This window comes from Dermacentor variabilis, chromosome 11 (genome assembly GCF_050947875.1).
Source record: "Dermacentor variabilis isolate Ectoservices chromosome 11, ASM5094787v1, whole genome shotgun sequence".
In the NCBI taxonomy this organism is placed as follows: Eukaryota; Metazoa; Arthropoda; class Arachnida; order Ixodida; family Ixodidae; genus Dermacentor; species Dermacentor variabilis.
The window spans coordinates 80,656,875-80,725,098 of NC_134578.1; the positions used below are offsets into that span (position 1 = coordinate 80,656,875).

Genomic DNA, 68,224 nt, shown 5'->3' on the forward strand with positions numbered 1-68,224 from the left:
ATTCGTCCTGCCTTCGAGCTGAGGGTTTTGCTGGTCAAAGGTTATGCTGGCTGTTTCTGCATATGATTTGAAAGTATAAGAGCATGGCTTCTCGAACGACAGCAAAATCGAAGGACTGACAAGAAACAAGTAGCAAACACATGAGCACTTTGTGTCAGTCTTAGAAAACACTAGATCAAGCGGCCTTAGGAAATTTGTCAAAATGGTAGACCGAGACAATTACAGCGAAAAGTCACTTTGGGCACGTTGGCAGTGCAGGAAGCCAGGCAAGGAAAGAAAACAGGATTTCCTGCTACAACTCCGCTGTTTTGGTTAATGTCAGTAGTCTTGATGGTCTTTTTCTACCCCACTTTATGAAACGTTCTGCAGAAAACATCTCTTCAGATAGTAAGAAAATATCTAAGGAGAAGTAAACTGAGTGACAGACTTTGAGATATTTCACGCGATAAATCGCACTTACGTAAAGTTTTTTCTTTTTTACGCGTGTTAGTTCCCTTTGTCTTTATCACTCGTGTCTCGTTCTGTGATTTATTTGTTATTTTACTCACTGCAGCCTTTATAAGGCTTATGGCAGGAATCTTTAATTCACAGGGTAGCCGGCCTGTATAAGCACTGGCTCTACCTCCTGTTTTCACCTCTCTTACTTCCCAGAACAAGTTTCGTCAGTGATGTGACATTGTGCGGTCACCCTCTCATCCCCATTACGTCACCATTTCTTCCGCGCCCCGCCATCGTCGTGAAATACCTGGTACTAGGCAAGGAATTCTTCGCATGAAAAGTCAAAACTCCTGCGGAGCAGGCGGAAGGGCGAAGGCTGTCCGCTGTGTACCAATCCTTAGCTAGGCCCCACGTCCGATTATCTGTTCGAGTACATTAAAACACAAATGCTTTCATGAACGGTATGAAAACCAATAGCTCGACTTGAATAAAATTTGTTGTCTCTGCGTCAAAAATATAAATTCTAGCAAGTCTAAAAAAACAGAACTTTGATTTGGAACCTTTCATTTTTCAATGGAATGACGGAATATTCGTTTAAAAAAAAAACAATCAAAAACACTAAAAGCACCAATTTGAGTTCTGCCAACGGTATTTGTTATCTGTAACAAATTTAAGAGTGCTATTACGAATGTCCTAGTCTTGAATTAGTGATGTATTCCGCACTGAAGGAATGCATGAATTTGTACGTAATTGGGTTATTTTAATTGATGAACATGAATTCTCAACATGATAGCACAGTCTTGTTCTAATTTTGCAAATATCGCTATTCTTTAAAAACGTTCGGCAGGTGTTGCATTCTTGTAACACAAGAAGGCACAAGCCTGCTGAACATTTGGTAATACATTAAGGTATACAGTCGGGGTTAGACTTCTTTGTAATACATATCAGTAATGAATTAAGTTATACAATCGGGGCTAGACTTCTTTCAAGACTTAACGAGCCACAATGGCAAGTACACGTGCGGCACTAAGGGGACCTCCTCACTAAGGCGCAGCTGCGCGCGCTTCTTCCGCAGTGGCGTACTTGCCCGACCGTCCTCGCGGGCCTCAAGACCGTGCACGCTCCTCCATCGCTCGCCGCCGACAACCGCCGGCGCCACTCCGACTGTGACGTCAATGCGCAGAGTGCGCGCGCCCGCTTTTCTGCGCAACACCTTGCGCGACAGCAATGACTAAACTTAACATACGTAAGGCACTAAAGGTTGCCTTGTGCGGGAATGCGAGCGCACTATACCTGTTTGTCGACCTCGGAACGTCGTCACAAGCTCATTTTAAACACTCGTGACGTCGCGCCACCTCCTCCGCGCCTTCACGTGCGTCGCTCAATGACGCACGCACTAGTCAGCGAGATGGCTGCGACGTCACCTGTGCTATCAGGCACGCACTAGGCTCACCTTCAGTCAACGAGAACCACGGAGAAACATGGATGAATAACAGAGGTATTTTGTCCCATGGTCCATTAACTGTTTCTTATGCAAGAAACCTGAAACGTTACAGCATGCGCTTCTAGATTGCTGGGATCCCATCTTGTTCTGCCATGTGCTGCAAAGGACGTTAAAGAGTTGCCTTTAGATCCACATTGAATAAGATTCTTACCGGTAGAAACAGATGGTTTTCCGTATGACGCTATAATTCTCCGGTGCCTCCACAGTTTGTGGAAAGCTCGAACGCAGTTCAACAATGCTAATGGGTATTCGCGATTTACACACGACCACTGCGTTGAAGCTGTAGTAGGGTTCAAGGGTGGATCCGTGGGGCACTCCCTGAACACCGAACATGGATTGACATGCTAGATAAATTGGCAGCATCAAAAAAATTCGATATGTCGTGCCAGCAAAATCCTTGTTGACATGTTTTATGTTTTGTGCATTGTTCGCGTATGTCAAAGCCGTCAATAAAGAAAAAGGAAGCAGCCGTGCCTACAGGGAAGCGTGCTCATCTCGCACCCCGGAGGACCGGGCTCGATTCCTACCCAGACCGAAACATACCGAATTTTCGTTGCGAAGTCACTAAATTGCTTTGCTTACGGGAACCTCCCTCAGAAATGTGACGCCAATCGGAGCCATTTCAGGCTGTGTTTTCACTCTTTGCAGCGTATGCACTTTTCGTCACGGCGCAGTTTCGCAAACGTTACCGGAAACCTAAGGCTTTCTCCTCAACATATTGTCACGTTTTCGTGGCAGTGCAGAATCAGACGGTGCCACAACAGCGAGTAACAAAACTCTTTATTAGGCGAACCTGTGCCTGACAAAAAGAAGGAAGTCACACTCGGGCAAAGTGATAGGGCCATGCACATCCGTCGATCATCGAAATATGATTCACAGATCCGACGTGTTATCTACTTTTACACAACACGGCATAAGTTCCAGTGTAATTCCCGTTCTTTGCGTGAATTGTATTATCTACAATACGGTTCATGCAGCGCGTGCGATTACACAGGGTTCGGCGGCAACATAGACCACAGGAAGAATTTGCGAAAACACGAGATAAAACAGGCAATGAAGGAAACCAGCAACGCACGTAAATGTTGTCACGGTTCGTTAGCGCGCGCGTACGGACGGCGCAGGGCGCACAAGATACACGACTTCAAGTAATGCGTGGCACTGGTGTAATTGCGAAACGCCGTTGGGCACGAGCTCATTGCGCGAAGACGTCGGAGTGTCTTGTGCGGACCGAAATAGCGCTACTATAGTTGTGTAAATTGTATACCCACTTGGTACAGTTATTGGGCTTTAACTTTTCCTTTTATATGCGAGAAACCTAAAAGAATATTCAGTCGAAATGTTGACGAGAAAAGCGTCTTTCGTCTGCTAGTGCACTTAGATACGACCTCCACAGATAAAATTTCCGCTTGAGCTCTCTGGCAAACTTGTTTTCACTTGCCCAGTTCGGTTAAAATGAAATAACCTTGGAAAATTTGCCAAACATTTACAGTATATTTAGGTTGAGGCGGAAAACGTCGAAACTCCTTTTTTATAATGAATATGCTAATGCCAGAGTGTCCCTGCAACTTTCATACAGTAAAAATATGAGTGGATAGTTCCATATACAGCGGACCTCAACTTATTTTTATTGGCATTTACAGGGTGGTATTGGCGCATTGATATACGCATACCACGTGAAAACAAGTTCTCTGGCTATGTCGCCTAGAAAGTATCTTTGGTTCATATCCGTTCCTAATGGAAGCACAGCCTTCTTGTTCACCATAAGGGTGACATGTCACTCTATAGGTTACTGATTTGGGTACCCTGGTCACGGAGATTACGGCAATAAGAAAACAGCTAAAAACAAAAATATCCGGCCTACATTCGACCACATACTTTTGCTAAAGCAACACTAATTTGTAGAGCGTTGTTCAAAGGCCTCTGTCGTTGTTACAAGCATTGTGTATTGTCTGCATACAGTTTAATGCACAAGACGTACAAACTGGGTCTGTGCAAATATAAGTGGCGGTGCTAATTTGGCGTGTGCCAGTTTTTTATTACTAGTGTAGCTTCGTGTGTGTGTGTGTGTGTGTGTGTGTATGTGTGTGTGTGTGTGTGTGTGTGCGCGTGCGTGTGTGTGTGTGTGTGTGTGTGTGTGTGTGTGTGTGTGTGTGTGTGTGTGTGTGTGTGTGTGTGTGTGTGTGTGTGTGTGTGTGTGCGTGCGCGCGCGTGCGTGTGCGTGTGCTTGTGTTTTGGTAGAAGACAACACAAACCCCCTCTTCATTTTTTTGCCCATTTTGGGCCAACAGTTGCTACCGCGTGGTTCCATAGAAACGTATTAAGTTGTATTATCGCGTCTTTCTTTTCAGATCCTAAGAAGAACAGGAAATACATTTTTCATTTCTATGATCCGGAGGATCAGTGTGCTTTTATAACATTCAAAGACTATTCAGGTTTGTATAGGACAAACAAAAGAAAGGTGGCATGTTAATGCCTTCTGAGTGTGTGCACTGCAGAAATGCAAATTGATGTTTTGGTACTGCGTGTAAAGTTGGTAGTTATTAAGAAGTATCTTTTTGAATCATTATTTCACCGAATAGTTAACACGCAGCTTGCAAGAGGGGCCTACGCTTATGACTGAAGAAGGCAGACAAAAGCCCAGCTCTGACCTTCTCTTCAGAAGCGGCAAAGTTACGCATAAAAGCAAAAGACATACCCTTGTTTACTTAACGCAAAACAACAGCCCAAATTAGCAGCAGCCGTTAGCCTATCATAACTTATGATTGCATTGTCTTGTATACACACAAGTGTATATTTTCATAATGAGTGCGTGCTCCGCTATAAGGCATTAATTACATATTTAATCAATTACAAAACGAAAATATGTCCTTAATTCTATATACAGGTATGCGTATGTACATATGTATCTATACACAGAGAGAGAAAACTTTATTAAATGTCCTTGCCTGCAGTCAAGGGGGGCGGGAGCCGGCAGACTATACTGCGGACAACTTTCCTTGGCTATGAAGCGAGGCTACAGGAACTAGGCGCGCCTCTTTCACCGCTGTTGGAAGTAGACCCGCAGTTTTATTCGTGTTTTCTTACGTGCGAAATGCAAAACGATAGAGAGAGAGAGAGAGAGAGAGAACAACTTTATTGAACATGCCTGCAGAGACGATTAGGCTCCCTCCACGCAGGGAGGACAAGCTTTTACCGCGACGCGGCCACTACGTCAGTCTCGTGCGTTGTGCTCCTCGAGGTCTTGGTTCCTCGCTACTTCCACGGGTCCGAGAGGGCCACCGCCCCCTTCCCGGGGGTGCTGCGCTCTTCTCCTCGGTTACGCGCGGTCGCTGCCTCTCTAGACCTGCCGAGACCTGCTGGACGGCCTTGAGTTGTGTCTCTTGGTCATTGCTCTTCGTTTCAGCCTCTAGCTGCGGCGGGATCGTCGTCTTTTCGCTGGCTTCTCGCGGATTTATGCTACAGTCCCAAAGGTTGTGAGCCGCGGTGGCTCTCTCCTTCGTGCACAGTCTACACACGTCACTCGCGTGCACGCTCGGACACACGTGCTTAGCTCGCACCGGGGTGAGCAGGGACCCCATCTGCAACTGTCTGTATAACACTGCCTTCTTCCGGGTAAGCCCCGGGTGAGGTGGCGGCATAGTATGTCTGTTCAGTCTATTCTACTTCACTATATCTTTTACGTTGTTTTAAAGCGCCTAATTTGAAACGATACGTAACATTCTTTATTAAGCTATTGTTATTTTATTGCATATGTTAGTTCGCGTTTTCGAGTTTTCAAACACCAGAAACTGTCGCTTGTTTTGCACATTCATCAAACGCTAAATGGCGCCCGTGTGTTCTGGTGCGTGTTTGTCGCTTGCTGTCCCGCCAGTCGACTCCACTGAGAAGCTGTTGACCAACTTTAGCAAGAAAAGACTGTTGAAGCACACAAAACAAGTATTTGCAGCGTCTGCGCGGAAACCAAGAAAACCCATCTGGAAATTGCAAACTTCGGCATGTACACCCGTGAGCAAAAATATATGGACCGCAGGGTCTTGGAAATAACAAAATTTCTTTGTAATTAACACGCATAAACTTAAACTGACGCGTACACTGGGAAGTTCGCAATGCCAAGTTTGGACTACAGTCCTCAATATCGAGTTGCATTCACAGGCAGAGAAACGTGTCAGATTTATCCCGCGTCCCTTGATCCGTATACTTTTTCCCAAGGCTGTACAAAGGAGTGAGCGAGCGACTTGACTGCTACGCCGGCTTTGTCGACGCCAGCGTCGGTTCGACGTCACACAGCTGCTTCGGAGCTCCGACGCAGGCTGCGATGCTCGCTGTTCAGAACTTGGTGAATACCGGATGTGAATGAACATTCATTCACGTCGACTTAATTCTATCTGCCTTCTCTAAAGAGGTTGTGCGAGGTTGTCGAAACCGAAACCGGTGCCGAACGCACCCGGACTACATTGCGTACGAATTCAATCCGTTGCGCCATTAAACCTCAAAGACCAATCAATCAACGAATACAATCATGTACACAAGCTCCGCCTCCCCTAGCTTTCACTTCATAGACAAGAAAAGTTGTTCGCGAGTATAACCCCACCGGAGTTCCTGTTCCTCAGGCTGCGGCCAGACCTTGAGTCTTGGCGGCGTCGTCGGCCAGCCCGCGTGCCCAGAGTTGGTTCTCCCGGCATGCACTGAGCAGCACAGGCTCCCAACGCTCCGGCGTCGTCTTCTTAAATGTAGGGTTGGTGCTGTGCTTAAATATGTGTGTCGTTGCGGGACATGCCAGTACTATGCAGTTTGCGCGAGTTGCCCGCACGCTTTCCATTGGGGTGTGTAAACATATTTGGTAGACGTGATCGTACAGCGAGGGTATGCAAGCACACAGTGTCGAAATTGCAAAAGCCGCGCAATTTGGATTTTAAAATATGCGTACTTTTAAGTAAAAAAGAAAACCACACATCCTGACACTTGAATATTCTCCATTGACTATGTTTAAGGATACTCAAGTAGATATGAATGTGTGAAACAGTAGAAAATTTAAACAAAAAATTAAGGCGTTTTGAGCGGAATGCTATCTGGCGTGTAGATTTATTGCTGACATGGACACCGAGAAAAGGAAAATATAATTTGATTTTATTTTTACACGTACCAGAAATCAGTGCCCACAAGTATTCTAGCTGGGCTAACGAGAAAGAAAAATCGAGAAATGTGGTGAATGAACGTTAGGGCATCGCATATGAGTGTTGATAGACTATACTAGACTATTAGTGAGTACGCCTGCATTAGTTGAAAACAATCGCAAACAGCTGTTCTTTTTCCTCCTTTCTATAGTGCATGTGCATTTATGTTTCGTAGGGGAATACCGGTTTTCTTCTCACAGACCCCCGCAGGGGCGTCTGCGTCAGCAGGCGTTTGGTGTGTTGCAGCTCAACTGATCATCAATCTGAAAACTGCACTTCTTCCCCACATTGTACTAACTGCAAAGGAGACCATCCAGCCTACTCGCGGTCTTGCCCATGCTGGAAAAAAGAAAAAGAAGTAATAGCACTAACTGTCAAAGAAAAAATATCGTTCTTTGAAGCCCGAAAACGACTGTCGTACCTTCCGCGACGCAGTTATGCCGATGTGACGCAGGCGGGGGCAGCGTCACAGAGGCTTCCGGAGTCCTCCGAGCCCACGCGCAGTGGTGCCGCAGTGACTCCTCCCGCCCCCGTGGTGGAAGCAGTCAGTACTGCTCCGCCCTCTTCAACGGCCCTGCAGACACCAGTCCCGCAGGGTCCTAAGATCAAGCGAACTCCAAGGCCCGAGACACGTGTCTCGGCGCCAAACTCTCGGTCCTCCAGCGCCTCAGAGAGAGCAATGGAGGTCGAAACAAAAACCCCGGTGTCCTCGACACCGAAGGACAAGCGCTCCCTCGAGCGCGGTAAGAGGGACAAAATCCCAATAACAACTCAAAATAAGAAGGCGATAACCTAAGGGTTATCGCTCTGTTTGTATCTGCCTTCTTCAGATCCATGTCACCTAACATCTTTCTTATCTCCCATTCACTCGTGAATATCATTTTTTACCTTTCAATTTCATAATGGCTTTCATGATCCATTGGAATTGTAGAGGTCTCATTCATAACTTAGGTGACATAAAAGACCTGTTAATAAACTTCTCTCCTGTGGCCCTGTGCTTACAGGAAACCAACCTAGGCGAAAAACACAAGAACTTTTTAAAAGGTTTCACTGTTGTACGGCGCGACCGTAGTCAGGCGAACCGGCTGTCAGGTGGTGTAGCCATTGTTCTGCCAGTTGGTGTAGCAGCCAGAGAAATTCCCATTAACACTCACATAGAAGCCGTTGCTGTCACCGTTTTAGCTCACAAAACCATCACCATTTGTTCAGTATACATTCCGCCGCATTCAGATTTTACCGTAAGAGACCTAGAGTTAATTTTAAACCAGCTACCTGAACCATTTTTAATAGGCGGTGATTTTAATTCGCATAACACGTTATGGGGTAGTAAAACTACTGACAACAGGGGCCAAACGCTTGAAGATTTTATCCTAACAAATGACATATGCCTTTTAAACACAGGTGCGTCTACTTACTACTCCCCAAGCACAGGAGCTATGAGTTGCTTAGATCTAGCACTGTGCTCTCCATCTCTTTTTTGCGATTTTCAGTGGAATGTTATTCAGAACCCCTATGGTAGTGACCATATGCCCGCTATCATTAAAAGAACATCTACTTTTCCTACCATCCCACTGAGGCCACCCCGTTGGAAACTCCATCTAGCAGACTGGCCCCTCTTTACCGAAAAGGCAACTCTGGATAACATATCAGATGAGCTAACCATAGATGAAATGAACGATCAGATCATCGCCTGTATACTTGCTGCAGCAGCAGAAACAATCCCACAATCGTCAGGCTTCCTAAGAAAAAACCTAAAACCCTGGTGGACGAAAGAATGTACGCAAACAAAAAAACTACAAAACAAAGCGTGGGGTATCTTTCGGCGATACCCATCACAAGATAATCTACTCTCTTTCAAAAAAGCAAAAGCGAAAGCCAGGTATACACGCAGACAAGCAGAAAGACAGTCATGGAAAAATTATGTATCGTCTGTAAATAGTTCAATAACATCCAAACAAATGTGGGATCAGCTTCGCAAGTTTAGAGGCGATTACGCTTCTTACACTATCCCCATAGTGTCACCTCCAGGCACACAAACAAATCTAGAAGAACAAGCAGACATATTAGGGCAACATTTCCATGATATATCAAGCTCGAAAAACTACTCTGCTGCATTCCTGAAACATAAACAATTAGCAGAAAAACTAAAGCTTCCGACCACAGGAAGTTCAGAAAGACTGTATAATGGCCCTCTAACACTTCCAGAAATCAACAGAGTCCTTACTAGTGGCAAAAAAACAGCACCCGGTCCGGACAGGGTACACTATGCAATGCTAGCTCACCTATCCCCTAAAGCAGTTGAGACCCTGCTTCATTTCTTCAACATAATCTGGGAAACGGGGAAAATGCCCAAAGAGTGGAAGAAAGCTATCATAATCCCGTTCTTGAAAGCCGGAAAGTCTCCCACAACAGCAACCAGTTATAGACCCATAGCACTCACAAGTTGTCTTGCAAAGTCCTATGAGGCCATCATCAACATAAGATTCACATACGTCCTTGACACAGAAAACATGCTAGATAACCATCAGTGTGGATACAAGAAAGGTTGCTCCACAACAGATCACCTAGTCCGACTAGAAGACGAGATACGTGCGGCCTTCCTACACAAACAATATTGTCTCACTGTTTTCTTTGACTTAGAAAAGGCGTACGACACAACATGGAGGTTTCGTATATTGAGGGACTTAGCAGATTTAGGAATCCGAGGTAGAATGCTGAAATGTCTAGCCGATTTCATGTCGGACCGAACATTCCAGGTGCGTTTAGGAACGGTGCTGTCACGTGTATTCATTCAGGAAAATGGTGTGCCACAAGGATGCGTACTAAGCACAACACTCTTTATAGTAAAAATGAACTCTGTTAACAAAGTCATTCCCCCCTCTATCATGCACTCCATATACGTCGATGATCTGCAAATAGCGTGCCGCGCCTCAAACTTACATACATGTGAAAGGCAGCTCCAGATAACAATTAATAAACTAATGGAGTGGGCTGAAAAAAATGGCTTCCGTTTCTCTACTCAAAAAACCGTTACAGTGCTATTCTCGCAAAAACGAGGATTGTACTTAGACCCGCTTCTAAAATTGAATGATGTCGCACTGCCGGTAAAACAGGAATGTAAATTCTTGGGAGTAATCTTTGATAAAAAACTAAACTTCCTAGCCCACATTAAAACACTAAAAATTAAGGCAAATAAAGCATTAAATATCCTAAAAGTTCTGGCTCATAAGCACTGGGGTTCCGACCGAACCTGTCTTTTACGTATTTACCGGTCTCTTGTGCGTAGCCTTTTAGACTACGGCTGCGTGGTTTATGGTTCAGCCAGGCAGTCCTACATCCAACTACTTGATCCAGTACATAACCTTGGATTGCGACTGGCAAGTGGTGCCTACAGAACGTCACCCATTCAAAGTTTATATGTTGAGTGTAATGAACCCTCCTTACAGCAGCGCAGAGCATTACTCACTTTTTCCTACGTACTCAGAATTCTGTCATCACCTCAACACATATGCTACAACATCCTTACGCAGTGCAACTCACGCTTACACTACACAAATAAACCGAATATGATTAGGCCACTTGTCCTGCGGTATGAGCAGTACTGTCAGGATTATGACATTCCCCACGAAGTCCTCCAGGTTGCCAAGAAACCACAACGGTTGGCCCCATGGTACCATTTCACACAGTTGTGTGACTGGACACTAACACATTTAAAGAAAAGAGACACTCCACACGAACACATCATACAAGAATTCCGTGCTCTTCAGGAGAAGTATCAAAATCACATGGAATTCTACACGGATGGCTCCAAAACAAAAGAACACGTGGGCGTAGGGGCCGTAACAGACAATTGGGAAACAAGTATTCGTCTACCAAAACATGCTTCGGTTTTCACTGCTGAAGTTTATGCTGTATGGGTAGTAGTTAAAAAGATTATCACTGGCAAGCACAAAAACACAGTCATATACACTGATTCCTTAAGTACACTGAAAGCTCTAAATCTGAAATCTGAGTGTGAACCCCTGTTAGGGGATATATTAAACATGGTCGCGCTTAATAAATATGGGAGATCAATCCGCTTCTGCTGGGTACCAAGTCATGTTGGGATACCGGGGAACGAAGCAGCCGATAGATGTGCATCGATGGCAGCGAACAAAGATATAACAAACACAACACTTCCATACAAAGATAGCATCCGTGCGATTAGAAAAGCCTTAACGGCGAAATGGCAACGCGAATGGGACCGTTGTGCTGACAACAAACTACATCTCACGAAACCCATAGTTGGCGAGTGGAAGTCATGCTATCATCAGGAGCGGTTCATCGAAGTAGTTTTATGCCGACTACGCATTGGGCACACACACCTCACACACAATTACTTACTTACGAAAGAAGACACACCAACATGCGAGAAATGTCAACAGCCACTAACAGTTATACACATATTACTAACATGTACCCAGACTGAAACACACAGACAAACACTTTTGCACAAACTATATCAACTACACATACCTCCACACCCTTCTCTAATTTTAGGTGATGATCCACTAGTGACATTATGTGACATCCGTAAATTTCTAGACGACACTGGACTTCTACATAAAATATAGATTATTAACAAAGCATTTTCCTTCATTCACTGGATTTTAAAACACCTCGTGTTTGGCGCAGCATAGCCTTAGCCGCTTTTGCGCCAATAAACCCCATTTAACTAACTAACTATCTTCTCACAGCAGCAGACTAGACACAGCCTTCTCTACCACATCGCCGCCATCGCTCATATTTTTCACCGTTAATAGGCTTAAATGTACTTCGCAAAAATAGCAAAAACGCTTGGAAGGTGGTTCGCCAGCGACGCTGTAGTATTGTCGGGAGCACGGTTTGGCGGAGACAAGTAATACACGTTTTGAGAGGTTGGAAACGCACAATTGATTGACTTTATTCCCCAGTAAAAGTAGGTTTGTAGCGGGGTTGCGGCGGCGTTTTTGTCGGGCAGCCAACTTACATTCAAGACCAGGGGACAATGACCCATGTTTGGAGGCCAGGTGAGGTAACTGAATTTCCCCAAGGCGGGGTACAACGCATAGCGACGGATGATGGCTACAGTATCTCCTGATCCAATAAACCTATGTGACGTAGCCTTGACATGGCTCCTGCCGAGCCAGAGGACGACGCCATTCCGCATATTGCCGTTGCTGCTCCTTTCATCGCTCATCGCACTCGTATTGCTCATCAGCCGTCTTTACTGTGCGTGGCTCGCCTTGGGCAGCAACCGCTGCGTCCTACCTAGCCTGAGCACGACGCCGTCGCTAATAATGCCGTTGCTGTACTCGTCGCCGCTCCTCCAGTTCGCGCTGCTCTTCGGGAGTGTCCGGCGTCTCCATAGGGCTATCAGAGCGTAAATGAAATCATTTGCTAAGCGAGTTCTTCTTTTATGTATGAAAATGTAGTTACGCCACTCCTTGCTTTGTGTGCTACAGTCGCCGCTTCCCGGCAACTGCAGCTTATGCAAGCGTTATCTTTACGGGCGGATGGACGGACGGACGGACGGACGGACGGATGGACGGATGGACGGACGGAGGGATGGATAGATGGATGGATGGATGGATGGATGGATGGATGGATGGATGGATGGATGGATGGATGGATGGATGGATGGAGCGATATTATGATCGTCCCCTTTGGAACGGGGCGGTGGGTTGCGCCACCAAGCTCTTGTTATTATACTGCCTAATGTCCTGTCTAAGTTAAGAAAGAAAAAAAAAACGAAAAAATAAGCACTATGAACTCCCACAACCAAATTATCGGACCCCCTGTTGCGAACCTTGCGTTTGTACGTCTCCGTTTTTTTGTCGTTTCCCTACTTTTGTTCCACCAATCTTTCAATTGCCACTCACTAATCTCTATTGCGGACCTGTTTACTTTCCTCCTGCTTTCGCTGAGCCCAAGGACTTCAAGGAAGCCAGTGGTGCCTAAATCGACCACTGGGCAGATGTCTTCACATTCTAAAAAAGCATGCTCCATCGTTTCCTTAGCTTTACCGCAGCAAGCACATGCTTCTTTTTCCTTCTTATATCTCGCTTTATAGGTGCGTGTTCTAAGGCATCCTGATCTCTCTTCGAAAAGCGATGAGCTTCCCATTGAGTTATCATAAATTGTTTCTGTCCTGATCTCATTGTTTCTTTCTCAAGTAGTTACTTGTGGCAGGTTTATTTTCGTTGTCGCCGCCCATGAGATTTCAGCCTGTCTCACTTTCCGATTGACGTTCTTTGTTGCTGTGTCGCCCACCCTACAGGCCGCATACTTGCTGGTAAGCTTCCTATTTCTTTTCCTCCACTGTGAATCAATGTTTTTCCTGTACATATACCTCAGCACTCTCCCAGCCCATTTACTTTCTTCAATATTCTTCAGTCGTTCCTCATAATCAATATTACTGTGACCTTCCCTCACTTCAAAACTAGTCCAGCCCATATCGCCCTGCACAGCTTCATTTGTGGTCTTCCATTGTGCGCCTAATGCGAGTCGGCCCACTGACTCACTCACGACCCACTCAATTTCAAACCTAAATTCTTCACTTCCTGTCCACAGATATTAGCCAGACGTTGCGAAAAACTTTGCATGCTAGATAGCAACACGATGTCGTCCGCATAAACTAAACCTGGAGGCTGCTGCTCTACTACTGTACCCGCCTGCCTGGATGAGAGATTAAACCTAATATTACTTCCCTGAAGCGCCCTCTCCATCCTCACCATGTGCATCATAAACAGCAGCGGGTATAAAAGGCACCCCTGCCTCACTCCCTTGTTGATATCAACTTTCTCCTCGCTCCTCATCCCTTCCCAGTCAACGCAAACGATATATCCGAGTTAAATTTCAATCAAAAGCTGTACACAATCGTCACCTAAACCTCCCCCTTCCGCAATACCCCACTAAATGTGGCAGTCTTCGTTGTCACACGCTCCTGTAATGTCTAAAAAGGCCACATATAGCGGTCTGCTTTCTACTCTTCATATTTCAATACACTCAGTAAGAACAAACAAGTTATCATCCAAACGCCTACCTATTCTGAAGCCATCCTGAAGTTCTCCCAAAATGCCATTATTCACTGCCAATGCTTGCAGCTTTAATTTGATCGCCTGCATTGCTAGCCCGTATATTACCTATGTATTGGTCGACGGTCTATACGAGTGAATTGTGTCTTTCTCCCCCTTACCGTTATAAATTAAATTCATTCTACTTTCTTGCCAATTGTCTGGCATTCGTCTATCTTTTAAAGTTTTTTCCACTGTTTTGACCAGAGCTTCCTTACTTTTTGGTACTAGTTCGGTAATCAGCCTAACGGGAACCTCGTCTAGCCCTGTGGCTTTGCACTTAGGGATGTTCTCTTCGGCTATCTTCCAGTTGAAATTTGTCAGCACCAGCTCCTTTTCCATCTGGTTCTCTTTCATGCTCGTTTTTTCTTCACCTCGACGTTGCTTTGGAAAAATTCGGCTGTTATTTTTCGGATGTAATTTAATGCCGCTTTCCCTTTCAATTTGTTTCCATCTTTGTCTAGGATATGTTGATGTACTGTTGCTGACTTCCTGCCCAATAATTTTATGTGTTTCCAAAACACTCTAGGTGCAGCCTTCTTTTTCTCACGTATTTCTGACAACCAATGTTCGCTTTCACCTTTTATCTTTGCTTGCACCAGTATTTGAACCACCGAATTTTTCTCCCGGTATATTTCCCATTTACTGGCTACCTCATCCTGCGGCAACTACGCCTTCTTTGCCTGCCTTTGCTCTCGGGATGCTTTCTGTCGTTCGGCGATCGCTTCTCGTAAATCCCTGTTGCACCAGCTTTTCGGTTTCTGTTTTCTTTTCCAACTAGCCTGTTGTTTCTCTTTCTGTATTTATGTCGTTATTACACTTAGAAGCTCATTATATGCCTACTCTTTACTTGGCCATTTGCAGAGTCCTTCCTTGACTCTAGTGATTATATTTGTTATTTGTTCAGGTGGGCGCTCTCTTCCACGGATGGATGGAAGGATGGATGGATCGATATTTGGATGGATGGATGGATGGATGGAGATGGATGGATGAATGGATGGATGGATGGATGGATGGATGGATGGATGGATGGATGGATGGATGGATCGATGGATGGTTCGATGGATGGTTGTTTAGAAAAGATTATTATTTATGCAAGAGGTGTGCAAGTGTAACATAATATCGTCTATATCGCAACAGCGTTATCTAATGGGATTTCTGGAGTCGAGCGAGTAGAACCATGCGATCTCGAACTTAAGTAAGTAACTGCGACTGCGCTGGAATGTGCGATAAGTCGTGCGTAAATAGCTGGGGCACATTCGGTGCCTGTGCTTGCTGCTACTGTTAAATTTCAGCTGGTGCTTGTCTTCGTGGGCGCAAGTTTTCTGATTAAAGAGGTAACTCTTTACTAGCTTTCCTCACAGCTCTTTCTGTCACATCACTGAAACTTGACAATGGTGCAGCGCCAACTCCGTAAATATTTATGCTCCACCTTTCACTCCAGCATCAGGTGCACCTAGGGTGGTGTATCGAAAACGCACACGTGACCTCGCATGCGATATGGGGTGACACGTGAAGCTTCGCACCATAATGCGTGTACGCCTTGCTGCCAACATCACAAATATGTACCACCCGCCTTCCCGCTGTCCCTCACCCAGCCACCTATTTGATTGCGTCGGGATTGATTTATTTGAACGCTTCCCGGGATGAGAGGGGGCGTATCTGGCGGTAGACACCGTTGATTTGTCGTCGCCGCAGATCATTTGATAGGTATGCTGAAAAAGCCGCATTACCGGCCGCGACAGAACAGGACACCACATTCTCTATCAAGGTCAACTTTGGTCACCATGATTGTCGTGGGACTTTTCAGTGATAGAGGCTGTTTGTTTCTCTCAGAAATATTACAGTCCCTCATCCCCGATTGTCAATTTATTATCATCGGCTGACGAACGGTTTAACAGATACAGCTAATTTAGTACTCATGTTGTCGAAGTACTCTATTCCTGACCTGCCCCAGACTTCACATGCGCTAGAGGACAACCACGTGCGCAGCGATTTTTCGGCTTCCCCATAATGTGGTTGCAACAGCAGTGCAACGCACAGTGCAAATGCCACGGCTAGAGCACGCAAAGCTCACAGAGGTTGGGCAGTACGTTGCTTTCGCTACACTGTGCAGCTTATTGAACAAAACAAGATGACGCGTCCGATTAGCTTAGCAGCTTCGTTGGCTTTTCAGAGAACGAGACCGCGCACAGCTCATGTATCTGACGCATGCACTTCCGAGAAATTCCAAATGAGTGGTGTTCTCTGCGAAGCGTTGGCGTGTGAAACTTGCAGTGAACTAAAGCAACAAGCCGCGATACAGCTCTGTAACGTCATCGTCATTACTGGGTATATGTTGTATAACGTTGTATTGTTGTGTTCAATCCGTTTAATAGGCACCTGGAGATGTGAACTACATACTTGGAAAGAGAAAGCAAACCAATGGAATTACAAAAACTGCGACGAAGAATATGACTACCAATGCCCTGGGCGCAAAAGTCACAGCGTTTATTTAAGTAAGTGTCCAACGTAAGAGGATCCAGTGACAATAAAATATGTTTCGTAAACAGATTTTTAAAGATAGAGCATCTGTTCTCCTCCCTTTTTGGTTAATTATTTGCGTTAGATGACTTTTGCAAGAATTTAGCGTCCGTGTGCAACAAAGGTCTGCTTTCTTTATCAACTCATCCTAATGAAATATGCGAAAACCGACAAAAAAAAAAGATATACTTGCACCCGCTTTTAAGCATTTTCTCACCCTTTCTTGCACTTTACTTTACCCTAACCTCAATCCACGTTCCCGGGGCATTTAATTTTTTAATTACCTTTAATTTTTAGCAGCATTTATGCAACAACCCAGGTGGAACACTGGAGGGTTGCCGTATGCCTAAACTAACATGCGAAAAAAAAAACACAAATTAGCAGCATTTATGCGCAAACCGGTAGAATTCAATCCCGTATACGTTGATAGTCGGTGAGTCGAGTACAGGAAATTTCACCGATTTTAAGGCGTTGTCGATTGCGCTCTAACCAGTGGTCTGAACGTCAATACCTGAAAAAAAATTCATGTGGATTGATCATCTGTTCAGTTTCGTCACGGTTAAATTGTGGTATTCATCTGTGTGCTCTACTTTACAGCTAAAGAGTTTCTTTTTCTCCTGTCAGCGTTAGTCTTCTAGCCTTGCTCAACACACGCGAGACCAACATGCACACACTACAGAGTATACACGCCCAAGGACTTCGAACATGTTTTGGCCTCTCGCGGTGTGCTTCGACAACTGCAACGATTGTTCTTGCACCGGAGCACATACTCACCAGATCCATACCCGTTGCGACAATTAGGTGCACATGCGACACCTTTCACGGCTAGTTTCGCACCTCCTAGCTTATTTGACAGCGCGGAGACCACAGTCAACATTATCCGGTGTTGTGGCCGGCCACGAATCTCACTACCTTCAGGCCTGCGAAGTGTCCTACAACTGCGCTATAGTGCCATTGACTCATGAGTCCATTCTCATGAGTCCTACTACAGTCCTATTGAGTCCTATTCATGAGTCCTATATACACGAAGGCTTCTACCAGTTGGAACAGTTCTACTGGAGCTGTGAGTGTCCCATCGAACTCTATCTCTATACAGCTGAAGTTCATGCACGTTATAACATCTATAGCAGTAGAATCTCCGGCTCTTCAAGGTGATTCTACAACCATCAAATCGATGGGCAATATTTTGTGGTTCCAAGCCCACCATGTAGACACTAGTTTGTCTCGCGTCATATAGAACTCATGAACATAAGGTATATGAAATTAAGCATAGTCCCTAGCATGCTTTCAAGAATAGTCATATTATTATATTTCAGTAAGTGCCAACATATTGAAGAACTTCCGGCAACGACAGCGCAGATGAAACAGCACACTGGGCTCATCGGCGAGATCAACAGGTGCCAACAGTGTTGTCGTGAACCGATACAGCACGGCAGCTTTATTCACTCGCACATAGGCGTAACTACATTGGCATTCGCAGGATTTTTCCTACTCTCTGTTATTAAGGCGAAAGCCTCAAGTGACTCATAGGTCGAATAATCCGTTGTCCGGCGTTATGGAAAAACTGATCATCCGGAGTTATGGCACCAAAATTGAACGGGACCAAATTCGTGGAATTAGCAGGGATGGTCGAACCCATGACCTTTGCTGTTAAGGTGAAGTTAATAAGGCACAGATAATTAGGTTGAGTTATTTAGCCACTCGCACCCATGTCCTTTGGTTGGACTATAGCCCTCGACCTTTGCTGACATGCGTACCCACGATCCTTGGTGTTAACTTGGGTGACGCACAGTTTGCTAAAGAAGAGTTAAGAAGGCACTTCAATTCACGACCTTTGATGGGAGAAAACCAGTAATAGGAAGCTACAACGCGTTCAAATGAGAATATCAAGTAATGAATGTCTCGTGCGCCCACATACTTTCGCTTTAATCTTCTTTGGCATGTACAGAAGTGACTTTAAAATTTTTTATATAGCGATACCAATTATAAGGACACTTCAGGCGCATATCTGCTGTCGTAGTGGCCGTGAGGTTGCGTATAAAGTCCAAGCGTCATAATATCGTCACCACACGCCGTATGCGGCATGTGCAAGTGAAAGCTTGCGAGGGTGAGCCGACATCATCGACTCAATCTCGCGCGCGCAGCGGAGGAAAGCGCGGAGGGCGCGCGTCATCTGCCCTTGCGCGATATATAGTACCAGGGAGAGGAAGTGAGGCAGGGGATAGGGCGTTCTACTGCCGCGGTGCGTATGGCGCGACCGCGCGAGCCCTATCTTGAAAGTGCTCTGCGATGGGGAGACAGTGCAGCACCAAGTGCTAAGAGCTTCGTATCCTCTGTGTTTTCGCAGCTTGGTTCACGCTGAAGCGAGAGGCAGCAGGAAGGTCAATTCGCGCTACCGCACTTACTCACTGCAGCGTTGTGACAGGGAGTTTCCGCGGTCAACGAGTGAGATGTGTTCATGTTTACTTGTGCGCGCGTGATACCTTGCTTCTTCGTTTAGTTAGTATCCTAATCTTTCACCTAGTAGTTCTGCGGAAACCCGCAAGGTAGAGAGAAGTAATGAATAAAGGAAAAATCAGACATACACCAGTTCGTAGCAATTGCTACAAAGGAAACCTATACTTGTTCCTCGAAAGAAAATCCTCAGAGTTGAAGAAGAATTCGTCCTTGTCCGGGACTCTAACCCGGGACCACCGCCTTTCCGGGGTAACCGCTCTACCGTCTGAACTAACCAGGCGGCTAGCAGATAGCAGGGCGAAGTTAAATTTGTCGACGACACCAAGCAAAGGCAAGTGTTTGACGTAGTAGTCCTGTGGAAACGTGCAAGGTGGAGAGAAGTAATGAATAAATGAAAAATCAGACATCAACACGTTCGTAGCGAGTGCTACAAAGGAAACCCATACGGGTTCCTCGAAAGAATAACCTCGAACTTGAAGAAAAATTAGTAGAGGCAATGAAGTAGACCCCTAACAATAGCGTACAGGATTGCAAGCACTCACGTCAACCAGTCAGTATGCTAGTTATGCTTAGAAGGAAAGGGCACGGGTTAAGGGTGAATGAAGAAGGGGGGGGGAGAAATGGGTTGCAGGACGGAAACGTAGGCAGAAAATAAAGAACAATGCTACGCCAAAGATAGGCAAGGACGAAAGGTTATCAATACGGAGAAGCCCGAACTTTCAACTAAATTTTCTTTTTGTCAGAGGGGTCCATATAAGGAGTTTACAACACATCCACAATGCAACAACAGACCGATTGAAATATGAGTAATTATTTTTAGTTCACCACAGCATGCCACGTATGAACGTTTCTTGGCTTCTAACAAAATAATTAAATAGAAGTTTCACGAACACATGCGTTTCCTGTCGAGGCAATATAAAACGCTTCTATCAATTCTCGGGCAGTAGAATTCTAGATTTTTACCCAAAATCTTCACCCTCCTAAGCCGCGGAGCGCACGTGCAAACTATACGATGGGTCGGCAAGGGCGCAATACGATTGTTACTTATTCGCTTGCACGATCATTAAAGCAGTGGCCAGTTTTCCTTTGCTTTCTGTGCTGTACATTGGCATTTCTTTGTTTACGGGGGTCGCACTTTGATAGAGGTGAACTGCAAGAACGCCCCTGTACCATGCAGTAAAAAAACCCCGGTGGTCAAAATTATTCAGAAGTCTCCCTACAGCGTAATTCGTAATCACATCGGGGCTCTGGCGCGTGCAACCCCCGAATTTAAGTTTGTAAGGGCTTTTTAAAAATCCATTTAAGCTTAACAAGTCGTTCAAAAAATATATGAAGAACAATCTGGAATTAAACAACAAGAATTATTACGTGCCTAGTGTCGTCCCAAGAAAGCCAACTTAGTAACCAATGCTGGCAACTCCACAGGAATGTCGGTCCAATAATTCCTTCCTTGCTGCACGGTAGCGCTAATATTGTTTGCTGCATGTGTAATCCGGGCCAGCGTTGAATCTCTATCAGGATGGCCCTGTCGGTATTCAAACCACGCTGTTCACCTTAGGTCTTGATTGGGTACGGAGTCAGGATGATTATAGAATGGGCCATCAGTGGGCCAGATACCTGGATATAATACACCACCTCCCCGGGCGAGGAAGCGGCCAGCCTGCCCACTGGTGCCTACTGCCCACTGCTGTCAGCCTGCCCAAATGTTTAAACACGAAACATTCACTATCTCTGTGCATCGGCAGCGGCCGTCGAAAGGCGTGATAATGGGAGTGACTCGATAGTTCGCTGGAGATGTTTGATCGCGAGCAGTGTAGAGCACGATTAAACGGGATTGAAAAAAATTCGCATAATCCAGGTGCTCGAAGTGGGCGCCACAACAGCAATTTGTCTCCAGTGTGGAAGGAAACTACACAGTGGCATGCATCTTAGGGAGTTTTTCGGTCTTGCTAACTGGCGTCGATGTTGAGGCGGGTACAGCAGCGACACGGGGCAATGTGCGAACACGAACTGTTCACACGCTGATATCGACGAGGGCACCGGGACATTATAGAAGGAGGCGTCGAGGAGAGTGACCGGTTGACGGCCGTACACAAGGGAAAATGGTGAGTACACCGTAATGCTTTGCACGCCCGTGTTGCATGAGAAGGTGATGAATGGCAGAATGACATCCCCATTGGTGTCGCCCGGGTTGGTGTATATTGATGTCATGTCGGGCAGCGTGCACTAGAAAGCGCTCTGTGAGGCGATTAGTTGTAGCTCGAAGTCATCTTATAGTAGTGTCTGATGCACGGAGGACATCCTCGAGGAGATTCGAGAGTAAGATGTCCCCACGATCACTCAAAAGGACAAGTGGGGCTCCATGACGTAAAAGAATGGCTTCAAAAGAAAAGGCCGTAACAACCGCGGCCTATTCAGGACGTAGTGCGGCTGTTTCAGCGTACTTTGTCAAGTGGTCTACAGCTGGGACTATCCATCGGTTTCCGCCAGCTGATATGGGTAGCGCTCCCTACGGGTCGACGCCAATGACTGCAGAAGGAGCGTCACGACACGATACAAGTTGGAGCAGTCCAGCCGGAGGGGAGATCCGTAGCTTGTGGTGATGGCACAGCGAGCTCCTGTAGCCATGTGTTCCGCCACGCTGGTTGCAAGTCCAGGCCAACAGAAGTGGCCGCGGATACGCTCATAGGTTTTATGGTAACAAAAGTGAACGGCCGTGGGATAAAGGTGTCCGGTATCTGAGCCCGATCTGAAAGGAGAACGACAGGAGCAAAATGGTATCATCCAGGATGAAACACCGTATCAGCACTGCATCAAATTCTCGATCTCGAAACTATTCAATTGCCGATGGAGCCGAGCGTAAGGTGGACGAGACGATCTGTGAGGATATGCCATAATGGAGTGGCAGCCCGAGTGACTACGCTGACAAGATGCAAAGGTTTGAGAATGTTTAAATGGGAGCTGGTCAAGAGTAGCGAGTGAAGGAACTGCAGAAGACGCGTCCCAACGTTTGCTCATGGTAGGTGATGAGCAAGCATCGTTCGAAGACGGTGGTAGGGGACAGCGATGGAGAGCATCGGCCTCTGGGTGTTTCTTTCCAGACTGGCAGGTGACGTCAAAGTTGTATTCTTGTAAACGAAGTATCTAGCGATCAAGACCTCTGGATAAATTGTTTAGCTCCGCCAAGAATAAATTAGCGTGGGGATAAGCAATGATCGTAAAGTGTAGATAAAGCCAAAACTTTAGGAAGGACCAAGCGACGGCGAGACGCTCCTGCTTCGTAATCGGATGATTTTTCTCTCCAGCTGTAAACGTGTGACTTCTGTATGATACCACACGTTCTTCAGCATTTATCTGACGTTGCAGAAGAACAGCGCCGATGCTGTAGCCGCTGTCTTCAGTATGTAGAAGAGTGGGTGTGGTGTAGTCGAGATGGCGAAGCACAGTTTGGACGTGAGGATACGTTTGAGGGCGTCAAAAGCAGTTTGGCACTCGTCCGACAACTCGTAGGGAGCTCCAAAAGGCAGGAGTCGATGAAGTGGCGCCGCAGTGCTGGCAGTATTAAGTATGGAGCGCCCTTAATAAGGATTCAATCCAAAGAAGCCGCCCAAATCTTTGGCTCGCTGAGGGCTGGGGAAGCAAAAGACTTGGTAACTTTATTGGAGCCCGGTCGATTGCGCTCCTGTGTATGCGATGAGCCGTTGCAGAAGTGAGGTCGCGGGATCGAATCCCAAACACAGCGGCCACATTTCGATGGGGGCGAAATTCAAAAACACCCGTGTGCTTAGATTTGGGTGCACGTTAAAGAACCCCAGGTGGTCGAAATTTCCGGAGTCTTCCACTACGGCGTGCCTCATAATCAGAAAGTGGTTTTGGCACGTAAAACCCCATAAAATTTTTATCGGTCTAAAAGAGCATATTAAGAATAAGTCATCTGACGCGCATTCCCACGTAGCAAAACATTGCAGGGACTGCAAAAAAGAGACACAGAATTTGTGCCTTTCGCTTGTAGAAAAAAGAAAAATTTTATTCCGTCAGAAGGATCGTCGTACACGGGAGCTGTTCGAGGCATATCTTATAAAATAGAAAGCGCGTGTATGTATTAGCGATATCTGGACATAAGATTGTGACGGCAGCGAATTTCGATTTCCTATCAGCATGATGACGTCATTTTGATCATTTTCTAGATGTATGTCATCTTTCACCCAATAAAATTGAGTTGTGAGCCTGCGCGCTTCCTCTCCATTTATACTTCTGTTGTCCGTATGTCTTAGCACAGTAACACCAGTATTACAAGTTGATATATAAGAGACACTTTTCTATAAGGTGCATGTACACCAGTACGTCCTTTACAAAAGCAAAGTGCATTTTTTTATAAAGAAGCCACGTTGTCGCCGGGAAAAGGTTGTGCCTAGCCTAGGGGACATCATCTTCTCGTCCATGCAGTCATTTGCAGTAGCATTTACTAGCCATCCTGTTGGAAAGTAATCCATGGGCATCGTATTTCTCTGAATAACGAAAGAGAGACGTGCAGATCGTTTCATAGGACGCTTGCAAGCACCCAGAAATGTGAAAGAATATTGCACCTCTAGTTTACGTCAGTCAAGCATTGTCGCTTCTGCACGGCTGTCAGAATAAGCTACATGCTTGATACACACCATTCTCACACCAAACACGCCCAGGGGAACATTATCATTGATTGACTTCAATGAATGAGTGGAGGTGATCTCGTGGAAAAGACATTTCGCGTTGACTACGAGCTCACATCATCAGTACAAGCGGAGAATTTCAAATCCGAAATACACTGTAGTTGCTAAGCTAGGGATGTAAAAACAAAGTTGAACGGAACTGAAACGGATACCGAACCGCGAGGAACTCCTGTGTTGATATGAAGTAACCTTCTTGCGTCCATCGACTCTTCTCGCAAAGTGCGATTAAGAAGAAACGAGTAGATAACTGTTATGACCAGTGAAGAAAATCACAACCTTATGAAGTTGGTGATTTTAATGCCGTGGTATGATTATGGGGCGCTTTCGTTAAATATGTTGCTAGAACTTGCATATAGCACGGATGTGTAGTGAAACCTGGAAAATGTCGTCTTCCTAGACACTTTTTCCCCAAAGGCGAAGCAACAATTGTGATAAACTATTATCGGACAACTATACGATGTGATACATTGTCGCGCGTGTAATTAAATTAACAACTTAGGTTTCAAGCACCCACCTGCGAAAATGAACACGGCTGTTTGGTAGGCGTAGCACACCCAAAAACCTGATCCTGAAGAACACCTGAATAAACCTGAAGAACATGATCCGATATTCGGGCACTATTTGAGAACTTATGTGCAACGTCTAACCAGCCTCGACGCACGCCCGAGGCCACCAGAAAAAGAATGAGAGGTTTACACTACCACTGCATTGCACGCCCTTGAAGAAGGTGCCTTACGGGCTCCATAATGTCTGGTTTCTAAATAAAACATTTCTTTCAAATGTATGAATAGAATAATTCGAAAACCAAGTGCAGCAGTGTATTTTTACACACCGGTTCATGTTTGGCACAACTTATTTAATAAAAAGAAGTATGAAAACTCCGACACATAGTGTAAGCACATTCCCTATTTTCATATTTATTGTGAATAATATCGGAACACTTATACGGCGTTCGGGCAATTCGATAAGTACACGCTGTGACTTTTCCGTCCAGGGCACTGGTAGTCATATTCATTTTGACAGTTGCCATAAAATTTATATGATGCCTTGTTTTTCCAAGTATGCAGTTCACATCTCAGGGCACCTGATAAAATAAATACGGTAAATAATGTTACATGATGTAGCTACCAAAAATGTACAATAGACAGCGCTATGTGAGCAACCCGATGACATTTGGCGGGCACATGCATTGTAGCGAACTTCATTGATTTGACATTTTTCACAAGCGCATGTCCTATGTATTTACGCAATCTAGCGAGCGGTGAAATAAAAAAATTAAATTCTAGGGTTTCGCGTGCCAAAACCAGGCACTGATTATGACACGCGCTGTAGTGGGGAATTACGGATTAAGTCTGACCAACGCAGGATCTTTACCCTGCCCCCTCTGAATGGGACATGGGTGGGTTTCTATTTCGCCCCCCTCTGAAATCCGGCCACCGCGGCCGGGATTTAATCTTGCGACCGCGTGCTTAGCAGCTAAACACCGCAGCCGCTAAGCCAACACGGCGGGAGGGGTATTCACTTTGAAGCGTTTCGTCGCCGGATAAATTAATGGGTCGAAGGGCAATGTTTGTTTGCGGGCAGAGAGAACATACAATTGAAAAAAGAACTAGCGGCCTTTTTAAGTGACGCAACTTGCGTTCAATTGATATCTAACATAGATGGAACCAGCAGTCTTGACACTTGCCGATTTTAGGGAAAGCGAAAGGCTTACGTCAGTTTGAGATTTACTCACTGTGTTCGTAGTATCCAGCATTCATACTGAGCAGCTGCTTAAGTGTATGGTGCAGTTTCTCCAAATAAAAACATGTTTCCGAAACTTTTAGTGTAACGAATTGTTATTACCCATCGGAAGGTTTTATGGCAGGCTGTCAGACGCTACGCTCCATGCTAGAGCTGTTATTACCATCTTGCGTGACGACTCCATGAATAATTCCTGGTGTAAACTCGTATGTGCACAGAGTGGTTTCTTTAAAACGACGGGATACTGCAGTCAAATCGCAAAAGTGAAACTGGTCGAGTAGCCTTGCAACCCGTGAGCGGTTTGTGCTTCCGAAATATGTGCCCATCGCACTTCGTAACTCCGAAACTCGGGATATTAAGCACCTGACAGATCTCTATACCCATGTCAATGAAAACGATTGAAGTGTTCCTCTCAGAGGCGCGTGTATTTTTCAGTTTCCTTGGGAGGACGCACTTCTTTGAAGTTCAGTCATATGTACTGTTCTTCACCCGTTCTAAGCAGTACCACAAATGGTCAAGGAGGATCTAAGCGCAATGTTCAACTTGAATATCGTCGTCACTGTCGACAGAAAGACGCAAAGTCATAACTCCGTCCAAATGGGGGACATTTCTCGTTTCTTTTTGTACATCAAGAAGGAGCGAACAGTTATGTGTTGCAACTAAATATATATTTAAGTTCACTATCGTACATCTCGTGTTAAAGACTAAAATTATCTAAAAGTTTGTGCTCATTCATTCAGACTCGGCTTATTCAGGGAATTGAGGTCATTCATAACCATTCTTTTTAGGTAAGATACGGTGTATGAACTCGCTTTTTCTTTCTTTTTTTGTGCGTCGTAATTGATTGAGTCAAAGCGAAAGTTTGGCCTGTCATTTTAGATGATGGCGTTTTGCGATGTTTTGCTTGGTGATGGAGTAATATTTCAAAACTCACTGAGAAGCACATTGACAAACAGCTCGAATTTAGACCATGACCTCACAGCATAATAAGCTTTGTTTGCCACATTGCAGTTTCCCATTGCTGCTGCTACAGAAGATTCATCCTCTCAAATTTAGTTTTTCTACCAACCGGGTTCCCACCGACTACTTGATTTAAATCAACAAAATCCCGTGCTAGCATCTTCGAAATACTGTTCTCAGGCTTTGGTCTAATCGACAGCTTACTGAACAATATTTTGCTGTTTTAGTTAATAATTTGCACACTAGGACGTTTGCATCATCACCTAACGTCATAATTTATTTGTATTAGGCATCCCTAAGGTTACCTAATAATACGACATAATTGCTTAAATAATTTAGCGAAATAATAACCGCAACGCGAGTCCATCTCGTCGGACATGTTGAAAATTAATATCTCGATTGAGTGGTGCTATCCAGTGAATTCATTCCAGGTGGATACGCCTTGCGAACTCACCTACTGTAATTGGTAGATTTAAATTTTTGCCTTAAAGTAAATAAGTAAAATGTTGAGTGACGTAATTATGTTAATAATTGAATTGAACATTTTGATTTCTCGTAGCAGTAAGAGTCGCCTCATCGACTAAATTAGATCAAGGGTTAGAATTGTGCTATCGCCATAGGCAATCTTTAATGAATTTTGTGGAGCTAAAAAAACACCCTGTATATCTTCCTCAAGCTACTTTGTCGTCTACTGCAATAAAAATTGTAGGGTCCCTTCATTCTTTTCGCAATTACTGAATTCTATATGCTCACGTTGTAGAGACAGTAATTATATTAAAGAATGCCAGAACTGCAAAATAAGAATATATATAGTGAAACAGTGGACCTGCTCCCGAATGACAAACCACAAGACAAGCGGCTCTCAAAGCACATCAATAGTATCCAACACTGTCGTGAGTCGTAGAATCTCAACTCGTGATATAAGTTCTTCTGCTATTTGAGCCGCTTTCACTGTGCTTTCCAGTATTGCCACTAGGGCTCACGATGGCATGACTACAATAAGATGACGATTCTCAAAAGATGACCATAGTATAAGGACCACAGTGTGACACCGTTGGCATAAAGAGCATGTGATGACGACGAGTGCGTGCAGGCGATAGCGGGAGAATGACTGTATTAGAACAATTGCGTGAGGACGACTCCGTGATGTTGTAACGAGAATCGGATGACGAATCTGGATTCAGGATGATGGATCCTCATTCCTGTTTGACGAATGTGGATCCATATTCGCGTTTGAATGGCATGGTTACGATAGAACGACTAAGAAGGAATAGTGCTGGTAGAACGACTACTGTATTACGACACGGTATGACGTTTATGAATTGGTCATGACATGGCGCCAATGGAATGAAAACGACTGTATGGCCACAACGGCAGGATGGCGATGGCATGACGACTGCTCTGAGACGACCACAATATGACCATTTCGCTGTGACGACGACAGTATGTGAAGGTTCCGATGGCGAAGTTGGAATGACGGTGATGGAACGTCCACACCGACAACACGATGAGAGTATGACAGCGAACAATGACGGCGAGATTAAGGCAACGAAGAAATGACGACGATGTCATGATAATTGCGGCATAATGACACCTGAAGGAGGACAGCATGATTACGAAGGAATCACGTCGACGGAACAAAGAAGACGTTATGACGACGACGACATGAGGATATTTGGATTAAGTTTCTGGAACGATAATGACCGTTCGAGTACAGCATGAAGACGACAGTATGTCGAGCAATGGTTACGAAGCTGGAATGACGAAGGTAGAACAACCAACCAGGGATCACGACCTAGTCGCCCCAGCCTTACACCGTTTCCTATACTGCGTGCACTGCTGTGCAGGTGATATAAGCTACTTCCAGTGGCAGCGTTCGCATTAGCAAATGGTCCAACGTTTCCGCCCCAATATGATAAACATTGGCTTATTCATATGCTGTATTAACTGAAAGGGAAAAGTTTACCCCTAAAAACTACACAGCGTGTTATACTACTGATGTTAATTTGCTCTAGACAGTTTTGTTCGTCGTTGTTTTACTCTTGAGGTTTTTCATTCTGCCCGTCACGGCAAACTCACGCGTTCGCTGGCACGAGGTGGATGCCTAAACCTGTTGATCATGTAAGATCATTTGATGATTACATTTTGATGATTGAACTTCTTACATCGTTCCCATACCATTGCAAGATAAGTATACCTGCTGCCGCTGCTGTGTAACGATGAAGGCGGCGGCGAGAGATTATACCTCGGCGGCACGCGCGCTGCACGCACTGAATCAGTACTTGCCAAGCGCTCCACGAGCCATGTTGTTTTCTCCACTTTAGAGTCCTAGAATCAAACACCATGTCCTTCCTTGTGCCAATTCCGAATTCCCTACTCAATGGCAACTCTTGGACGCTTCAATGACAACTTTTGGAGCCTCAGTGTAGGTAGCCTTACAAGTACATGTATATTCCTGCTTCTTAGACGTTGTACAACTTCCTCTGTGATTAGAAAAGCTATCTTCAGAGGTTTATTTATGTTAAACGTTCTTCTATGAGCCTGGCTATCATAGTTGGCTTGGATGACCATGATAAAAGCAGACAGAAAGGCATCAGGGTTCTCACCACAGAAAGACTACCGCGTGAACACAGTCTCTAATGTAAGGGGAAGAACTTGAGGTGGCAGGGGCACGACACCAAAATCAGCTGCCGGTAAGTGCTTCGGTGCTACCTTTTGCGGCGTTGAGCAACACAAACGATTAGACGCGGCACTCTGTAGCCACGTGAACACTGCGATAAACAAAGGCGGCAGTTGCCGCGCACTCTACACGGCGCTATGATAAAGCTTGGTTAACCGGTCAGAACTCTTGCCCAGAAATTGGCACTGTTTCCGCCCCGCCTACCCCTTATTGAGGAACAATGAATCGGTTCGTGCAATCTATATGGTTTTCAGATCAAAACACAAGGAACCCACCATGCCAAGGACAGTAAAGGGCCTGGAGCGTTCGTCAGGGTGCAATTAAGGTGCCGTTTCCGCCAAGTAATAAATGCTGTAATACAACTGAGCTACATAGGGCCAAACTTTCGTTTGATGCAGTGATTAAATATAATCTACAACGTTCTGGCCCATTGTTTCTCTTTACGACTGCACTGCGTCTGTTGTCAAGTCCTGCGTATGGTCAATATTATTATGATATTATCGCGAGATGCTCAAGAGACGAGCCGCCGCGAAAACGACGAAGTGGGTTTGTTCCCTTGGCGCGGGCGAGTGTCTGCCTGGCTCGCTGGCCCTAGTGTAAATGGCCTGTAAATAGCCTCTTTCGTCTGCATCTTTCCAAACGTAACATTCATGTTGACGGTTCCGGAGTACAGCCTGATCTCGACAAAACTCGCGCTGTCCGAGACTTTCTGGCTCCGAAGACAGCCGCAGACGTTAGAAGTTTTGTAGGGCTGTGCTCGTACTTTTGTCTTTTTATTCAAGATTTTGAGGCAATTGCTAGACCCCTCACTAATCTTTTGAAGAAAGGCGTAAAATTATCGTGGGTTATTTTGGAAGCCGCCGCCTTCTCTCGCCTCGTCACTCTTTAACCTCACCCCCAATTCCCGCCCACTTCGACCCTGATGCCCCTACAGAAGTGCGCAGAGATGCCAGCGGTCATGGCGTAGGTGCCGTCTTACCCCAGCGTCAGTGTGGCCAAGATCGCGTTATTGCTTTTGCGAGCCGCCTCCTGCCACCATCGGAGCGCAACTGTTCCATTACGGACCGAGAATGCCTTGCTGTTGTATGGGCGGTTGCGGAATTCTGTCCTTACCTCTACGGTCGCCCTTCCGTAGTCACTGACCATCACGCTCTCTTCTCGCTCTCATCACTAAATGGTCCTACAGGCCGGCTTGGTCGATGAGCTTTGAGGCTACAAGAATTTTCATATTCCGTGGTGTACAAGTCTGGCCGCCTGTACCAAGACGCTGACAGCTTGTCACGTTACCCGGTTGACGACTCTGACTCCTTCAATATTACCAGTGCTGCTTGCGTGTTATTTGTATCACAGCTGCTTCATTTCGCCGACGAGCAACGTCCTGACGGCTACATCAGAGCACTCATCGACAGTTTTCAACCCTCTCCGGCCAATGCTACTCTACGCCTCTTCGTCCTCAGCGACGGTGCTCTCTACCGTCGCAAACTTCATCCGGACGGCTCTCAGTTCCTACTTGCAATACCTAAACACCTCCGCTCCACCGTTCTAGAAGAGCCTCAGGGCGCACCAGCGGCAGGCCACCACGGCGTATCTCGAACCTATGACCGTGTACGTCGCCGTTATTTCTGGCCGGGTCTTGCCCGTTCCGTACGACGTTACGTCGCCGCTTGTGAACTTTTCCAACGACGCAAGAAGCCCTCCCAGCTCCCCGCTGGTTACCTGCAGCCGCTATACATCCCTGCCGAGCCTTTCCATCGTGTCGGCTTGGACCTTCTCGGCGCGTTTCCGGAATATACACGAGGAAACAAGTGGGTTGCAGTGGCGGCGGACTACGTGACTCGCTGCACCGTAACCCGCGCTCTTCCGACCAGCTCCGCAACTGATGTTGCGGACTTCCTCCTGCGTGATATCATTTCGATGCATGGTGCTCCGCCACAATTGCTGACAGACCACGGCCGTACGTATTTGGCCAAAGTAATTGACGGCATCATGCACGCCTGCTTCAATACAGCATGAATTTACCACATCCTACCATCCTCAAACGAATGGCCTCACTGAACCGCACCCTTACGGACATGCCATTCAAATACGTTTCAGACGATCACCGTGACTGGAGCTTGACTCTACCTTACACTACCTTTGTGTACAGCACTTTTCGTCTCGAAACTGCTGGCTCTTCCCTATTTTACCTCTAGTATGGCCACGAAAAGGCATTACCACTGGACACAGTGCTTCCGTCAACCACAGCTTCAACTAGCGTTTCTGCTCGTGATGCAATCGCCCATGCTGACCATGCTGGCCAACTTGCGCGTGCTCGTCTACAAGTCTCTCAAGGCAAACAGAAGCAACGCTACAACTTACGTCACCGTGATGTCCATATTGTGTCCGGCGCCCTTATGTTGCTTTGGTTACCATCGCGTAAAGTTGGCCTTTGTGAAAAACTGCTTTCCCGTTGCACAGGCCCATATCGCGTACTCCGCCAAGTGACCGATGTCACCTACGAAATCGTTCTAGCCACGCCCACTACGTCCTCCACTGTGACAACCAGTGACATTCTCCAAGTCGCTCGGCTCAAGCCCTACACCTCTCCACGCGTCTTGGATATTTAACAGCACCGTGACGGCGCTTTTGCCGCCGGTGGGGGGGGGGGGGGTTAGTATTACGATATTATCGCCAGATGCTCAAGCGACGAGCCACCGTGAGAATGACGAAGTGGATCTGTGCCCTTGGCGCGAGCGAGTCTTGTCCTGGCTCTCTGGCTCCAGTGTAAATAGCCTGTAAATAGCCTCTTTTGTCTGTGTCTTTCCACACGTAACCATATCAATGCTGTCTGGGTATACCCGACAGCAGGATTCTGTGTGAGAAAGCCTGGCAGGCTAAATAATAAGCGGATGGAGAACATTAGGATATCAGCAGGTAGAAACAATGCATTGGCGATTACGATACTCCTTAATGCAAAATTTGAGCGCCGCTCTATACATGTTTTCATTTCGCGATCTATTGGCTGGTGCAGACAACCTGTCTCATGTGGCACATTGAAACTGAAGCGAAGTGTGGCGTGACTGCCTCGCAAATCGGGAGCTCGGAAGAGACAGCGCGTGGGTGACGCGCTGGCGCGATTCACGGCAGCCACTGCAGACAGACGTCCGCTCACGATGCGCTTTGTTTGCAAATATGGCATCGGTGGCATCATCGGTGAACAGGCTGCCCGTGCTACTCTGGCGCCATCTCGCAACCATCGTCGGCAGATAGTCGCCGTGTCACTACGCTTTTGTTCTCACGCTTTCACCATACACTCCTCTTCCCCTTTCCTCGTCGCGCTCCCTTCGTTCTCACTGTCTTTCATCCTCCCCTGTGCTTCGCGTTCGCTCTTTTATCCTCCGCTGTGCTCGTTCGCTCGGTTACGAGGGACGCCAACGCCGACGATCGCCGCTGGAGCGGGCGCCTAAGAGCTGCGCTCTAAAAGGATATCGGTGAGGGAAGATGCGAGGAATAAGATAGCTGAAGCAGGTATATTTCTATGGAGAACCTAACTTGATTCATGGTGATAAATACAATCAGGTTAAAGACTGCATCTCAAACTGTTTAGGCGGGATCAAATGAGATATGGGGATTAACCTTTGATAGCTTTTGAGTCTAGTAATAAGTGAACAGTCGGTGATACATGCTCGTCACGTGCGCCTCATGTATCTCGGGCCAGATCGGCCGAGATAAAGCAGCACAAGGTCATCCAGACTGCTGATAATAATGTTTACGCTTTCACTTCTAAATTTTATCATTTAGAGCTCTACGTTAACAATGACTCACTATTGCAACTGGCTTGAGGTTGTTTTAACAAAATACGTACTTAGCCTAAAATTGACTGTAAGAGAAAATGCCAGCCCGTTTATGATGGACATATTGTTAGCGAAAGCACCTGGCCAATCGAAAACCTTTGTGAAGCTTGCCCAGATGGCTTGTATAATTGTTTTGTCTTACAAGCTCCCAGACAGCATGAAAGCACAAACTATGCATTTTGCATTGCACTGACTCAAAAGACATTAACGACAACACATTTTTTTTTTACTTTACTTTTGTCCTGTACATACCATACATGTCCCTGAATGTGATAACGGCACATTGAGCCACTCGGTCGTAGTAATGAAAGTAGTATTGTCTCTTCATTGGAATCGCTGAAAAGATGAGAGATAATATATATGTGCTTTTCCTGAAGATGCACGCATTATCTCCAGCATACTCTAAAAAGGATGACGAAGAGAAAATGTGCCGGCTTTGCAAGTGTATGCAGGAATAGCTCTGTGTGGGCACCCACTCTTAAATTACTGGGCTCATCACGCGATGACGTTAAATGCAATGTTAGCAAGTCATTTCACCTAAAGCTAGCAAGAGATATCAAGAAGATAATTGCGCAAAGCTGATGTATGCTCCGTTCATTCTCTAAGTCGTACCTCCGGCCCACTCGGTAAGCCTGGGCGTGTGAATGTGTGTGCTTCATTTTTTTTAAAATCTCCCTCTCTTTCTATCTGTATGCATTCCTTATCGTTCTGTCTTCCCTCACCCCTCTCCCAGAGCCTGGTAGCAAACTGGATATCTAACTTAACTAATCTGATTGCCTTTCGCATCTAATTTATCTGTTCTATATGAAGCCATTATTGACGTCTGCTGAGTAACGTTAAACGTCTCTACTGGTCAATTATTTCGGAGTAATGATAAAACTTGACTAGTAAATGAAGTTTCTCCTTCATACAAATCTATGGTCCGTCTGGGATACCTAATTGGTCCGGTATTACATGGAGGCTCGCCGATTCATTCTACCAAGTCGGATCGTCTGCTCTTCGAATTACTGTGTGCACTTTCGTAATGCTTCATACTACCATTAGCGTAACAAAATGAACGTGTTGATGAGGTTTACTGTCCTATCTTGTTTTCCATACCCGCATTCTCGGATACCATGTGCAAATACAGTGTAGTAGGCAAATTTCTCATCGGCTGAGTTCCTTGCTCACGAACGGCTGGGTCAGTTTAGCAAATGTGCTTCAGCATTGTTCTTTTTTGTAGTCACTACGTGTTTAGAGGTGCTCGTACCACTGATCTACGTCCTTCCTTGTCGTGCAAATCTCTTAGCAGCTTTGTTTTAAGACACACTCAAGTGTCTGAAAAAAGACACATGAGATACTCAACTGCGTCGCTACTTGAGGTGCGGTATGACCGCTGCAAGCAAATGTGCTGGAAAGGTTCCTATTACAGTTCCTAATCTAGCGTTCCACGTCAACAGAGTAGCCGGTGTATAGTTGGAATTTATTTGTTTTACTTCAGGTGCTCCTGCAGCAAGGACTTGGCCTGGGCAACATGTTCAGAGCGTTTGGTGGTCATATCACGTCTTCTTAGTAGCACTCAATCGACTCGAATAACCACTGCGTCATTGGTCCCTCTAGCAGAGCAGCTTTCATGCCACTGTTGTAAATGTGTTCCTGCTACTGGATTCTGTTGCCCTAATTTAAATGGTTTCTGCAGTGTTAAAATAAGTCCACTTGTAAATATCTTATGAAAATATGACGGGGGTTGCGTTTCACGCGAATTACTAAAAGTAGCTATTATGCACATTTTATTCAAACACATTCTACAATAGGAGAACTGTTTAGTGAATCCGCTTCGCGGTGCATTATAAAAGCCCCTCCCCCACATGGATAGTGGTCACATAGGTGAAAAGCGCGTTATGCGTGTAATAACACTGCTGGAGGGAAGTAAGTACTCAACGCCACTGGTTGTTGCGCAAACCATTTGTGAGCCTATCGCAGCTTTGTAAGGGTGTGCAAAATTTGTTTCCTTAGCCTGAGTCCCGTTCCGTTGAGAGGTTGACTATTCTAGACTTCAGCCTCAATTGCGCTCGATCGCGGGCTTAGTTTAGTTGTTGCCTTTAATTGGCAAAATCGGTGTATTACGCCGTGTATGCCCAGCAATGTTCCGGCCGGCCCCGCGGACGCTTTCTGGAGACTTTGAGGCTGCAGACGATGTGCTCAAGCGAGTCGTTAGTAGACCTGTGTACGTGGCTGTATCGTCGGAGACAGCCTTTGCACATATTCTCAATAATTGGGGCGACGCGGTGGCGCCAGTAGATATGGTCTTTTGGAGGTTGTCAGATCTAGTGAAGGCGCTGATCCAGGTCAACATTTTTCCCTGTATAAAGGTATGGTCCTAGTCGATTCCTTTTGTAGCAGGCCTGCAGGCGTAGCCGTATAGTGCGACAAGTTTGATTCCTGAATGGAGATACTTGCCTCCAGGCGGCCTTCATGCAGACGTCATGGCGAGCATCTGTCACTGTGCACTACTTCTGCGAGGTGGCAGGACGCCTGCGCTGGTTTCCTGCTTAGGGTCGCCGCCGTCAGCTTACATCGACGATAAGAGATATTTGAAGTCGTTCGATGCAGGCCAAGACCACTGGTGTTGATTGTGCCATATTCCAAGTACTCGGCCTCTTTGAGGTCATGCCAACTCTAGACGAACAGTTAAAAATGAGCTTTATTATACGTAGCCAGGAGCACTTTCTTTGCGGAGAGCAGAGTGCAGGATGCCAGTTTTAGTACGCCTGGTGCAAATAGCGTTCATGACGAGCACAAGCCGTAGCATGGACAGGGCAGAGCCTTTCTGCACCCCGATGGACATGTTTCGTGGCTTTGACCCCGCAGCGGCGCTGCTAACATGGTGCCGTGCTACAGGAGTTACGTCCAGGTTACGTGCTCGTCGGGCACTTGGCACCGGGGAAGCGCGTGCCAGAGCAGCATATGAAGCTCCTTGTAAAATGCGTTCTCTAGGCCAAGGAGTGCGCAGTGGAGCAGTCGCTGCTTCTCGCGGTTGTTCTCAAGGTACATTCGAGTAGTGTGACTTGGGTCGGTCGTTCCGCAGCTATTCATAAAGCCGGGTGCTTGACCATCAGCTACCTGGACGAGGTCAGAGATGCACCTGCCGAGGATACGGTCGACTTCTCCCGTTGGGTTTGAGAGCAGGTGAATAACTTTGTATTTGGCACAATCGGTTGAGCTGCCTCGACGCTTCCTGAGGGGTCCATCGCATTTTGCTGCAAGTCGACGATTAATTTATCACCAATGTTTCTGGGGCCATGTGCCGAATATAGGCAACTGGTATCGAAAATAAGTAGCACGTACAGCGAGTGCAAAATTTTAAGGACCAGAGTTACCGTTAAATTTCGTTTTTCTTCTCAGCCTAGACATAAAGGTTGAAATCAAGTGCGCTGACACGAGCCGAGGTGTCACAGTGGAGCGCCGAAACCAGAGGACCAGCATAACGGGCTTCTAGAACAGCAATGCGCGTCTCATGCTTGGCCGTGGAGAACGGGCAGCCCAACCTTATTTTCGTCGCCTTTCGTAGCCGGCACGAAGGCACCGGCCTAGAGTACTTACGTTAGCGTCCCCGCGCGGCAGCGTCGGTGCGCGCTACATATTCATGCCTCATGGCAGCCATGCTATAAATATCATTATTTGGTGTTCCGGCTTCCTCTCTGCCTTTTCTTTACCTCCTCTGGGGCCAAAAAATAACACGACAAGAATAGCATCTCCGGGATAGCCTGCCTGAGCAGATGCGAAGGGACATTCGTCACAAGCCACGGGAGCTGGATAACAAGGTGAGTCGCAAACTTTCGACAGAGACAGAAACCTGAAAGCTTCGCCAAGTCTGCAATAGAGATTCGTCTAGTGCATAGATTGAAGCAGAGCAAATCCCAGCTTTACAGCGAAAGAATGGCGCTTCACTAAACGACAGTCCATCTTGGAAGCTTCAGGACTCAACGCAAGGAGAACAAACACATTGAATTCTGCATAATTAAGCTAGAAGCTAAACAATGGCACGCCAGCAGCAGAACAGCTCTATTGTTAATGAAGCTAAAGCGCCCTTGGACACACCCTAACTAGGAGCGGTCGCCGGTTCTTTTGAAAGGCTTGAAGCTAACAACGCGGGTTCGCTAAAGCTGAACCCAAAAAATGAGCGGTACATTCCAGATGAATAACTTAGTTTGAAAGTAAGTGAAACTGATGATGCAACTATCATGAAATACGAAGATTCGACGAAAGAGATACGTGCAACGTCACTTTAAGGCACAAGAGGCTACATTGAAAATTTCTTTGCCCGCTTCTATATCTTTTACGGCATCGCATTCTACTTATGATATCGTTCAGCTTCCCCAAAGTAGCTCTGTCACACTTCCCTATATACAGCTTCAGTGCTTCAATTGAGAGATCTGCAAATGGGTGAGCTCCTCGGACAAGTTCAATACTTCCGTACATAAATGTTAAAGTCTCAATAAAGGTGAAAAATTTCAGTACCTGCGTATCTATTTACGTTGAGTAGCAGATGCATACATAGACAGCTTTCACGAGACACGAGATCACCGTAACATGCTGTCGACATTCTATGGAGACGCTTTGGCGATACCCATCGTATCGTTCAAGAGAATCTTTCGCCGCGAGGTAACGTTGCGACTGACTGCGCATCTTAGACAGCTGCAGCTCTGTTCAGAGTGTTCAGAAAGTCCAGAGAAAGAACCTAAATACCTGCTGTAATTTCTTTTTGTGGAAGTGGAAATGAAGTAGGGATGCGGCGAACAACGGATCAGGTCAGACAGAAAACACTCACTGAGATTATCTGAATTACCCGCTTCTGCTGTGTATCCTCTTCTTGAACGAAGGAGAAAACATGTTTCTCTTATGGCTTAGAAGGACGTGCCATTGAAGTTTCTCGCGCATGCCTGAGACAGAAAAATCGTGAAAATGCTTCTCAAGGTGAACCGCTGTTTTCAAAGTACTATGCAACACCACGTGGCTAGGAACTGTGCGCTATATGTAAAGTGCGAATACGTGGCTGAGTATATGTATCGTCCCTGTGTGTTCCAACATGACGACTGAAACAGAGTAGCCCAGCTACAACAATAGAAGTAAAAAATCTGCATACGATCTAGCCCAGTGTAGAATCCAAAATTTTCCTGCAGACCTTCCGGCAATGGTTTATCTCTGGATACCGTTGCGAATAGATTGGAGGCATCATTGATGGAAAGAGCCAAACCACTTCCATCCACGAAGAGATATCTAAAAGAATACGCCTAAACCATCTGGCGACATAGACATCTGTGCAAATACCTTCCGGGAATCAACTTCTAATTCAGAAGAACGTGGACTTGAGGAAATTGGTACTCTTAGTCAGTTGTACGACGCTGTATGTACAGTTGCAGCGATCGAAGTGACATGCACGTGCCAAGACCTGCCACAGGTTCAAGTAGAGAGGAAAATTCCATGAAACAGATACACTTTAAAGAACTGACCTTCAAGTGAACACCTTCTTATGAAACAGATACCTTCGAATGTAACAAACACCGAACTGCTGACTAGCTTTTACACTCAAACATGGTGGCAGTGCCCGGTAACAGCGTATTGATAGGTGCGCAATGTCTGGATATTTTTCACTGAATAAACTAAACGCTACAGTCTCATTCCGCGCATGGTAGTTCTTTCTTCATTGTTCGGACGGTTCTTTCAAGAGCCTCTCACAGACAACGCTGCGGCTAAAGTAGAAATAAACGATTGCGTACTGCGTATCAATGCAACAGAAAAATGAACTGGAGATGTCTTGCGGCATTTCTAGTAAATGTAAAGCATCGGTATACAGGGTGAGGTCAATGATTGTCGAAGAGATGCGAGTACTCAAAAAAATTTATATCGTAAAAAAATTTAAATGCAAACGATTAGCTTCCTGCTTTCATAGGCGATGCCAGGGAGCCTTAACGCTTCACGAGAAGAGATCGCCTTTAACACCAGCGCTAAACTGACGAGTTCTCTTTGTCAGGGATTAAGGACAACATTTTGTATTCTTTCGTGTGTACTTAAAAGTGTGAAAATTATATGGCGATTAGCCTATACTGAAGGGTGCAGAGTCACGCTGCACGAACTTGCCTTGTCCTCTCGTACCATCAGTACGTGGCTTTACAGCCAGTGCTTGTGTTGTTGCGTTCCTTCATTTCGCTCTGTGTTTATTTTTCGCTCTGCTTACTCTATTACAATGTCTCTTGCTTATTATTACGAAATGAACGACACAATGAAACACAGAAACGCACCTATATTTCGGCCCGGTTTCGCAAGCACAATATCTTTCTTGCGTAATGATACCCAATCAACGCAACAATAGAACACAGAAATGCATCTACAGTGCTGGCCGCCATAATAATGAATCGTGCAATGTGCATAGCGTAATCACTCATAATTTATTAAAACAGCCTAGTCGCAAACCAATCGAACGTTTTATAGTTATTTCAATATTCAGCCAACACTAAGGCAGTACTATACCTCTGCTGATCTGTCAGTTCAATGTTTTTCCTCCTCAAAATCGAACAAGATCGAACAATACAAGACGGATTTTACAAGATCGAACGACTAGATCAAAAATTTTTGTATAAGATTTGACGTGAAAATGATTCATAAAATCCGACTTGGTGTTTAGGCCGTTCTGTAATGCCTGCAACAACCGTGCACATTCGGAGAGATTTAATGCCATCTTTTCTTATATCTGCAGGATTACATTTGAAATAAAAAAAACGAACCTCGCATGCCGGTCGATAGTTTCTTCTTCGGGTGCACTCTTCTCGTCCACTATTTAGCGCCTTGACCAAGGTGGTGCTCTCAGTAACGTAAAAAATACGCGAGATGTACAGTAAACTTTCTTTGCTGTGATGACAAAATCCGAAAATTCATATCGATAATACTAGTGTTTATTTGATGCGATCAAGAATTTCCTCCTTCCTGTCAAGGTCTGCAGCCATGGTGAGGTTTTCAGACATTTACTGCCCTGGTCTCCTTTCCCCATTTACAATAAGTTCCCAGTATTTCACCAATTTTTTTAAATATTGATATTTTAAATCGTAAATATTTCAAGCTTCATTCCGTTGTGATAAATATTTGCCGAACTGATAGATACATTAGCTACCCTTCATATAAGTTCTTGTTATGATGCATGCAAACGAAACGTTAAATACATGATCTTTCGGAAAAGGAATGAGCTCTGATATATTGTGTGTTGTGAAGCGTAGAATATAGCGCCTTACCTCCTGCTTTTTTATCGGCCGACATTAAAGGTGCCACATCGAATCCTTGCGCCTTTGAAATCTTCACTTCAACCGGGTAATTCAGTCTGAAAGTATAGTTGTGAGCGACAACCCAAAAGAAGGAGTTGGTTAACAATAACATATCCCAGAAATTCCACGTCAGTATTATGTGAGGCATTCTTCTCCAAACCTAGCTACTTTATGGTGGGCGAGCCTACCTCGCCGTTTTGTTGGGACCACACTGGTGATAATGCAGTAAAAAATTGTGCCAGAGGGGTGACTGCATCTGAGCCATTGGGCATGTGGGCTAGGGCTGCTGCATGTAAATTTGACTCCAATATTACTTGTCATCAGAAAGATGCTGTATTTCTTATGGTAATTATAAACACTAAACCTTATGATATATAGATAATTGGTCGCTACAGAGCTATTACAATAATCATAGAATCGTCCTCGACAAATCATGAAGTTTTCGACTTTGATCGACATGAGCCACAGTTGACTCTGGCAACCATCTTTGCGCAGTTCTCTTTCGCTTCACAGTGGGACATATTTCGAGAGCGAGATAGTCTCTTATTGTTAACAAACGTGGAGCCCACCATGTCCCTTATTTTCTGGCAGACACACGCACACAGCACACACTATATATATATGCATATATATATATATATATATATATATATATATATATATATATATATATATATATATTTCCGTGTGTGCGTGTGATTGTGCATACTCTACCAACTTGCAGGACACGTGCATCACTCAACCAAATCCGACCAAGGACCGACAACGTAGACATAAATGCAGTGTATAACAAGCGTAGACGTATGCACATCATTATCAAACTAACAGATAAAGGTTGTTCTATGATGATGATAATAAGTTCGGCTGATCACGTTGCAGAAGCTTACGGGCGACTGCGTGACAACCGTCTTGAAAAGCGGATAGGCACCGATCCGACGGAGAGTTTTAGAGAAGTTCAATTTTAAGAGCATCAGTAAACTCATAACGGACACTATAATAAGTGGGAAGGCAATACACTCAATATAGCGACTCAGGTTCATGTTACGAATTTATGTGCCACCAAAAAATGCACAAAATTATTAATGTGGCCCACCCTTAGAGTCGGGTATCAGTAACGTCGCAGCGCCACTTTCCAGCTTCACAGAAAACTTCATTTACAGAATTCCGCCTAGTATTATTTAGGCGTTTAAAGACAATAAAGATTTTAAAACATCGTTCACATAGAGGTGCATCATGGTTCAGGACTTCCAATTTTCGATTTCTGAATACCCACTTCTTGACTGGCATCACTGAGCTAGATGTCTCAAACCATTGCTGCCGACACTATATAGTGTAATGGTTGGGGTTGGGCATGAAATAGATGGTAGGTGGCCCATGACGTCGTCGAACTCATCTACGCTGAGGACGTTGTTGAAGGGAAGGACTTGTTCCCATCGAGAGCCAGGAATATATGGGATTTCTTTACAGTATCGACATGGGAACGTTACAGCTCATCAGTCTAGCATGACTGAAAGTGGAATGCACACCCAACAGCCGCGCAACAGCTCCTTATAAACACTCTGTCCTCCTTAGATCTTTAGGTGACGGAAAACAGCCGTTCGACCAGACGGAGCGTCCAAAGTCATCGTAGCCAAACCGCCTTTGAGGCGGAGAGTTTACACGCTCACTTCCATACAGGTTGCACTGACCACTCCAAAGTCAAAGGGTTTTCGCAGACGCGGGCGTGCTCCAAGCAGGCTTCTCTTGATCGCAGAGTTGACCCCACAGGCACTGGCCGCCGCGTCTGTTCATTGACTGACGACTTCTAAGAAACGTGAGACGGTGCCACAAAACTTCTTATTCCAGGAGTTCCCCCGCTTCAATCAAACCGTGAAGGCGATGGCGACTCCACAAACGATACCTGGTCCACCGACAGCGTCCAGACCTACCAGCACCGTCCACCTAGGGACGCGGCATATTGTCGTCCTTGCAATGCGAGTCGCCACAGTAGACGTGCCGGTGCCAACGGCCTGTTGACTCGACACACTGTTGTTTTCAAAGCGAGTCGCCGCAGTAGACATAGTGGCACCGTTCGGTTGGGGATTGTCGCTTCCCCGAAGATCGCCAGCCTGCGCGGGTCGAACGTAACAAAGTGTAGCCTCGCTGCATCCCAACATTCCATATAAGTGCTTCCGAGTGGTATTGCTGGCTAATCACAATACAGGCCGGCAAAACTGGTGATGATGATGATGATGATGTTTGAGGTTTAATGGCGCAAGGGCCAGGTATGGCCAAAGAGCGCCATGCTAGTGGTAACGAATATGTCGTGGTCTGATGGGCTCTGTGAATTTAACGTGACGTGGCTGTAAAGGGGCCTTAAAGAGTTTGTGTAAATTGCATAAAAATTACACGTAATAAAATTATGGCAATGATTAATGACATGTACTATAATCACTAAAATGCATTAAAAAAGAATGATGCATCATTTAAAATATGCGAGATGCTAAAATTGTCTAAGAGCACTACTGCCTCGCCAGAGCCCTTGAAACGCAAGGGCCGAGAGGCATGTGCTATACGAAATAGCTTTCACAGCGGCATCCTCTGGAGGGAGGAGACGCTATGAACGTATAGGGCTAATTACATGTAACACAACATCTTTCAGGAAGTCTAGGACTGCGTTAGTGTGAAAGAGCGGTTCTGGGCCGAGTAACATTACAGGATGGAGGGGAATGCGCTGCCGGTATGCTAACGGAAAATGTCTCTTTCTCTCAGATTCGGCTTCGCAACACTACAGGAGGACGTGGAGTACGGTCAGCCTCTCCCCGCATCTGCCACAGGTTGGAGGCTCAGTTCCAGTGAGTAGAAAATTATGGGTGCCAAACGTGTGTCCTATTCTGAGACGACAGAATAGGACATCTGTTCGGCGCGATTTCGTAGTAGAGGGCCAGAATCCTAACTGTGGTTCTATCAGGTGGAGCTTATTATCCGTTTCCGCGTCCCACATGCGTTGCCAGTGGTCTCGCAATCTCCGTCGCAAGAAAGGCCTCAGATCTGTGACAGGCACCGCAGCGGTAGGGTTAACAGCTTGCGATGCAATTGATGTGGCCATCTCGTCCGCCAGAACGTTACCTTCGATGCTCCTATGGCCAGGCACCCAGCATATAATGATATGCTGGTTAGATCTGTACGCTTTACACAAGACGGTCTACAGTTCGTTAAGTACTGGATTTTTGTGTCTATAGAGTGAAATCAAGGCCTTCACGACGCTTAGGGAGTCTGTATATATAGCTGATTCTTGAAGTTTTGATTTTCCTATATGATTTACAGAAGATAATACTGCGCAGGCCTCGGCCGTGAAGATACTTGTTTCCGGATGTAGTACACCAGATTCTGAGAAGGATGGGCCGAAGGCAACATAAGACACCCCGGCATTTGACTTCGAAGCGTCTGTGTAGAACTCTGCGCAGGAGTGCTTGTGCTGGAGTTCTAGAAAATGCATTTGGATTTCTATCTCTGGTGCGTGTTTTGTTACTTCTAGAAAGGATATGTCACATTTTATCAGCTGCCACTCCCAAGGTGGTAAAAGCTTGGTTGGATGCATTAGGCGAAGCTCGAGGAGTGGGACACGCATTTCATTACTAAGCTCCCTCACACGAAGCGAGAAAGGCTGTCTTACAGAGGGACGGTTATGGAAGAGTGTAGTACATGTCATATCGTGAACAGTGTTAAAACATGGTGTTGATGATTGGAGTGTATTTTTAGGAAATATGTAAGGCTGATGTAAGTTCTCTGTAGATGGAGAGGCCATTCATTTGATTCCGCGTATAAGCTTTCAATCGGGCTTGTTCTGAAAGCGCCAGTGGCTAAACGGATACCTAGATGGTGGACATGATCTAGGATCTTTAGTGCGCTCGGAGCGACAGAATTATATACAACAGCTCCATAGTCCAATCGTGATCGAATTAGCCTCTTATAAACATTCATCAGGCACTTCCTGTCGCTACCCCATGTTCAGTGGGATAGAATTTTAAGTAAGTTCATTGTCCTTAGGCATTTTTCTTTAAGATATTTAATGTGCTGTATAAAAGTAAGCTTGGAGTCTAGTATAATACCTAAAAATTTGTGTTCTTTGTTGATAGGTATTTGGTGTCCACACAGTTGAACGCAAGGACCTGGAACCAGGCCTCTCTTTCTAGCAAAAAGAACACAAGAGCTTTTGTGGGGGTTGATTTTAAATTCGTTTTCGTCTGCCCACTTGGAAACCTTGTTCAAGCCTTGTTGTACCTGTCTCTCGCATACTGTGAGGTTGCAGGATTTGAAGCCTATTTGTATATCGTCTACGTACACGGAATAAAAAATGGCCGGTGGCAGTGAAGCACGTAGTGTGTTCATCTTAACGATAAAGAGAGTGCAGCTGAGCACGCCTCCCTGCGTGAAGGGACGTGACAGGGCGTTGCCGACTTTTACGCGGAAGGTGCGATTGGACAAATAGCTTTCAATTATTTTCAACATATTTCCACAGATGCCCATTTCCGACAAGTCTCGCAAGATCCCGTAGCGCCATGTTGTGCCATATGCCTTCTCCATATCGAGGAATATGGAGAGGAAATACTGTTTGTGTACGAAGGCATCGCGAATGTATCCTTCAATGCGCACAAGATGATCGGTTGTTGACTGCCCTTGTCTGAAGCCACATTGATAGGGATCGAGTATATTGTTGAGTTCAAGGAAGTGTATGAGTCTGTGATTAATCATTTTTTCAAAGAGCTTACACAAACAATTTGTTAGAGCCATCGGACGATAACTTGCTGCCAAGGAGGGGTCTTTTCCTTGCTTCAGGACAGGAACCACAATCGTCTCTTTCCATGTAGATGGTAGGTATCCGGCAGCCCACAGAGTGGTGAAAAGAGTAAGTAGTGTAATTTGTTTGTCAGTATGAAAGTTTCTGATCATGTCATACATGACTCTGTCAGGTCCCGGTGCAGTGCTTTTGCATGTGTTCAAGGCAGCTCTCAACTCGGCAATACTGAAAGGGCGGTTATAGGGTTCATTCTTTCTGGATTGTCTAATTAGTGGCTTACATTCTTCTGTTTGTTTATATTTGAGAAAGGACTGAGAATAATGGGTTGAGCTCGACACGCTCTCAAAGTGCTCACCAAGTGAGTCTGCCTGATCTTCCAGGTTATCGCCTTGTGTGTTTACCAGAGGGAGTGATTGTGCATGTCGCCCTATTATTCTAATAAGCCTGTTCCAGACTTTGGCCTCATCTGTGTACGAGTTGATGCCCGATAAAAACTTCTGCCAGCTTTCTCTTCTGGCCTGTCGGCGGGTTCTCCTGCCTTCGGCCTTTACCTTTTTAAAGTTAACAAGATTCTACGCAGTGGGAGAGGCGCGTAGCAACCCCCACGCTTTGTTCTGTTTTTTACGTGCGATCCTACAATCGTCGTTCCACCACGGGACACGCCGTTTGCACGACAGGCCATTTACTTGTGATATGCATTTAGATGCGGCATCTATTATAACGGCTGTAAAATACTCCACAGCAGCATCAATTCCTAGCGAGGATATGTCATCCCATGAAATTCTAGAAAGAGTTCGGAATTTCTCCCAGTCGGCTGTGTCAATCTTGCACCTAGGAGCTTGTGGAGGATATTCGTTTTCTTTAGATGTTCTGATCAGAATGGGGAAGTGGTCGCTTCCGTAAGGATTTTTTCTAACTTCCCATTCGAGTTCAGGCAGAATAGAAGGAAAAACTATGCTGAGATCAATTGAAGAAAAGGTTTTGTTGGCAAGACAATAATATGTGGGTTCTTTCTTATTCAGAATGCACGCCCCAGAAGAGGAAAGGGATTGTTCAACAAGTCGTCCTCGTGCATCTATACGAGGGTCGCCCCACAGGTAGTTGTGTGCATTGAAATCGCCAAGAACAATATAAGGTTCTGGCAATTCATCTATGAAGGACTGAAATTCATATTTAGTTAATTTGTAATGTGGGGGTATGTAGAGCGAGCACACAGTGATAAGTTTGTTTAGGAGAACAGCACGAACCGCCACTGCTTCAAGGGGCCTTTGTAGCTGCAAACGTTGACACGCTATGCCTTTCTGAATAACAATGCCCGATGATGCGACAGCATCATCGCGATCTTTGCGATAAGTTATGTACTGTTGGAGAAAGTTTGTGTGTTTTGATTTTAGGTGCGTTTCCTGTAAACACAGCACTTTTGAATTGTGTTTGTGTATGAGTTCTTGTACGTCATCCAGGTTTCTAAGAAGACCTCTGACGTTCCATTGAATAATTTCTGTATCCATATTTAGAGTAAATTGGTGCTGTGTGTACGGAAACGGAAGTGATGCCTTAGGTTACAGAGCTCTTTCGAGGCCATGTAACCGGGGTTCTGCCATTTCTGGAGCGTTCGAGGGAGCCTCGGCGCTCCTTAGGCGCTTGGCGCGCCGTGAGGACAGATGTAGTGTCCATTGCCTCTTGTGAGGCGCCGGACACATGCTCTTGCGAACAAGAAGTTTTCTGTGAGGGTCCTGCCTCGGAAGGCAAGAGCCCTGCACCCACCAGCCCGGAGGTCGATGGCGCTCCCTGAGGGATTTGGGTGCGCCGGCTGTTGCCAGCGCTGGAAGGGGCCGGGGGGGTTGGGGCAGCCTCAGCTGCGCCCACTTTCGGGGTTGATGGCCCCGCCTGCTGTGTTGGCGTAGCAGCGTTAGCTGCAGCCGCCGAGGGGGCGGATGGCATCACTGCCGCCTCACTGGGTGTGGGTCAGGCAGCCACCGGAGACCATTGTGGCGCTGCCCCCTGACGCGCCACATCGGCTAAGGTGTGCTTTGGCAGGAAGGATACCCGCCTGCTGCTTCTTTGAAACTTATGTTTTCTTTTACTTTAATCGTAACTATTTCCTTTTCTTTCTTCCAAGATGGGCACGACCGCGAGTATGCAGCATGCTCGCCTTCACAGTTTACGCAGTGGAGAGAGTTTTCACATGATTCAGAAGTGTGCTCATTAGCACTGCATTTAGCGCAGGTTTGGCGCCCTCGGCAGCTCTGTGAGCTGTCACCGAAACACTAGCATTTGAAGCAACGCAGGGGATTAGGGATGTATGGCCGAACACGGAGCTTGATATACCCGGCCTCGATGGACTCGGGCAGGACACTTGTGCCAAAAGAAAGTATCAGATGTTTGGTCTGTATTTCCTTGTTGTCACGCCTCATCTTAATTCGCTTAACGTTGATGACGTTCTGCTCACTGAAGCCCTCCAAGGAGCTCAGCCTCAGTCAATTCCAAGAGATCATCATCGGAGACTACGCCACGGGTGGTACTCATTGTACGATGCGGAGTTACTGTCACTTTGGCGTCGCCAAATGATACTAGGTTGGGTAGGTTCTCATATTGCTTCTTGTTGCCGAGCTCCAAGAGGAGATCACCGCTTGCCATTCTGGATGCTTTGTAACCTGTAACAAAAACTTGGGTCAGAGACTTGGACACGAGAAATGGTGAGATTGTTCGTACGGGTTTGTTTGGTGTTTCGGAGTGGACTACGTGAAAGCGTGGAAAAGTTTCTTTTTGACGGGCGAAAAGTTCAAAAACATCATCGGTGCGCCCCCTCTTTAGGGAGCGATCAGGTAGTGGGGGAAAGGAAGTAGCCATAGGAGATTGTAATTTCGGCAGTAACGCCAGCCACCCACCGTGGAGTCCTACAAGGGGACGCTGCAGGGCGTGTAAAACACGGCCTGCAAATGCCAGCTGTACATTACCACTATAACCAAATATGAAATAACCTAGGTTGGCTATTCACACAAGGTTAACCCTTGCTGCCTGGAAAAATTGGAAGTAAGTGGAAGCTAGGAGAAGACAGGAAAGATGAAAAGTAAAAGAAAGACGAAGATTGGATGGAGAGAGAGACAGGAAAAGGCAACTACCGATTTCCCCCGGTTGGGTTTGTCCGGGGGTGCCGTCTACGTGAAACCGAGGCCAAAGGGGTGTGTTGCTGCCGCCGAGGGGCCGTAAAGGTCCAAACACCCAGCATTGGCTCAACCCCCAGGATCCCCTTTTACCCGGACACGGCTAAGCCGCGCACAGATACACGCGGGAGGGTCCAACCCTCGTGTGCTCGGGTACGTGGTGTCGCAACGCACCAAACGCTGTCTTGCGCAGACGCCCCTGCGGGGAGAAAAGTGGTGGACAGTGCTGCGCGACTCATGTTGTTTTAGTTTATCCTGCCACCTAACAGGCTCAAGATTTTCGGCCCAGACTTTGCGAAGATAAGTGGAACCAGAAGGGACACCAAAATAGGCACTAACTATGGTCAAATTTTCATGCACCGATTACAATACAAATATCTTGGCGAAGGAAAAAAAACACTGCGCAGGACATGGCCAAAGTGGAGGCGACGTACACAGCCCCGAGTAGCAACTACAATTTATTTCATTTTCAGTTGCAACATATAACAAAGCCTATCTGCAGAAAAGCAAAATACCAGTCCTTCATGCTGTTCTTATTTCCTGGGTCGTGAACCAGCCTAGTCCAATTCAGCGCCCTCCTGCAAATTTCTTGGCACGTGGGAATTAGAAGCATTGTACCACAAGCGTTTTCAATGGTATGCCGTGTTATTATTTATTATTGTGACAATATAGACAGGCGGATTACCTCTCGTTATGACTAAGATATCGACACTTCTCACTCATCCATAACATTCTCGACGTCATACTCAAGCTCGTCTGTAAGCTTGCTGGACGTTACAGTGACCTCATGTTGCAGTAAATGGGCGACTACACCTTTTAGGAAACCTATAGATGGTATCGTTTTCCACTCACAAAGATGCCATCGCAAACAATGCGACGCTGGTGGCATACGGGGCACTCCCTTAAATATATATATATATCTTCTGTCAATTCCAAATTTTGAGGAAAACTGCTACAAAGGATACGATGCTTACTGATCACACAAATATCCACCTGAAATTTGAAATTAATTACAACGCTAATAAGGAGTTGATGGAATATAGCGCAGCAAACTTCTTACTCCAGACAGTAATGACGGGCGATCATCACGTACTAACCTAGCTTTTACGCGTTCTACGTCGTTACCGTTATTGTTTAGGGTTCCAACCCCGGCCTCGGGCAACGCCACAGCTGCAAAGCTACCATGGCGGGCACAGATGTGTTGGTTTCAATTGTGGACGCTTCCATATGCCGCCTAGGTGCTACCGTTCTTTAACGCAGCTCGGCGTCAGCACGCCCTGCGTCAGTAGTCCGCTTGACAAATTTGCATGGCGTTTATTTTCAGGAATAGAAAAACTTACCGTGAGCTTAAGTTTATTCAGCTTGCGCTTTGGCTGTCATGTCTAGTTGTGTTTTCTCCCCTTCTTACGTCACCTCTTCCTTCTCCCACCCTCGCCTCATGTATGCATCCGGCGAGTGAAGGGTGGCAAAGCTGTTATTCACTCTTTTCGTGAATGCATACATTATGTCCACTCTCTGTAACCTAATCCGCATCTTCTTTATCAACTCTATGTACCTTCCCTCAGAACTGTTGTAGAATAGTACAAAGCTAAGCGCTTCAGTCTCTGCAATGCCTTTGCGGAGGGCAACGGATGATGGCAGCTGTCAAGATGCTACTGTAGCGATTCCCATGAAGCTACAGAAAGAATTGTACATATACAACGCGACAGAAAGGCCCCAACAAATCTCTCGCGTTGTGTGTCCTCTCTGCCACCTATGCATATATATACTCTTAATCCCACCCCCGACACGGCATGCAAGACAGCCACAACTGTAGCAGCAGCAGCAACAGAAATGGAAAGCGCAAAGGAAGAGGTGAAGGAAGCTTTGCTTTAAGAAGCTTCGACGTAGCTGCGTGCCAGCGACGTTAGCCGCTGGCACCCAAGAAAGCCGATGGCTTATCTGCAGACCCAAGTAGATCAGCGTCCGCGCCCATGTTATTCCGTTGACACCAAGGAGCATCGGGACTACTCGCCGGCGTATGGCCACGCTGGGGTGGTCATGGAGGATATGTAGAGGCCCAGCGTCGTTTAGTAGAAGACAACCTGGCCCCACGCTCGCTGCAGACAGGAACCAAAGCCGGAAGGCTCCTTGGTGGACTCCCCGTCTACAGGGCTATATCTGCGGCGTAAAGAGCAATGTAGGCGCGATGGTGGAGGTCTGCCGGAACAACAGATGGGAAATACACCAGCTCCAAATTGAAAAGGAGGGTGCTCAGGAAGGCTACCTGCGGTACTCTTGAGCAGACCACCCTAATGGAGCTCACAGCCTTTCCCATCCTTGCTCAAAAGCAACGCCCTGTAAGGAAGGGCGTGAACAAACGCCTGAGACATCCCGCAACCTGAAAGTCGGAGACGTGCGGCTGACGAACGAGAAAGCGGTAGCCTCCTCTCCTCCTCTCCTGGTTCCTCTACGCCACTCGCTTTCCCAAAAGCACTCCCGTACAAGTTTTCGCCATACAGTACCGCCAGCCTACGTTCCTCCCTCGCTCATGACCTCTGCTACCGGCGTCACGCGGAACTTACGTAGTCCCAGGTGCTGGTCTCAGGCAAAAGCGCCATCACTGCAACAGAGAGGTTCTGGCGTGTGACAAGCGACAATTCAGGAACCGCACCATGCTGGAACTGAAACAACCTGAAACGGAAACCCCGGAAGCGTATTTACGGAAATGGAACTGATGTGAACGACGAATCAGGGAAGAGTGGTGCACATCAAAGAATGGCGCCACATAGCGAAACCCGCGGTGATGCGTGCACGGAGGGCCTTTAGCTTTCCCGAGACCACGCCCCCACCCTTTCCTTCGCTCTCCGTGAACAACGAGTGAGATAACATGTGGTAGTGCGCTCCCACTCCTTCTTTCTGCCCCTTCCCGCCACTCGGTTACAGGAGCTCAGGCACAATGGTCCCGCCTGCTTCACTTCACCAACACCCCGCTTTGTCCAAGAGCACGCACGTTTTCCCTTGGCGCGTTTCCTAGCCCCTCCATCCCCAAGCCCGATCACTATCGTACCATTGACCTACCACGAAAGCAGCCGCAAGAGCTAAAGAACGTTATTTGATTTAGAAGCGAACCCATGACGGGGCACACCTTCGCTATACGGCAAAGATACTTAAATGATATTGCTCGACAAAAAACGACACGGACGTGAGAGAAGACGACACACCGAGTGCAAATAGGAGACCGTCCGTGCTTTGCAAACGATGGTGGCAATGAGGGAAGCAGTGGCACAGGGACAACGAAGAACATATAGAAAAGGGCCCGTTGAACTAGAAATGAACTTAATGAGAGCAGCATTCCGGGCAAGTTGGTAGTCCATTACTTAAATGATATTGCGCGACAAAAAACGACACGGACGTGAGAGAAGACGGCACACCAAGCGCAATAGATATTCAGTTGCAAAGAAGATAAATTATTTGACGGCACAACTTTATATTATCTTTCGCAGTTGCAAGAAATGCATTAACGACAGGCCTGTTGGGAAGCAAGCCACGCAGTCCAAACGAGTATTGAGGTAGGGGATTAAAGCTTGCCTATACAGCACCAGCGAGTATGTGCAGCAGCCAAACATCCCATGCCTCATGTCGCAGGTCTTGGGTATCACCTGGTATGCGCCCTGTAGTTCTGCCTAAATAAAGAAAGAAACGGCTGACAGATGGAATAGCACACTGTGGTATAAAGGTTATAAACAGGGATAAGGTGACAACATCCTCAGTAAATGCTACCCAATTCCCACCAGCAACCACAAACTTAATAAATTTTTTCCGAACAAGCCAGAGTAGCCTACAGACTCAACACTAATTTGAAAGATATTCATGTGCATGCCAAATAAGGACAAAGGCGAAGTTTCGAACCGGCACCTGTGGCTACCCCTGGTGCTCTGCATGCGAACATATTCAATCTGCGACTACAGTAAAAAGTACAGCGTCGAATTACTCTCACAAGAAAACTTCTGGTTACAGCTGCACATCAAGCAACCTAGTCTACTGTATAGAATGTGCCGCTTGTGGCAAACAATACATAGGTGAGACTGGACAACCAATTCATACAAGTCTCAATGGTCACCGCGTGGATGCAAAACACAGATTTCCTAAAGCAGTAGCCAGCCACTTTAATGATCATTGTCATATATTCGACAAAGCAAGGTTCTATATATTACAAACAAATTTCCGTTCACCTCGCGAAAGGAAATATACGGAATCATACCTCATACAGAAGTTTGTTTGCCTACACCCGACGGGAAATAATTTGGCACGTGGCAACATGGAATCGTTAAAAGCGGTTACTTAAATCTTAAATTCTCATTTCATCAACCAAGGCAGGAAACACATTATGCCACCAGGTAACCTTAATTCTTAACCTCACCTGTTCCTCTATTTTGAAAAAAAAAATTTCCTGCCTACTACTCAATTTAATATCCGCTTTGATGTTTTTACGTTTATATGAACTGTACCACCCCCTTTTCCCATGTACAGCTGCCCCCGCCCGCTTCTGCGCACGTCACCCTCCGATTTGCTATTCTGCTTTTCCTCCCCCCCTTTTTTGTCCGTTCAAATTATACATTTATTTGAAACACCCTCGCCAACACATTCCAAAGTTCCAGATGCCAGTATACCTTTTTCGGCACCTCAGCCGCACAGGTATCGCCATTTCTATATAACACCCTAACGACACCTAGGTTGAGCTACTGGGGCTAACGTCTCTTGAAAGACCATGCCGCTGCCTTCCAGTTACCCCACGTATTGCACCCCAGACTCCTTGTTGCCATCTTAACTCCTTCGAAATTGCTCGATGTATTTCTTCTACGCTACTAGAGTCACTCTTTCAACTGACGTCTTTTTGAGTCTCTTTTGTTACTCGCGCACTGACCGCCTGACCGACTCTTCTAAAGCCACAAAAATATGCCGCCAACGACACCCTGGAACGGTCCCAAACCTCTGATAACCTCAACACCCCCCATGCGCCTCTTTTTCTTCTCTGCTTCTTTTTTTCTTTTCGGTGTGCCCCGTTTTATTCTCTCCTTTTCTCTCTTTTCTTTTCTCCATGCCTTCCCCCTCTCCCGCTCTTCTCCCCTGGGAACCGCGCTCACGGACGTCAGGCGATAGCGCTCGTTCTATTTGAAATCTCTCCCTTTACAGCCAGCTGCGACCAACAACAACCGCGCTTGACGTCACTGCACCAACTCTTTAAAACTAACATGCCGGGCATGACGAGGCCGCCTTTGACAAAGATAGGTCCCCCTATCAAAACTTCGCCCAGAAGGCCAGCCTTTCTGAGGCACCTTATCCCTGTTTATAAATTCTATACCACAATGTAGTTCTGCCTGTAGAGCAGACGAAGAATTGTGAATATGACTCTGGGAGCAAAGATAATGTTGCCAGAAGCACCCCTACGCCCCTCTTTTCACAGACAGATCCGCCATTGCGATGTACGACGAATAAATGGCGTGGGGTATAGCATCTTTATTGACGCTGTAGAAGGCTAAATTCAATAATCAGACGCATGTGACAAAACGCATGCAATGTATTTTTTTCAATGAATAGGTTTGCCTCAGCGCTACACCACTTTTTGCTTTTATGGCTTTGTTACCTCACACACATGCGATATCTGTAGATGATTCTCGAAATAAATAGTATTTAGCTGTACTGTCGTGTATTTGCTGGTTATTATCTTCATTGTCCCCAATCTTTTCTTGCGCCTCCGGCAGTCGCAATTTTAGCATTGAAACTTCCTTTGAAGCTAGCCCTCTTATTTTGGGTACTCATTGTCTTCAGCTATACGGCCGAGCTATTCTGCACGTGGCGATTATAGTTATTGGCAACCAGCACTTCAACTAGATTACTATAAGTACATGCTTGTCGTTAGCCAAAGTTGATTGCTGCTTAGTCGGGTGAAAGGAACCTGTCCACGTAAAGATGAATGCCACCACATTTTGAGAGCAATTTATGCCAGAAATAAAAGTTACTGGCGGTCATCCAAAACGCGCAGTTTTTTCTCAGTGATTTCCTAAATATACTGGTATACCGTTCGATTCTTCTCGAAGCTTTCCAGCAAGCTCCTCTTTTTAGATTCTCAAATAATTTCTGTTTTTACCTAGGTTCTACATGTGTTCGCTTGTGTCAAATTCAGCGGTGTGATGTGCTTTTCGAGGCATATCCCTTTGCCTCCTTTCAAGAATGGTTATAAGGTTAGTACTGTATTGCCTTTGGATTAGCACTATGCAATCTTATTTGCTCGTCTAATCGATATATAGGTACAGACCACTTAACCTAAATGACAGTTCAACACCCATGGCTACGGCCGTGATGGCTCTAGGTAATGTCCATAGTGCTATGGCCTACGCCGATTTACAAAAGCTAGATGCCCACTACAGTGGAAAGTTACTGAGTCGTCGTCGCAGTTGAGTTAGAACAGCTAATTACTTCCTATATTGATATTGCGTTTTGCTTTAATTCAGGCGTAAGTCGATTATCTTCCCATTTAGGTTCGGTGCTCCTTTTATTTCGCACATTTCATTGCCTTGAACGCGTGCTACGTTGGCTGTTTACTGAGCCCAATTAGAGATATGCACTCTGTATCCTATTCTGTGTTCCTCAGGCAGTCGTGATTACTTTGGAAATCAATGAGTCAGCATGTGTTTATGCAGAAAGAAATGTTGCATGATTTAGGAATGTACTGAAACAACTTACGAAATGCGTCCTGATTCATAAGCGTATCCTTGCGTAAGATTTATCTTGCTGTCAGACATACTCATCACTTTATTGTATATGCATCTCGGGTCCTCGCCATTAATCTTTGAAATATACGTTCTCTTCAACAAGTAAATTATGGTTCCAGGTTTATAAAACTGTAGGATGAAAAAAAAAGATTGCCTCTTATTATAAAAAAAACGAGAAAAATTACTGATGAGTTTTGTGTTAAAGAGAACAGCAATAAACAGCGAATTCCAAACAAAGGCCCGAAGTAAGGTGAAGGGGATGAAGATCTGACCGCTACAGTCGTCCATTTTTGTAATGCTCAGGGAATGTATGAAGCGTTGTCAAAACTGTACCAAACCCTAAACAGCAGTTCCTAATATGTTTCGGTAATGTATCAGAGCCTACTTTAGTAGGCGCTTGCCAACAATACGTTGGCTTCTTTCAATACACGGCTCTTCACTTTTCAAAGCGTACAGGATTGTAACATGAAAAGAAGCTTATTAAAAGTGTAAGAATACAGGTACAGTTAAGGAGCAGGCGGAAAGGCAATGTACGTCTCGAGGCCCATCCCCGTACAAACATTCTGTAGTGATGCAATTTCATAATGGGGGGAACATAATTTAATGCATTTTTTCCTGGAAGACATTTTTAAAGAATTGATTTAATAACACATCTTGCCACCTTACGCTCAATACATTTACTATGTTTGCCGCGAAAGGCTCTTAAAATTTGTCAGAGCAGGTCGCTTGCTACCTAAAAAAAACCCTGGCGCTTTACTATAGTATCGTTGTCTAGACACAAAAACCCATTATTCGATTGTGCAAAAAGATCTTGCACGAATGGCGCAGTTTTTACGCCACGCATGATGGAATCGGAACAATAATTAGGCTCTTGCAGTGCATTCAGAGAGAAATAGCTGACTCAACTATAAACTATCAAAACCCTGCCGGGGGTTGCTTAGTGCCTATGGTGTTGCGCTGCTAAGCACGAGGTCGTGGCATCGAATCCCGACGATGGCGGCCGCATTTCTATAGGAGCGGCAAGCGAAAACGACCTTGTACATATATTCAGGTGCACGTTAAAAAAAACCCAGGTGGGCAAAATTTCCGGAGTCCCCCTCTGTGGTGTACCTCATAATCAGATTGTAGTTTTCGCAACTAAAGCCCATAAATTAAATTTTTTTAAGCCATGAATTTTGCATCCGTGCTCATGAGTAGTTAGAAGCCTCCCCCCCCCCTTCTAGTGCGCATGTCTTTTTACAAAAATATTGCTGTAGCTCAGCTATGACGCCCCCGCATTGAACATGCAGATTCCAGAAATGGCATGAAGAAATTCGCGCGCCAAGAGAGGGAGTGCCCACAACCTTTGACCACGGGGCGCCTACTATGACTAGGTTGCAAACACAATTGCAAGTTTATATCGTAGGGCCTTCACTAGCTGTAGCATAAGTTTAGCATGCAGGCTCTCTAATGCGTGAATAGATGTGATGATCTTTAATACGATGTCGTTGTGCAGAGGGAAAAGGTCATTGCTTGATCATGCATTGCACCGCGCGCAGACGGCGCTGCTCTCACTTCCTGCACGACGCAATGAGACCTACATTTAGCCTGATTTAGCCTAATTTAGCCTAAATTAGCCTAGTGATATTTGAGACAAAGCTAAACTGGCCTTGATTTCTGTTATGCTGGATGTACGAAAATAATTGGCTAGTATGAAGTGTGTGGCGTTATTCTGAATCAATTGCAGTGCATTAATAAGGTTATCACTGTCAGGATCCCAAACAGCAGCGGCGTATTCTAATTTGGGGCGCACAAGGGTTTTATGAAGAAGCAATATTAGTTCTGTTGGAGACTTACTGAAATTTCTACCTAATATGCGAGCATTCGATTTGCGTTATTATTTATTATAGTCACATGAGTCCTTATTATATTGCAAATAAATTCTTTATGTCATTACAACACAGATTCAGGCATTCGTTCTCTCGTGAAACTCAATTACTTCTTTTCACTCACCGCTTGCACTCTGTAATAAACAATAATTCCAGAATTGATTGCGCCTTCCTAGACTTCTTGAAGGCTTTTGGTAAGGTTGCTCACGTGTTGCAGCAACTTTCCTCTTTCAATCTTGACCATAATGTATTCAGCTGGCTTGAGTACTTCCTAATCGATTGCCGACAGTATGTTTTTGTCAACGGCCATGATTCTCCTTTAACTAACGTAGCATCAGGAGTTCCGCAGGGCTCTATTTTAGGTCCAATACTTTTTCTAGTATATATTAACGACATGGCCCCTTGTGTGTCATCTTCAGTTCACCTGTACGCCGACGTCTATGAACTGTATCGTGAGATTCGTGATGCTAACGACAAGGAAATTCTGCAGACTGATCTAAGCAACATCGCCGCTTGGTGTAAGAACTGACTCACGAAACTAAACCCCAAGAAATGCAAGAAGGGGGGCTATTCTGTAAGAGTCCACCTAGTGGACTGTCCATTTCGGCCGCTGCTGATTCGCTAGGGCCGTTCCTCTCCACCTGTTTCGTACAGCTGCATTCAATCAGCAGCGCCCGAATTGGACAGTCCACAAGGTAGACTCTTACAGTATACCCCCTCTGATGGCTGTTACAAGACGCGACGTGTATGTGCCTGCATATATGCTTAACCACGTGCAGATTTAACCACCTGCCGTTATTTGTATGCCGTTATTCTCCAAGCCATAATCGCTCAGCAGGCGCACGAATGACGGCGCCGTGACGTTTTTATCTATCATCTGTAGCTGCGCTATCATTTTTCTTGTTTCGACGCTAAGCTTCCGGACTGGTCGTTCTCGATATGAAGGAGGAATGCTAGTTCTGACCGTAGATTGTTTTCCTTTTGTTTTTCATTCTTAAATAAGACGCGTGATCTTTCTGTAGCTTATGATTTCCTTTCATTCTTATTTTTTCCACATTCCAATACCGCTTGCGTGGTCTGCTTGAAGTAGTTTTTTGTGTTGTTAGCGGCGTTTGCACTGAATACTTAATCTGTAAGTACTCCGTCATTCTACTTCCACATTTAGCAATTAAACTTTTGTTTTTCTGCTTTGAAGATAGTGAGGGTGCGTAGGCTCGTCATTGCTAAAGGAAACAAGGGAAACGCCATATTCCGCGCACAAGGGAATGAGTGTTGCTGAAAAGCACGCGCGGTCTATTCTTGCCATAGAATTGCGTTGGTAGTGCGTCAAAGGGGCACAATCTTCAAAGGAAAACACTCGTACCTGGGAAAACTGTATGAGAGAATAGTCGCCAGAAGGATCCAGCAGCACCTGGAGGACGGGAGGTGGTACCCTGACATCATGTATGGCTTCAGGGCCAACCTATCAATGCAGGACGTCCTCCTGCAACTCAAAGAGGAGGTACTCGACACAATGCCCAAGGCGGGTGAAAACGTTGTGATGGCGCTCGACATCAAAGGCGCCTTCGACAACGTCAACCACGCGGCCATAGTGAGGGCCTCAACAACACCAACTGCGAAAGGAAAGTACACGACTACGTCAAGGACTTCCTAACCGACAGAACGGCAACGGTAGGGCTGGGGGAGTTGAGGAGCGACACCTTCTGCACACCGTGTAATGGCACACCCCAAGGCTCCGTGATATCGCCCGTGCTATTTAATGTGGCGATGATCGGCCTGGCAAAACGACTCGGCGAGATCCAGGGCATCCAACACGCGATGTACGCGGACGACGTCACGGTTTGGGTCACGCAAGGTTCACTGGGAGAAAAACAAGAGAAGCTACAAGAGGCTGCGCGCTGTGTCGAAAAGTACACCAGAGAGAGGGGACTGGTATGCTCCACAGAAAAATCCGAACTACTGAGAGTAGGTAGCCACCCCACCCAAGCAACACTGGAAGTAACGCTTGACGGTCAAAACATCCCGGAAAAGAATATGATCAAAATCCTGGGCATGTGGCCACAGGGCAGCAGAAAATGCAGCCACACCATCAGCCCGCTGAGCAAAGTGACGGAGCAGGTGGGCCGGATGATCAACAGGGTCTCCCAAAAAAGATACGGCATGAAAGAGGAAGGCACACTCAAACTCGTCGGCAGCCGGGTCGTCAGCCGAGTCATCTACTCGCTACCGTACCACGCAATGACCAAAGGAGAGAGGGAACAGGCGGACACGATACTCACGAAAGCATACAAGACGGCTCTCCATCTGCCAAAAAACACGTCAAACGAAAAACTGCTCCAACTGGGCATCAGCAACACTTTCAGCGAACTGGCGGAAGCCCTGCTTGAAACGCAAAACGCCAGACTCAAAAGCACCCCTGCAGGGAGAGCGCTCCTGACTAGGCTGGAACGGGACACGAGCGGACACGTGGATAGATACGCAGACGTGCCCGACTGCTTAAGAAAAACAATAAGCGTTAGGCCAGTGCCTAAGAACATGGACCCCAACCTCCACGAGAGCAGAAGGCAGGCGCGAGCCGAATACGTGGAAAAGACACTAGCGCTACTAGAGAACACGGTGTACACGGATGCTGCCACGTACCCGCGAGAAGGGAAGCGCAGGGCCACGGCGGTGGTGGTGGACGGCGACGGAAATCTGATCACATGTGCGACGGCAAAGGCAGCCGACACAGCGGAGGCCGAAGAAATTGCCGTGGCGCTGGCGGCAGTAGAAGGATATAGGACAGGCAGGCCTCTAAGCATCTTAACAGACTCGAAGGAAGCGTGCAGAAATTACACGAGGGGCAGGATTAGCAAAGCCGCCCTCAAAATTCTTGGCGGAGCCAACTTCGCCGAGAGGAACGTTACACACAAGTTAATTTGGATTCCGGTCCACGCAGGTATAGAGGGTAACGAAAGGGCAGACAGCCTAGCTCGAGAGACCACGTTCCGAGCAGAGCAGTCGCGCGCCCCGGAGTATCACCCGCACGCTTGTGAAGGAGGATACACAGAAATCTTAAACTTATGCAGAGGGACGAGAGCCAAATATCCCCCACCGCACAAAGCTCTAACGCAGGAGGAAGCAACGAGTTGGCGCAGATTGCAGACAAACTCCTTCCCAAATTTATACATCCTAAACAAAATGTACCCAACACAATACAGAGACACCTGCCCATGGTGTGGGGCCACACCCACACTATATCATGTCACATGCGAATGTAAACACAATAAATCATTCCACCAACACAATAACCCGAGTGCGGAGCAATGGGAGAGTCGGCTTACCAGCTGCGAGCTCACGGCCCAAAGGGCCTTAGTGCAGCACGCTAGTGAGGTAGCTAGGCTCAGTGCAGCCCTGGAATAGGGGCCCACCCTTGCCGAAAGAGGCTCCAAGTCGCCGGCGCCCAAGACGACCGAGACCTCGAGACGCTAAATCCTTGAAGGTTCCAAATAAAGTTTCTCTCTCTCTCTCTCTCTCTCCACTGTCCCCTTATTTGCTTTTTGTTTTACTAACGAATGCATTTGTAACGCACTTGGGTTGCTTACTGATTTCGTGCTCGCTTAACGCGATCCTCAGGTCGACATACACAAAAGCACCCAACAAAATGACCATTGGTTCAGTTTTTTATGTAATCATGAACTGCATTGAAAAAGTCATTTCGCTTATTTTCTCTATTTGGGGAATTACACAAAAAACACGTCAGTGCTCGACAAGAAAAAACAAATAGTACAAATCTGCCTGTTTCCTACACATTTACAGTTTGTACGGTTAGTCTAATGGAATTATTAGGAAAAATAATGCAGCCGCCCGATGTGCGGACCCCATGACACATACATTCATTATAATGCGTTCTACAAGGCTACACAATGCAGTCCTTTTGGTCTTGGCTTGCGGCCTCTCTTTTCTGGACCGCCGCCATGTCTAGTTCGCTTCCCAAGAACAGGCTGCTGAACTTGTATTGTCGCCGCCTCGAAGCTAGCCCTCGAACGTACACCCTTGCCACCCGCAACCCTACTTCATGTTTTCAGGCCATGGTTTTTGAGAGTGCCCTCCTCTGTAGTGTTTCAACAACCTTGCCTGGCTGGTGGAGCTGTCTTAGGGTGGCGGATCCTCCCTCAATTTCAAGCCCGACAGCAGGTTCTGCTTTGGCCGAAACGAGCTGTGACGTCCAAGCAGACTGAGCGTTGACTTTGGTGGTGGTTCCCCACTGCCTAACATGTTGACGGCGCCTGGTTTCCAGCCGGCTGCTTCCTTGTGCGTCTTCTTCACGGTGACACTGGCGTCTCCTTTCGTAATCTCCGTCACTTCTTCTGGGTGTTCGACGGGGTGTCTGGTACTACTTCGTTGGTTTTATCTCACGCACCTGCACCGACCGAGCAGCACGCATGCTACTTCGGCGTCTGCTCGTCGCCCGCGTCTGAGATAAGACCTACAGAGCTGACATGGAGGAACGTGATGGTGGGCGGCAGGTGCTGTAGCTCATTGCTTTGGCTGTAGTTGTGGTTCCAATCTGCAGTTCAGGAATGGCTAGAGTGTGGTCGATCTATTGATGGATGATGTCAGGAGCAACCTGGGGTTGCGAAGCTGCAACGCCCTTCAGAGGTCTTCGTGCGCTAGAGCCCCGATGAGTTGTCGAAGCTCGTCGGAACGAAGTGCTTGGCCGTAAGCACTTGGCTGTTATAGAGCCTTTTGCGCATTTCGAACGTTTTCTCAATGGCAATGACTTCCGTTGAAAATTCCGTAAATGTCTTAGTCTGGTTGCGAATTATTCGAGCGAAGAGCTTTTGCGTCGTCATCCAGGGAAGCCTACAAATCAAGGTGTAGTTCATGCACAGATTGTGTCAACAACGTCAGCTTCTGGTAAAAGCAGACCCGAGATCCAAAAGAGGCCTGAAACGGAAAAGCCTTCTTTATAGGAAACTGGCTGGTGCTCCCGAGCAACTAGCCTTCCGAAGAGCCTACATGCGTGATGCCTCCATCGAAGCAAACTTCAGTTGATGTGCCAACATTAAACCGCCAAATCATTCCGATGCTGCAGTGCCTAATCAGTGTCATCAGTGTAATGTTAGCCAGCGTCGAAACTCCATCCGCTCGAAGCGGAATTCAAGTGCTGGACTCGCTGAGCCCAGTCCTAGCCACCCTCGAGTGAACCATGGCTAACAATCACCAGCCATTTAGTACGGAGGTTGGAGATGCATCGATTATTCAGGGAAATCCTGCAGGTCTGAGTTCTCTCATTGCGGAATATCGCCAATTTGTGAATGTTAACCAATTTGCCACCATCGTTATCTCCAAACAAAATTGTTCCATGCGATCAGATTATCCGGCTACGAATCAACTACGTCCTCAAGCAACAACGAAAATAGCAAGCCGATCGCCTTCATTCTCAGTGAGCTTACTTAAGTCGTCCAGCCTGCGCCACTTTAAGGGATTTTTGGACATTGAGACACAAAGGAGCGATCACATCCCCACTTACCTTAAAATCGACGGGATGTCTAGAACTCATCTGGCTAGCGCATTCCGAAGAACAAATTAGTCTGTGTTTAAAAACCTCATGAAGGACGTTTGCAAGAAAGGTATTTCCTCTGGACTGCAAGAAGCTATTAAAGAAGCGGCGCAGGCTGCTATGCACCGGTTCATATGCTTACGGAAGAATTCGCAATTCGACGTGGAGCTGGAGAACTTCGCGCGATTAGTCGTCGCGCCGAAGAAAGATACCGACGTACAAAGTCCTTTCACGATTTCAGGACAGCCCCTCGCACTCAAAAGAAGATACAACGTGGCATCGATAAACTGCAACCCGAGCGATGGAGAAAATATTGTGAGCCCCTTGACCCCCGTAAACCATTGTCTCAAATATGGAGAACTTTGAGAGGCCTACGTTCTATTCCGGAACACGCTCGCCATTCAAGGCCCTAGCGCTCTTCCAACGCCGACAAGACTTCGCCGTAGCGTATTATTTCAGTGCTATGATAGCAGCCCAGTCAATCAACGGGCACATGCTCACTAAAGTTTAGCTACGTTCCAAGCATACGGCATTCAAGCATAGACCTGCTGTTCACCGCTCAAGAGCGAGTCGCGCTACATGGCTTATGTAATCAGTCGTCGTAACTTGGCCCAGATGATGTATCTTACCGTATATTGTACCACCTCGGTAAACAGGCGCGAAGTGCATTGCTGCACATCTTCAATAAGTCCTGACAGGATGCAGACGTTCCTCGACAATCGAAGACCAGTCGCCTGGTACCGCTCCTCAAACCTGGCAAGTCTCCTGTAGAGGTTACGTCATACCGCCCAATCGCGCTGGCTAGTTGCGTTGTTAAGGTGATGGAACGAATGATCCTTCCCAGACTTGAATGATACCTAGAACGTCATTAATTTTACCCAAAGGTCATGGCTGTCTTTCGATGTTACCGATGCTGTACTGATAACGTCATCGATCTGGATACGTACGTTCGACATCAAAAGGCGCGTAAGCGATTATATGTCGCCATGTTCCTCGACATCAAAGCAGCATTAGACATTGTTCTGAATGGGGCAATATTAGAGGCTCTGGAAATTGTTCGCCTCGGTGGTCGCCTCTATCGTTGGACACGTAGTTATTTACATGTGCGGTATCTATTTATGTGGTGTGCGGTATGTTAAGGCAGTGTGGTATGTTGAAGCCAACATTCTTCAACCTTGTGCTCATTCGTCTCATAGAATGTCTACCAAATACGGTGAAGTTATCAATCTAAGCTGATGACATCTGTGTCTGGGATTTGGTGCGACGTGTGCTCAAGTGCGTGCAAGGCTGCAAAAATCTGCGAAGTTAATATTGACTTCAGGACAAGGCCTCAGGGATTCTTCGGAAAAGTTTGCATTGGTGGCATTTGGCCGGAGGCCACGGACTTCGTACACCCTATCCATTGATGGACAAATTATCTCTTACGTAAGGACACACAGGTTTCTAGGGGTAATCATCGACTGTGACCTCTGCTAAAGTCCCCAAGTGGCGTAACTGAGGAAGTGCCTGCCAGCCATCTCTCATCTTTTTAAGTTTCTTGTAGGAAACGCCTGGGGTACTTCAGTACATGTGATGATCGAATCGCGGCCACGGAGGCCACATTTCGATGGGGACAAAATGTGAAAGCACCCGTGTATTAGATTTAGGTCTATGTTAAAGAACCCCAGGTATTCGAAATTTCCGGAGTCCTCCTTTAAGGCATGCCTCATAATCAGAAAGTGGTTCAGACACGTAAAACTCCATAGTTTCGTAACTGTGCTTGGACGCTCTTTTTCGGTAATCTGAGGTACAGCTTGGCAGTGCGAACCAATATCTGCACAACTAACATCCGATCACTCAAATGTGAACAGACCGAGGTGCTTAGGGCTTGCCTAGAGCTGCCACGATGTTCATCAGTATCCGAAACCATAACAATTGAGCATAACTACCCAGCCAAGTTAAACATTGCTACGGAAACGCTCAGAGCACACGTCAGGCACATTGCTTCCTCCCTCTCCATTATCTCCTATCTCGCTTCTTTGCCAGAAGACCGACCCCGTGCTTCTTTCTTCAGACGATACTGCCTTATGATGTACACCTGACATCAGATTATACAGACGCAGCGAGAGCATTGCTTCCCCTTGGTGCTTTGCTCAGCCACAACTTCGAACGACAATACCAGGGATTCGAACGAAGGCACAACTCTGATGGTACAACTCTGTGTGGTCATGTCACAGAAAATAATGTCAGCATTTTCTTTCAGCTGCCCCAGAGCATCCACGTCAAGACACTAAAGCCAGCAAAGGTAACTACGTTCTCATTTATTTTTCTGTTTGACTTTTATTCGCGAAAAAACATCGAGCCTGTTCAATTTTTTTTTTATTCGCGTTACCCGAGGGCTGTTAGAGCCTGCCAGAGTGCATGGGTATTTGTCGTGTTGCCCCGACCACTGTACGCGCGAACTTGGCCGCACATACACTCATGCCGAGTGTATTTTTGCCTAGCAGGGTTTTGGACGCTTTCTGGCTAAAGAAACAATGCATGGTCGGTCGCCGCCGTCACTGCGGTGACTTGACGCATTCCAACGTGTTCGTTGAGCGCAACCTCTCCAGGAAAATTTTGTCTTGCTGGTGTAGGATACCGAGCAGTATGCGTATGGTTCTCCGTGGACCAAGTGTCACGTTTTCTTCGATATTCCTTCGGTAGCCACATTAGGTGCCCAAAGTAGGCATTCAATTCTGACCAACATGCTTTCTTTGCGTTGTTTTGTTGCGCTCCCGTGCCCCACAAAAAAGGCATTGTTGTGGCGCGGCAAATTGTAGCAGACTGAAAGTTTGATTTAGGGACTTCCTTTGCGGAAAGTAATGGTCCACGGGATGCTTCAGTTGCCTAATACTTTCACTATATTATTGCGGTAGCAATTATATGAACACTCCAGGCACATTGCTACGTTGCAGTCGCCCTCATGTTCCGTATAAAGTCCAAGGGCGGTAACATCGTGACAGTGCGCCACATGCTGTATGTGCGAGTGAAAGCGTAAGAGGGGGGGCGCGAGGGTGGCATGGGTGAGCCCAAGATAGTTGGTCAGTCTTGTATGCTAAAGGAAAAAAAGCGGGAAAGAGGCGCGCCCCCTCCTGTCGCGCGCGATACATCAGGGGGAGTGGATAGAGGGGGGCTGTGAACTGTGAATCTGTGGTTGCGCAACATGTCTATTTGCTTCGTTCGGCGTCTTATATACAGTGACTCTTTCTTAGATAGGTAGATTTAGTAGGGACTTATACGTATATTTAAGTACCTTGTTACGAGGTTTGCGCATATGTGCAGTGAACTTTGTTTTCTGTGACACGTTTTTACCTTTTATCAACCTGTCTCTTTGCATTTGTATATTCCTTTGTGTATTCGCATTTATAATGTACGAGGGCAAGTCAAATGAAAGTGAGCCTACCCATGCCGCACAATAATGGTTCGGTTCATTATCTGTGAGGCATGTGCATAGCACACAGGCATCTCATTTACAAAAGGGACCCGCAGGTGAGAGGATAAAGGTTCTTTAATGCTCTCTTACGCTGGGTTGAACATGGTTGCGGACACTCCCAAAGTGGAACAGAGTGGCGTTGTGAGGTTTCTGACAACTCTAGATGTTCCCAGAAAAGGTGTTTGCCAAAGGCGTTTCCCAAAGGTGTTTCCCAAAAGTGTTTCCCGTATGGCTGCCATGTACGTGGAACACTCCTATTCGTTGGCCACTGTGCAGCTTGAAACAAACGGTCCAAAGAACGACGTGAAAGTTGCACAGACGATCTAAGACCACGCCAAACCCACCGTGTCATCACCCCCTACACAATTGCAAAGGCTGATGAGCTGATTAGAGAAAACACGGAGGATAATCATCGATGAATTGGCAGGGCGTGCCAACATCAGTCGCGGTTCGGGTCACACCATAATTCATGAACATATCTGTTATCGCCTCTTGTGTGCGCAATGGATGCCCAAGGTTCTGAGCCACCGCCAGAAGACGGAGAGGTTCGGAGCTGCCTTTACTCATCTGATTCGGTATCATAATGAAGGTTACGACTTGTTGTCGGCACTTGTGACCGGGGACCAATCATTGTGTCACTACTAGGAGCCGGATACATGATGGCAGAGCTTACAGTGGAAAAATACGAATTCACCACCCCCAACGAAAGCGAAGGCCGTAATTTCTACTAGAAACAAGTTGTTGACTTTTCTTTTTGGATTGTCAGGAGACATTACTGATCGAATTTGTTAAGCCTGGACAGACTTTAAATCGTTTCCGATACCGTAAAACGCTTGATAGGCTGCGCTCGCAATCAAGAACAAACTACGTGGGAGATTGAGGTATGGGATCATCTTGCTCCACGGCAACGCCCATCTCCACGTCACTGATGTGGCTAATAGAAAACTTGCAAACTTCAAATGGGGACAACTGCAACATCCGCCATACAGCCCAGACCTGTCGCCTTGCGACTTCAACATTTTGGAGCATTTGAAAAGCACGTCAAGGCAACCAGATTCGTGTTGGACGATGACGTAAAACATTCAGTTACAGTCTTTTTGAAACAGCAACACAAGGAGTTTTATGAGACGAGAATCACGCGACTCGTTAGTCAGTGGGACCAATGTCTAAATGCTCATGGAGCCTACTTTTGAAATAAAGCACCACTTTTGTCATATATTCCCATTCGCTCAGTTTCATTTAGTCGCTCTCGTATATATTGCAGAGCTACTGCTCTTTATTTGTGCTCTCTGTTGCGACTATAATATCGGTGCAATTACTCGCGATACACGACCGGTGATAGCCGCTCGTGCACAATACATTGTGACAAAGGATAGCGTCATTGAAATTTTTCTGTGGTCGTTGTATATGTACAAAAATGCAAACAAGGTTCTGGGATGACAAAGTTTCATTAAAATATTTGTCCTCATCTTTTTCATTCCATGTCCTTTGCATTTTTCATATCAGCGGCATGCACTGCGTTGCTGGTTTCAAGCTAATTAAGTTCTAAAGATCATGTGGTACTTTCTCAGCTTAATAAATAGACAGGAAACAGGGAGGCATTGATATCAGCTATACTGGGCACAATTTTTGACACATTCGAATATGTTTTTTTATGAAGAAGTACCTATTTTACTTGTATTACCAGTGCGTAGCATTGAATAATTCGTTAGCAGCATCTTTGGCAATGCCAATGCACTTATTATTATTGTATTTGATACGGCGACAAATTATATAAAGAGGAGGCCGAGCTGCAACGTGAGCCCCCCTCCCACCCGAGCGAAAGTTTTGGCTAGGCTACTGCCGAGAGCTCTTTCATCACCTCGTCGAGCAAGGACACGAAGTCACAATTCAGTGTGGCTCCCTAGGCACAGCGCAATACTGGGTAATGAACGGTGCGATGAAGCTGCCAGATCTGCTCATGAAGACGGTGTGCAGAAGTTAACCCGCTGTCAAGAACAAATGAAACAGCGCAACTTCGAGTAGTTGCATATGGTGCATTAAAATCGTCGTGGAACACACCTAGTCTCTAGCACACACGTCTACATGAACTGGACCCCCGTCTCAAAATTCATCGTTCACCTGGACTATCCCGACCCGAGACAACGGTATTCTACCGATTGTGGCTTGGCGTCGCATTTATGAAGTCGTTGGGTAGGACCACTGCGGTGACGAGGAAATTTTCGAACACATTCTTTGTCATTGTCCC

At 46.2% G+C, this 68,224-nt stretch overlaps 1 long non-coding RNA gene across 1 annotated transcript; it reads right to left on the reverse strand.

The window, feature by feature from the left end:
• Nucleotides 1-24,790: 24,790 nt before the first annotated feature.
• LOC142564628 (uncharacterized) lies at nucleotides 24,791-55,236 on the reverse strand. Its single transcript, XR_012824632.1, has 4 exons — nucleotides 55,081-55,236; nucleotides 40,381-40,466; nucleotides 33,368-33,451; nucleotides 24,791-24,983 (listed from the first exon to the last, which is right to left on the reverse strand). It is a non-coding gene; the product is annotated as an uncharacterized LOC142564628 (long non-coding RNA).
• Nucleotides 55,237-68,224: the final 12,988 nt, after the last annotated feature.